At 41.3% G+C, this 72,089-nt stretch overlaps 1 protein-coding gene across 11 annotated transcripts; it reads left to right on the top strand.

Annotated features, from left to right (window-relative positions):
• Positions 1 to 49,479: 49,479 nt before the first annotated feature.
• On the top strand, positions 49,480 to 71,661 carry LOC143871132 (uncharacterized). Of its 11 annotated transcripts, XR_013245922.1 has the most exons (8): positions 49,480 to 49,629; positions 50,492 to 50,532; positions 57,642 to 57,991; positions 58,081 to 58,297; positions 64,520 to 64,597; positions 68,443 to 68,530; positions 68,629 to 70,971; positions 71,060 to 71,375. XR_013245922.1 is itself a non-coding variant. In XM_077376655.1 (7 exons), the coding sequence occupies exons 3-7, from the start codon at positions 59,067 to 59,069 to the stop codon at positions 70,070 to 70,072; spliced, it is 1,956 nt and encodes a 651-aa protein (XP_077232770.1). In that variant the 5' UTR covers positions 49,480 to 49,629; positions 50,492 to 50,532; positions 59,064 to 59,066; the 3' UTR covers positions 70,073 to 71,375. The 11 variants fall into 11 exon arrangements, 8 of the variants coding, with proteins under 8 accessions (XP_077232770.1, XP_077232765.1, XP_077232766.1 ...); XM_077376655.1 differs by lacking the exons at positions 57,642 to 57,991; positions 58,081 to 58,297 and adding exons at positions 59,064 to 59,308; positions 59,393 to 59,496 and having other exon boundaries at positions 68,629 to 71,375; XM_077376650.1 differs by having other exon boundaries at positions 68,629 to 71,375.
• Positions 71,662 to 72,089: the final 428 nt, after the last annotated feature.

The following is a 72,089-nucleotide window of genomic DNA, read 5'->3' as shown; positions in this document are numbered from 1 at the left end:
TTTTACGTCTAAAAGAATTTAGAAAATTTATGATGGACAGTTAACTATAGTTGCAACCGTAACCTTGGAGGCGACATCCAAACCTCAAGACACTAACAAGTTGGTACTTGAGATAGGAGCTTGGGATTCTGCGTAATAGGTAGGTGATCCTACCCTATGTCAGTGTATTACAATTTTTCTGCCATATATCCATATTATATACGAATGCCATCCATGTTTCCCACTTTACAACTGAGATATAAAGATTAGTATTCTCTTTAAAATATTGGAAGTTACTTTGGATTTGAAGTATTAAACTTTGTTTATGCTTTGGATACTTGATGTTGGCAGGATTTCGGAACACAGTATATTCGCTTTAATTTGGTACCTTATTGCAAACTTGATTTTATAAAATATATTTCAATGAGATTGTACATTTAAATGGATTTAGAACTGGGGTGTTCCAAATGGTTTGAAACATGGTGATATATCATTTGCATGATATTAGAAAAAGAATTGAAATAGTTTTACCTACAGTCTTGGTATGGAATGGGTTCCACTAGTAAGGTTGCGGGTTGTCGTTACGTGTAATATTTTACAGAAAACAACAGAGACGACCTTGAAGTCATATACGACACATACGGGAAGGTTGCAATAAACAAACAGATGGATAAGGTCAATGAAGAAAACCGTCATCATTTTTTTGGTTCATTAGTGAAGGAAGGCAGAGCACGTAATAATGATCCAGTTTTGGGGATTTCCGGGTGCGTCTCTTACCTAGAACAGAAAGTTGCTTCCTTGCAACAACAATTCAATGGTGTCGGACCAGAATTATATGCTAATAAAAATTCTATATCACCAAGCAGGAATTCCACAAGGTGCAGCTCCACAAGGTCCACAAGGAGGAGGTCCACAAGGCCCACAAGGTGCAGCTCCACAAGGTCCACAAGGAGGAGGTCCACAAGGCCCACAAGGTGCGGCTCCTATAAATTCTCAAGTGCCTAATCTTGTACCCTTCCGTCCGGCACAAGTGGCTGATCCCTTCCCGTACTTGCAACAACGTGCACCTTTCTACGACCCTCAACAATCGCATGTTCTCCCTTACGTGCAACGGGCTGTGCCCTTCCACCCTCCACTAGTGCAGCAACATGCCGCTTTTCCCGTTCATCCACAAGTGCATGATCCTTTCATGCATGCTCTCTACCGCCCACCACAAGGGCAACAATATGGTGCTCCTCCACAGTTTGAACAACAAGGTGGTGGATTGCAAGGTGATATTCCGATGGATGGACCATTGATTGATAATTTCTGGAGTGGGTTAAATGATGATTTTTTTGATGGGGATGAAGGTATTTTTTGGACTCAGTTGGCTGCCAATCCAGTAAGTTCTCAGTTGTTTTCTTCTTCAAACAGTACAGTAAGTTTTTTTAGTATTTAAACTGCATAGTAGTTGGGAAAGTTGACAGTTTTTTAGTCTCTGTTAAGTAGTTGGGATCATAGTTATAAATTTCGTTTCGTTTCGTCCGAAATGGACGAAACATTTCGTTTTCGGAATGAAAACGAAACGAAATCTTCAAATTTTCGTTTCATCCGAAATTTCGGTCATTTCGTTCGAAATTGACCAAAATTCCGGATTTCGGACGAAATTTTGAATTTCGTCCGAAATTGGCTATAACGGCTAGTTTGACTGGATTTTGCAGAATTTACAACAATACCCCTGGAACGGCTCTTTTTGGTTTTTGACCATTTTAACCTCAAAATGTGACCGTTTATTTCAAGTGAGTGAAGGCTAATTTTTTCTTCTTCTCTTCAACTCAAGTTCAACCTGAAGGTTTTCTTTATTTTTTTCCATTTTCTTTCTTTTATTTCTTACTTCATTTGTCCCCTTCTACTTCATTTTTTGGTAATTTGTTTCAATTTTCTTTCTTCTAATTCATTTTTCCCCTTCTTCTACTTCATTTCAGAATGAGTGGGTCGGGCTCGGGACCTTCTGCAGGAGCATCCTCTATTGGTTCGGCACCCGCTAGATCGGATGACCCAGCATGGGCTTACGGTACATTGGTTCCTGGTCAAAAAAATAAAGTAACTTGCATATTCTGTGGCAAAGTCATATCGGGTGGAGGTATAACCCGCTTGAAAGAACATTTAGCGGCTGTTCCTGGTGAAGTAGCATCATGCAAAAAAGTGACTGAAGATGTAATATATCGAATGAAGCAACTTTTAGATCCAAAGAGAAAAGAAAGGGCTAGGATGAGCCTATCCAGAGCAGAGGTTAGAGGTTTTTATGGCACACCAGACGAAGAAGAAGAGCAGGATGAAGAAGACATTGGCACACAATTGCCTCAACGAAGAGTTAAGGAAGTTCTTATAGAACCGAGTGGTACAAAAAGGAAGAAGAAGGGAATCACAGGAGGGATCAGGAATTTCTTTGCACCACGAACAACCCCTGGAGCCCAGCCAAGCATTAAAAGTGCTTTGGCTACTAAAGAAACAATGGATAGAGCAGACATGGCGGTTGGCATGCTTTGCTACGATGCCAATCTCCCTTTCAACGTTGCCAATTAACCTTTTCTGGCAACTTATGTTTGATGCTGTGAATGCGGTGGGTTCGGGTTATAAGGCACCTACTTATCATGCTTTAAGGGGTCCCATTTTGAAGAATACAGTAGATGAGGTAAACAACTACTTAGAGGAGATTAAGATGTCATGGAGATACACTAGTTGTAGCATTATGGCAGATGGATGGATAGACACCAAACAACGTTCCCTAATCAACTTTTTGGTGTACTGCCCTACAGGAGTCATATTCCTCAAATCCGTTGATGCATCTGGCATATTGAAGAATGCCGATGAATTATACAATATCTTTGCAAAAATTGTCGGAGAGGTGAATCCGGAATATGTGGTGCAATTTGTAACTGACAGTGAGCCAAGTTACAAAGCTGCTGGAAAAAGACTAGAAGCCGCGTTTAGTACATTCTTTTGGACTCCGTGCGCAGCTCATTGCTTAGATCTCATCTTGGAGCATCTGTGCAAATTGACTGTATTTCCTCACATAGCAACCACAATTGAGAGGGCTCGGACAATTACAAAGTTCATCTAGAACCATGGAAGCTTCTTGAATTTGATGAGGAAGAAGTTCACAGGTGGGAAGGAGTTGTGCCGCCCTGCTGCAACCAGATTTGCTACAAATTTCATTAGCATACAAAGTCTGGTGTTGAATCGGAAAGCACTTCAGCAGATGTTTGTGTCTAATGAGTATAGTACTAGTAGGTTTGTCCAACACCCACTGAGTGAAGGGGTAGTTAGTACTGTGTTGGATAAATCTTTTTGGGACCAATGCAAGTACATTCTAAACATCAGCAAACCTTTAGTGAGAGTGTTGCGTTTGGTAGATCGGCAGGACAAACCGGCGATGGGTTACCTATATGAGGCCATGGATAAGGCCAAAGAGAACATCAAGGAGAGGTTGAAGAGAAAATCATATTACAATCCCATCTGGAGGATCATCGACCAAAGATGGAATAGGCAACTCCACAGTCCCCTCCATGCAGCAGGATATTTTCTTAACCCTGCTCTCTTTTTCACTCATACCTTCTCTAGGCACAGTGAAGTAACCAGAGGCTTGTTGGCATGCATCACTCGACTGGTACCTGATGAAGGTACACAAGACCTCATCACCAATTAGATTGAGGATTATCAAGAGGCTAAGGGTATGTTTGGAATGAAGCCTGCAATCTGCAACCGAATGAAGTTGAGACAAGGTATATTTGAGTTGTTTGTTTAATTAAGTATAATTCATTTTAACTTTCAATTTCTCAACAAATAATGCTTTACTATTTGTTACTTTACAGTTGCATGGTGGAATCAATTTGGAGGTGACGTGGAAGAATTACAGACCATTGCGATCAGAATCCTCAGTCAGACCTGTAGTGCGACTGGGTGTGAAAGGAATTGGAGCACCTTCGAACACATTCACTCTGCAAAGAGAAATAGGTTGGAGCACCAGAGATTAGATGACTTGGTGTTTGTCCATTACAATCTTAAGTTTCGAGAAAGGTATACAACATAATATAATGTTTTCAACTCTCACCTCATCACTTTAAGGTTTTAAGTTTAACCTTTGACATTAAACTTAATGTTTTCCTTTTCAGGGACTTGTTGAGGAAATCATCTACCACTAGTGATCCTTTGAGCATAGACCATCTGGATGTCATGATGGATTGGGTTGCAGAAGAAGAAGATGTCATATTCACGCCGGAAGACATTGAGTGGGAAAATCTTGAAGCACCTACTGCTGTGGTTGGGGCCGGGGACGACGACGACGACTTTCTCATGCCTCTTGAAGAAGATGTCCCTACTGGTGGTCCAGGTGGTGATGACGGCGGCGACGACGACGAAGAAGACATTGAGTATGATCATCCGGGTTATGATGACTGAGAGTTGTTGCTACTAGCTATTGTCTATGTTTCACTTTCATGTATCTCGTTTTTTTTTATGTTTTTCTATGTATCAGACTATCAGTTGGACTTGTGCAAGACTTTATGTGTTTAAGTAATGAATATACCTTTTGGGACACATATTTTGGACTATTTATTAGTTTTTCATCCTTTTCTATTGATTTTTTATTTTTTTGGATTTTTCTCATATTTTTTAATATATTTTTTGTGTGAACGAAAAGTTTCGACCGAAATGACTGAAATCCCACCGAAATTTCGTTTCGGTGACCAAAATGAAATGGCGACCAAAACGGAATTTACAACTATGGTTGGGATAGTTACATGACCATTTGCATAAGATGCGTGGATGCAGATTTTTCGTGCTTCAACAAATGGCTAATTATTAGGTTTGAAATAAAAACAGCGAAACAAAATGGTTTTCATTTGAACTGAAACAGTTTTCTTATTATCGGGATAACCATAAAGAAAGGCCTGGTTTGCATAATCAGTTACGGATAGCTATAATTTTCCCGATTATGACGATGCAATAGAACATGAATGAAAGATTGACATGAATCAGACCTTCATTCTTTGGAATGGGGAAATGCATCCCCTCTTCAATGCCAATTGGAGACTCCCTCCCTTTGGAAACTTTCCACTAACAATTGTGTTATGGAGAAACATCAGTAATGATCTTCTGCACATGGGTATCCAAAGAAAAAATAATAATTCTGAGATTTGAATAAAGGCTACATAATCAACTTGTTTATTAAGGTTTATTGGACTGGACAATGGTTTGTTTGTTTAGGTTACAGACATTTAGGTAATATTATATGCAATTTCTTTTACTAATCATATACTATGTTCAATTTATAAGATACTTAACATTATAAACGAAGGACGACACAATGAGAAAACAAAAATACAAATAAAATGCGTACCTCTTTCTCAAATTGCAACCAGCAAAATTTGACTTATTGATTGTGTCTCATCGAATTGAATCTCTTAGCCAATTTGATGTGGTTAGTTGCCTCCTTGATTAAGGGTGATGATTGCCGCTTTTCACAATCATACCCAACATATGGAGAAGAATAGAGTCTATAAATTGTTGGGAAAATTGTAATGGTGGATGAACTATTTAAGCGATTCTTTAGAATAAAGAAAGATAAAGAGAAGTAGGCAAGGCAAGCCAAAGCTTTCTCTTATAGACTCTATTTCCCTACTTATGGAAGTGGCTTCACGGAAATGAGTCCCGTGGATACAGTGCCTGCATCAAGAACAAGGGATGCACCCCAAGTTCAAGATGAGTTTGCTCACACCTGTAGAAAAAAGAAGAGAATAAAACAGGAGAGAAACTTATAGAAAATGAATCATGTTTAATTCCGTCTATTTAATATTTAGGAATTATGTTTAATTCTTTATGGTTAAGCCCTTGAAAAGAAGTTATATCCACCGTTATGGAAAGACTATATAAATAGTCAATTTCTAAGGAGGTTTAATTCTCTTGAAAAACTGATTCAAAGTCAATATTTAAAGAAAAGTAGAGTATGACACTCTTACCTCCTCAATGGTTATATCTCTTGAAAAATTGACTCAAATGTCTATACTTAGAGAAAGGAGAGCATATCACTCTTCCCTCCTAAGCCATGTGGCGGAATAAGACAAAAGGGTATAAATAATTCTATCTTCTCTACACGAGGTCATGTGTTAAAAGGAAAATGTACAGAATTATGAAGGTAGTGAATCCATCACGTCTTTTCCTCTTGGTTATGGTTGTGGGTGTGTAAAGCCCTTAGGTGTTTAAGAAAAGACACATGCATTCATTAAAATATAATTAATGTTTTAATTGACCACAAAAACATGCTACTCCATTCATTAAAATATAGATTACGGCACCCATCCTAACACATTCTACATAGCTTGCTTCTATTTGTCCTGATTTTTTTTCATTTGTGTCTCAACTTTTTTGTTATCAAAGAAAACATCCATTTGCCTTCCGCAGCCACTAACTATACACATCATTGAATTCTCTAGGTTTTGACTGAGCTCAGTCAGCCACTAAATACACACATCACTGAATCATCCAGGTTTTGAGTGAGTCAACCTCAGCTGATCAACGTGGCCAATGTATACACATAGTTGTAGTGAGTCAAGTGGCCTTATTAACTGTAGTGAGAGAGCTCAATTCATTCTGGCAACACATGAACACACCTCTTATCATCATTTGTACCTTAGAAACCTATCATAACATTTATTTTTTCCAACAAGAAAAGAAGCCTCATGCAAGGCCTTACCACTCTATGCATTTTGTTTCCAATCACACGTCAGTGTCATAGGAATACTTTTTGCCACTATGACAGTATAATCTAACACATCTCATATATTCATCAGAACTATACAGTCGCACACAATTTTCATCAACCCACTTCACCAAATAAGCTCTACTTTATTTCTATTCACTCATGTTTTCCTTTGAAAAATATGTTCATGCAACCATATAACAACTCTTTTTTATTTGGAAATTATTGCGCAGTTTATACAGTGAAACACTTAGAACCACGACCAAGACTCTGTCGTCTTGACCAGGGCTGTGCATACATGACAGCATATTGACAGTTGATCTGATGGACCATCATGACTTACCGTAAATATCCCTATGATAATTTTGTAGAGAAGGGGAGGGGGGTATTTGTGTCAAAAGTTAAATTAGGTTAGGGCTTCCTAATCCAGAATATAATTTCTAAGGTTAGCCAAAAATTCTCAAGAAAGAAACCCAAGCATGGAATGAGTAGAGGCCGCGGAGGATTCTTAGGGTGGAGAAAACGACGTAGGGTGTGGGATTTAAATCTTGGTCTCGATTCTTGATTTTGGGTATTGATTTTCTTCATAGATCTCTATTAATAAGGGTGTTAAGAATTCAAACTAGGGTTGTCGGCTGTTCTCTTCGTCGATCTCCATCCAACAAGTTTCTGTCGTCTTCGGGGTGCTATTAGGGATATATTCACGGTGAAGATTTTGACGAGAACCACTCAGATTGATTTTTCGTTTATGTGGATGGGAGTTTTAGGGCGGAGAATCACAACCCTAGATCGAATCATGAGAATCTTGTGCAAAATAACTATTTTGGGATACCATCAAGAAAAAAAACTAATTGTTTTGGGATTCGATTGTCGTGGTGCTATTTGGGATGTATATTCACGGTGAAGATTTTGACGAGAACCACTTAGATTGATTTTTTGTTTATGTGGATGGGAGTTTTAGGGTGGAGAATCACAAACCTAGATCGAATCATGAGAATCTTGTGCAAAATAACTGTTTTGGCATACCATCCAGGAAAAAAACTAATTGTTTTGGGATTCGATTGGGGTATTTCGAATTTGTGAGAATTGGTTCTTCCGAAGATTCCAACTATGCGCGTCGTGAAAACCAATTGAAGCAAGGATCCGAAGAGGATTAAAAGTAAGAGTTTAAGGTGACTTTCATTGAAAAGAAAAGGGAGATTTTCGGATGAAATAACATAAAAAGGAAGGAGATCGCGCATTTTGGGAAAACCAGAAATCGCCATTCGGTCGATTGAGCCAGTTAATCTGGTTGGCTCTCGGGTTTGTCTTCCGGCGGCGTTTTGAGGACGTGGTTTCACCCCAAATGACTTGGTTTTGTACAAAAATATTAACCCAGAGCTTTTGTAGGGTGATATTCTTCGGTAAATTAGAGATCTTGTCCTCGACGGGAACCTTAGGCAATTTCTAGGAAAGTATGCCTGTCCCCTATATCGGTTATTTTCACCTAGTCGATGATTTTATGCAAGGGTGTGCATGAGTTTACAATTTGATCGAACAGTAGTGTGTTGGATTACCGCTTTCAAAAAAAATAAAAAAAGTAGTGTGTTGGATTACACATGGGCTTGTTACATATATTCAGACGGTTATTCCTGACACGTAGTTTCACTCTGAATTACTTCTTAGCATGTTCTAAATTGTGAAACCACAAGATAAGCATAATTATGCTAGTGTTGACTTGGGGTAGTCAGCATTATGCAAAAGGACATGGAGTATGTGCATGTTTCTCATATGACAGTTAAGATTCCTTCTGGATATACTTTGGATCCGGATGGATCGCTACAGTGGGCATGTGATACACCCTAGTCTACATAGTGTCATGGCACGAGCCACAGTTGTGGTCTCTCGCGGGTTTAGCGAGAGCGAGATTTCTCGCGGGTTTAGCGAGGATGTGATCTTCCACGGGTTTAGCGGGGATAAGATCTCTCATGAGTTAGTGAGGATATGGTCACTCACAAGTTTAGTGAGGACACAATCTCCTACAGGTTAGTGGGGATGTGGTATCCTACAGGTTTAGTGGGGACGTGGCTATCCACAGGTTTAGCGGGGATGTGACCTTTGACTATGTAGACTAGTGGGCCAATTTTATTGTGCTATTTATGCAGTAAATCCATCGAATAGTAGTGAGATTAATTTGCTTTGATAATTCTCAAATGTTTATATAGTTGGTTATACATGTTGCATTACCTGTTATAGTACTTGTCTATTTACGGAGCGTTAATACACTTTATTATAACTCTTGTTTACAGATGCCACCAAGCAGCAGCTGATCCTTGTCTGGCGGGAATTAGGAGGGACAAGATCGGACACTAGGCTTCTAATTTGGCCGTTTATCTAGTTTTGACTATAGGATTTGATCATTTAATATTGCTCTATATTTATGTAGTCCAGGTTGGACGACTGATTTTAGTATTCACAGGAGGCTTCTAATTTGACAGTATATCTAGTTTTGACTTTCAACTATAAGATTTGATCATTTAATATTGCTCTACATATTTTATGAATTGGCTTGCATGTCTGTGGATCTTGGTTAGTAGATGTGCAGACGTGTAGCAGGGCCAGGGTTCTTGGTTCGGGGCAACCCGATGGATGTTTATCTGCCGAACAGAAATCTTGTTGGCAAGATTGTAGCCTGCAAAAATTAACAGCTTAATATCATATCTAGGGCGGCAAGGGCAATGGGTCAGCCATGTGTTGACCAATGATATTTTTTTAATGAAAACGAAAAGGCTACTGATTTCCGCATTACCATATTTTAATAATTGCATTAACTCACCTAGCGCCTGAATTTGGCAATCTAAATGCACCCTAAATGCGGTTTAATGGATCATCTTTTCACAGGCATTTAGCAGGACTCATTATCGTCATTTTAGTTAACGGATCCAGCCACTTGCTTGCAAGCAGGCCCAATGGTGCCTGCACCTGTACCAAAAGAGCCTAGCTGCCCCCCATCTGTTTTAGCAATTTTAAATGACCACTTAATAGCAATGCGGGGTTTGCTTATCCTTGGATTGACTTGTTTTAATGGGTACCACCAGGCTGAGACAACAAGGAAGATGCAATGCTTTAATTTTAAAATTCTGGAAATCCAAACATAGCATAAAGGCTACTTGTGATACCTCTATCTAGTTACGAATTTAAATTATTATGATTGGATTCTTCTTCCAATTCATCCTCTTCGCTGAAAGAGACACAAATTTTTGATGAAATAGTAAGTGTGGTGAGAAGTATGGAGATGGTGAATTTCCAAAACGCCATGTTGTTTTTTCTTGTGGGTTTTGAAGAGATAAGCTTATTTTTGTCATCTTATGAAAAACCTAAGGGCACTTTTTCTCATTGGTTTAATGTAAGTCACGTCATGAAATGGAAGTGTCTGCCTCGCACCTTGACACAAGAGTTACAGTACGGAAGTGTCATTTGGAAATTTTTCCTTTATAAAATGACAAATATAAACTTATTTAGGCACAAATGTGAAATGTGGGTGTGGCTCTTTGGCGTAAAGTCATGGGTTTGCTCTCCGGTGACGAGCGTTCGAATCCCCCTTGCTTACCCGATGGGGTGGGGACACCCTTCGTTACCAAAAAAAAAAAGTGAAATGTGGACCCGGGCTCAAAATAATAGAACGATAAAGATCCTCTTTTGGTATAGATCCTATGGTGGAGATGATATGGTCAGAAAGTCAGATTATTCCAGCTGTCCGATCAATGCCGTGAACAGATCGTATTGAATTCAAGATCTATGATTGAATGGTTACGAATTTTACATTCCTTCCTAAAAAGACACTAAATGGGCCCTACATCTATGATCAGAGCGGTTGATTGGAAGAGCAACCATAAGTACAACCAAATGCCATCGAGAACACTTTTATCACGATGATCATATCATTGATTCATCAAGAATCACCTAGGATTTTGCCATTTATTTTTTTAGTCTTTTATTTTTAGACATAAGATGTATATTTGGGATGGGACCAAGACAATGTGGGTCTCTTCGTACAAGATCAACTGTCTCAATTTCACGTACATGCCCATCAATTTCACCCAATTTTGTCGCAGTGGTACTAATGATAGGTTGTCGTGAGAATGAGTCCCATGACGAGCCCAAGGCCTCTCTCTCTCTCTCTCTCTCTCTCTCTCTCTCTCTCTCTCTCTCTCTCTCTCTCTCTCTCTCTCTCTCTCTCTCGTTCTCGAAATAGGAAATACTCCATAAATGAATTTGTCCCAAAGTTAAGGTCCAAAAGCTCGTTTTCACACCGCACCCGCCTTTCACGGCTCCACCAAAGAACCGTGTTTTCACACGGCATTCACCCAAACTTTGAGTAAAAAACATTCAAAATTTGCGTACACCATTTTAAATCATGTGGTTAGGTTTATTGTATATACACGATTCGGAGTTCGAACGAAGAGTTACGCCCCCCGCGCCCCCCCCTTGAAACTCTCGAAAATACCCAAAACACCCCCAACCTACTGGTGGCCCCTAAATCGGGGGATGTGACCACCAAATTGTAGCTTTCAATTTCAAAATCGCAAGTTGCGACTTGGCACCCACACTATTGTGGGACCCAATCCTGCAAGAGGAGCGCAACCCGCCTCTCTTAATCTCTCGTACCCGCGCGAATGGCTTGTGCTTTTTATTATTGATATAAATCATCTTTTTCGTGAACTTGGGATCACAATCCGAATTCCACGCAAAAGAGAATGATCAGAGTCGCCACCTAGGTAAGGGACCTAGGACCCATAAGTGACACTGCAATGATCTGCGATCCCAGAAGTCTAGATTCGTTACCTGATTACGAAAATAGAAGGTATGACGGATTACCACTATATGCATCATTCTTGTCCGATAATTCGGTCTTCAATTCTAATGAATAACTCATTTAAATTTCTTTTAAAATGCTCATTTAAACTCTTTTAATGTGCAAGCTACGGGACATGTATCCTATATGATCTAATTTCAATGTGATTTCTAGGTTTGTTCCTTGATTCTCTTGATTTGCTTGAATTCAATCTATGTGAAAGTTCTCATAAAATCTAATTTCAGGAAATCCTAAGTGATTTAATTGATTTACATTAGGGTTTGAAAATGAGAACTACATATCTATTATAATATAGCAGGATGGGGGTCACAGTTCACACCCACGTGGACAGCTCCCCCCATCCAGCCTTCAATCCAAAGTGGCATCCTCCTAAAAAACCAAAGTGTATAACAAAAACGTATCTCTCAGAATCTCTACACATGACATTTTCTCCCTATTAAGACGCATAAACCGTCCTAAAATCTGTCTCTCTCGCTTTACAAAACGTTTAATTTTTGCAACTCTCTCTATCCTCACTCCACACGAATTCCATCATTACTATTCTTAACGTCATTACTATTCTTAATGTTTTCCTCTTCTACCCAATAGATTTCGGCACATTTCTCTCTCTCTCTCTCTCTCTCTCTCTCTCTCTGGTGTAGGGTTTTCCTTCCCTTTCGTACTTCTTTTTTCCAAGGGAACACAAGCTTGCAGATTTGGCTACTAAGAGCAAAGAGGTCGATCTTTCTAAGGTTAGTAATTTTTTTTATCTTTTCTTCTTTATCTCTGCAGCTACAATTTTGACAGCACTATCTCCATCCCTTTTATTCAGTCATTATCTCTCATCTCTCTCCTTTTCCTTTCTTGTGCATGGCACAGGTTCCTTCGCTAACCCCCAAATATGTGATGCAATTGCACCATGTATAGATAAAATGAAGAGATTGTTTTTCTCTTTTGTTTTTTATTATGCTGATAGATATGGTTTTTGAGGATTGAATGAACACATGTTATAAGAACACCAGTTTGTGATTTGTACAGTTAATTATTATTTTTGTCACTGCTATAATTTTCCATCTAATAACATTAACCCCACCTAGAGATCAATCAGACATGACAGCATAAATAAAACGTAAATATCTTTTGAACTCCAAAAAGGAAATTCCCTCAAAATCTGCTTAAAATGGTATATTCCATAATTTCCCTAAAAATCTGCTTAAAATCGTGTATTCCATATTTACTCCCTGTGAAGATAAGGTTTTTTGTTTTTTGCAGGAGAAGGAAATCTCCTTCTCCTTTCTTCCTCGCCATTAGATGTGATGTTCTTTGACTCATCACCTTAGTTTCTTTTATTGATGTTTATATGGTGCCATCTCTAAATTAATAAACCCTGTGGCGGTGTCTGAATTGTCTCATCCAGTTAACACCTTCCTTAGTTTCTTGCAATAATACAATATAGATAGTGTATACAAAATTTTGGGAAGAAGATGACTTGGAATCTTATCTCATTTGAAAATTTGGGTATTATGTCTTGCATTTCTTCTTCACTTTACAATGATATTCCTCTGAGGATACGACTGTTTTTCCCCCTAATTGAAGATTTTAAGAATCAGTTTCCTGCATTTTTATCTCAGTAAGCGTACCAAAAAAGAAAAAGAAAAGAGGGCTATAATTGACAATGAAATTGTGCTCAAAATTCAGCATTTCAATTTCATCTTTTCACATAGAATTCATGCCTTAATTGGTCATACATTTCGGGGTTACATTTTCATGTTAAGCATCACATGTTGTCTATTTTTTAATGCACTTTCACTTTGGAATCATTGATGTTAACCTTGATTTCTAACCTTCCAATTCAGTTGATGTAATTATTTCTCTATGTCCTGTTTGGATTTCAGGAAATTGGATTGAAAGGAATCCACATTCCCGTTTCCATAGAATGCCCAAACATCAAACAGTGAATGGAGGAGAAAGTTTTATTTCCAGTTTCTCACCATATAAGAAACAGCCCAAATAACATAGCTTACTACTTTAAGCAATTAGTCACCATCGATTTATGGCATTCCTGCAATCAGTGTCTAATTCCATGCACAGAGCATCTTTTAATCTCAGCATTGATTCATTATCAATGTGGTTAGGATTTTGGCTATCACTATTACCATGTTGTTCATGTATTTTTTTGCCTATTCCATATTATGCCATCCATTGTAATGAATTACTGTTTACAATATAGAATTAGTTCAAGTTTTTTTTTCACCTATATTTCCTCGGTTTTCTTTTCGCCTTAAATCATGACTTTTACAATCAATTTCTCATTTTTTTCCTGTCGTCTTGTGCATTACGTGGTTGAGCTACATGTCACCCATTCTATTCCCCATTTCCTTTTCTCTTAATAGAAATCTAATCTAATCTAATAATCTAACTTTATAAAATAGTAATAAGACAGTTTGATGACGTGGACAAGATGTGGACGGCCATTGGCTTCCTAAAAGTTCAACTTTGCTTCCTAAAAATTCCTTCTAATCCTACCCGGCAAATTCCCCGAGCAAGCTACTTAAATTTAGTTGTTTCCATTTTCATTATTGCTTTAATTTTGCAATTAATCTTAAATAGGAAACTTAAATTATTTCTGTTTTGGTTCCTAAAATCTCTCCCTATAATCTCTCCTTAAATTATCTCCCCGTATTTCCATAATACCACAGTTTTCCATAATACCACAGTAAATACCTAAACATTAAGACACCATTCCCTACTAAGATTTAGATTTAATAGCAACTAGAAGTTCCGGAAAACAATTTGAAAACGAGATTGCGTTTTCAAAGTATCTCCTCCTTTTTAAATAAACAAAATCAAAAACATAACTTTTATGTCGCCCCGTGCATCGCACGGGTCTCCCAGTAGTATGCACATATATTGAGAACAGCTACCTCTCTCACCTTGATGAAGTAAGACTCTTTATTGTTCCCTTTTGACCAAACACCGTCATATCATTATGAAAATACCCTTGTTAATTCCCACCACAACTTATTAATTGTATTATGTCCCTTAACCAAACATGAGTATAAACATATATATATATATATATATATATATATATATATATAGAGAGAGAGAGAGAGAGAGAGAGAGAGAGAACATTTCCTACACACTTGTGTAGGTAAGTTACCTACACACTACCTTAAAATACAGTGGGGGCCCTCATTGTTTGGGTGATCCAAACCATTCATTTGAATGATCCTCACATAGATAGGGTGTCCACAAAAAATCAGATCCATAGGATCATCTTAACCATTCAAACTATGGAGGCAAAAAATGGACTAATTTGTGAAGCATACACGTCCATTTTACCTCCACAAATCGTAGGGTTGGGATGATCCTATGGATCTGATTTTTTGTGGACACCCTATCTATGTGAGGACCATTCAAATGAATTGTTTGGATCACCCAAACAATGTGGGCCCCCACTGTATTTTAAGGTAGTGTGTAGGTAACTTACCTACACAAGTGTGTAGGAAATGTTCTCTCATATATATATATATATATATATATATATATATATATCATGTATATGTGTGTTTTTGAAAAAAGAAAAAAAGACAACTTTACGCAATTGATGCAACAATTGATTAAATTCCCATAAAACAAAACATAGATAATTGTTCATTACAAACCTGTGAAAAAACAGATATCAAGTTGACTGCTTTCGCTAAATGGAATTGTTGGTCCAACTACAACATCATCAATTTAAGCAGGACATCAACGTAAAGTAAAAAATGAACAAGAACATAAAAATATAATTATCAGAATATAGGTCAAGCGTCAAATTATTAAATATCCATATACTGGAGAAGCAGCATGGTGGTCACGGGTTCGAGTCACGGAAACAGCCTCTCTGCAAAGCAGGGGTAAGGCTGTGTACATCTAGCCCTCCCCAGACCTCGCAATGGCAGAAGCCTCGTGCACTGGGACGCCCTTATACTGGAAAAGCAGCATATATTTCTATTTCTGTGACTAGAATCTTAGAGACGGCATGAGGTCAAACTACACACAATTGAGTCAAAATGAAAACAAATGAACAAGAAAATATATTCATACAATGGAAGGACACTTAAGTACAGCATGAAAGTAGCAAATATGTGCACCCTACAGAAAATCATGAGGCATCACTCAAGGCTGTCAAAATCGAGAACTTTTTGTTATCTAAAAAGCAACATTTCATCTGGAGACTTCTCAATTAAGTCCTTCTACTTCAACCTAGTGGTTTGCCCAGCACCATCCAACGTTGCTAGAGTGTGGTCAATCCAAGCTCCCCCTCGAGTATGCAGTTTTGGGTGGGCGGCTCTAAGGGAAAGGATCCAACGGTTGATTTTCTCCGGAAAAGGAAGATGATCATTGGTGATCACTGTGCCCTGTGTATTGAGGCAGATGAAACTGCGGATCACCTCCTTATTCATTACAGAGTGGCTAGAGAAGTGTGGAGTAAATTGCTCCTCAGATTTGGTATTTCTTGGGTATTCCCTGAAAAGATTGTTGATCTTCTTCAAAGTTGGTCATTTGTACCCTAGAAAAAAAAGGGCAAAACCCTCTGGAAAGTGTCATTCTTTCGAAAATTCATGAAATCAAAAATCATCAAGTTCAACAAATTGAACTAGCTCACTTCATGTTTTTGGAACCGTTGGATTACGGCTTCCCATCGTAGGAACCTTTAGGGCCCCCTTAGGAACACTTACGTCATGTCGTATCCTAGGTTTTAGGGAGTCCTAGAGTTAGGAGTCCAGCCTCATCACAGCCGTTTGCTAGGGATAGCAATCGTGCCATAGATCTAGTTACACTCGTTACCCCACGTTTTCATAGGACGGGCCTACTTACCTAGGATGTAGGTTAACCTGGATTAGTCTAAGGAACGTCTTGCACTTAGCTAGGACCATATAGCATCTTAGATGAAGTCATAGGATAATAAAATCTTCAACTTGAACTAAATAACTTTTCTTAAAACTGTTGAAATAGTCAATCCAGTCTAGATCGGTATCCTAGATGAGTTAGGCATAAGTAGCTTAGTTTAGGTGCACCGAACTACGATCGACTCTGATTCCAGTAAGGCTGTGATACGTAGGCAACTTGGATACTTGAGTGGCATACCAAGCCCGAGTCGGCTCCACACATAAGTGGTGGGGTTTTGTATATTAATCCTTAAATTAAAAGTAATTAAATCACTTAAGACTTTCCATAAAATTAGAATTTTAGGAGAACTTTCACTTAGATTGAATTCAAACAAATTAAGAAAATCAAGATACACATTTAAGAATTACACTGAAATTAGATCTTAGGATGCATGTCATGTAGTTCGCACATTAATATAGAGTTAAATGAGCCATTTAAACGAAATTCAAAAGAGTTAACTTTTGGAATTGAAGACCGATTATCTGGCAAGAATGGTGCATGTGGTGGTAACTCCTCATACCTTCCATTCTCGTAACCAAGTAACGAGTCTAGATTTCTGATCAATTATGGGTCCTAGATCCCTCATCTAGGTGGCGACTTTGTCACTCTCTTTTGCGTGGAATTCAGATTGCCTTAGTGATCCCAAGTTCACGGTAAAGATGAATTAAATCACACCTTGCTAGGCTCGGCGGCTTACCCCTGCCCTTATGGGTATTGGGTTGCACGTTTGTTTGCACCCTATGGCTTGGTTGCTGCCTGCTTGGTTGGGTAATTAAAATCAATAATAAAAAGCGCACGCCATTCGCGTGGGTACGAGAGACCAAGAGAGAGCGTGGCGGCTCACGCCCCACCCCTCTCGCGGGATCGGGTCCCACAGTTTCTTGCCCAAAGACATTTATGTGCATTAAAACTAGAACTTTAATGATCAAATCTTCACTTTGAACTTAAAACTTTCATATTTTCACTTGTTTTTAAAATCCTCCAAGAACTTTGAACTTGCACACCACTTTAAGGAACATCTCCTTAGGCTTTTATGGTTTTTATTCTTTGGGGAGATTGTGAGCATTTATTGTTGTAATAAAGCCTTCAAGAGGCTAAAGAGAGTTATTCTTATTTCTTTAAGATTGTAAAGAAGCTCTTTGATTCGGTCCATTAAGAAAGGTGAATCAAGCTTGTAAAGAGGGTTTTACGCTTTAGCTCTTGGAAGAGAGAAGCTTGCTTGTAAGAGGATCTTACTCTTCGGCCCAAAAAAGGAGAAGATTGTTGATTGTAATTGGCTCATTGATCCGGCCATTTGAAGGAGGATCAAGATAGTGGAACCCACGCGCAGACTTGGAATGTAGACGAAGGACTTTCTCCAAACCACGTAAATCCTTGTGTTCATTGTCTCCTTCCCTCTTCTATCCTTTGTGCAATATTGTTGGTAATATCTTTTACTTATTCTTTTACAAATCAACAAGGGCTAGTTGCATGTTCAATTTCTAGGGTTTAAACACATTGCAAATTCAAAATTTTGAATTAGACCCAAAAAAAAAAAATGGAGAGAAAGGAAAACCCAAAAAAACATACAACCAAGCCCCAAAAATACATAGATCTAAGCACCAAGCCAAACAAAAACAAAGATCCATGCCAAACTAGGCATCTCCTACAATAGAAAACCGAAAAAAAAAATACAAAAAATAGGGGAAAGGAAGAAAGGGAGGAGGCATACCTGTTGGGGAAGGAGGACGAGTGGAGGCCTCGAGATTGTACAGCGAGAGGAGATGAGATGAGAGAGCGAGAGGAGTCGAAAAGGGTTCTATTGTCACTCACAAGACGCGACTCGTTTTTTTCCTATAGACGTGAATCGAGGAAAATAACTCGAATCTGAGTCTATGGGTCGGATTTTGAGTTGGGGAAAGTGGGTTGACATGCAGGATAAGTCAGATTCCACGTCAGACTCGTGCCTTCCGCTCGCGTTCCGTTCCCAACCAACAAAACATACGTTTTTGTGCTTTTCTTGGGAAAATAAGCCTCCTTTCCCTTCCGTTTCCATTTATAAGGCGCAACTGAACAAACCCTTAGGAAAGGAGACTGATTTTGGGGCGACCATATTTTGAATCTTTTGATAATGTGATGAAATCACCTTGGTTGAGTAGAGTTTTTCTTTTCCCTATTTTTCAGCCACTTCTCACCCTTTCCTCACTAATGCCCGCCCAACTCTTACCCTCTCCCACCCTTTTCCCCCTCTCCCACTCTTAATAAACCAATATTCCATGGAAAAAACTTTCATGGTTGCCAAACATATCCTCTTTGGATGCTACCAAAATTGATCCTTATTAACATATTAAATAAGATGAGAAATGATGAATTTATATTAACCTTGGATAATTACAATCAACCATAATTTGTCTTTAAATATTGTCGTTAAAAGATAAGCATAGAGAGTACGATAAGGTTAAGATAGATAATCCTAATCTAATACCTAACTGTTTATTTGCTTAATCTACCACATCTAACACCCTAAATCCAATGGTCAGATTTTACTAGCTTATTTTAGTTTAATCTAAGGAAGATGATATTTTCACCCCATCTGCAATACACATTCGCCCCCCTTGTAACTTAAACAGTGAGCAACTTTAACGCTTTTTGACATCAAATCAAGTTAAAAGGGGGCGAATGCGTTTAGTGGTGGAGCCAGGAATTTACACTTGGGGGGCTGGACTAATTTACACTTTGCCTGCATTGGTCTTGGGGGGCTGGCTACGATTAGCGGCGTTCCTGAACGCTGGTAAATGTATTTTTCCTTTTAATGGCGTTTCTGAACACCGGTAGAAACCTTTTTTCGTTTTAGTGTATAAAAGTCATTTGGGGGGGTCCCTCTAGGCTATATGTGGCTCCGCCCCTACAATGGGGGTGAAAATATCATCGCCCTAGTCTAATTTGCAAATAGGACATTACAACTTCTTTGGAAGCCATTAAATATGGCATTGCTAAAAGCCTGCAAATAATGAAACGATCATTTTATGAAAATATCCTTCATATTATTTGTTAAATGATGTCTATTTATGATTGGCATTTTTGTAATATTTAAAAATCCTACCCAAAGCGAAAAACATCATTTTAATCTTAGTGCTACCACGAAGACCTGGAGTAGAACCGAGAGAGTGGAATAGAACAAATCCCCACATGGCACATGGCATGGGAGGGTCAGTTTTGCCTTCTTAAAGAAAAAACCCAAAAAAGGAAGAAGATTTCTAATGTGTGATGAGTCTAATCTATTAGGTTCCACTCTAGGTCCCCCACCCGCAACTCGGTTACCATATCGTTATTCTTTCAATTTTTCTATTTTTGTTTGGAGAGCTCTCTTTTCCTCTCTCTGTCTTCCATTCCTAACACTAAGCCCTGATTTTGTACAATGTACCCCGTCCACATCCCTTTTAACTTCCAAATGTGGGATTCTTGCTTTTGTGTGTAACCCCAACAATCTAACCTCACGCGAAACCAACGTGAACAATTTTGCCCCTCCATGTGGCGGCAACATGGGAATCACGAGATAACTGATGGGGCACAAATACGGCTACGCTCCCAGATATCGCCACGTGTCATCCATGCACGAGCAGAGCCCAACCATCATGAAGAAGGGTGTTGGAAAACGGTAAAGACCACACATTCATGACACATGTCACCCTCTCACCACCCAGGCTTCATCATCACAAATTAGGGAAGGAAATGGCCGCCAAAGCCACGCGCGCCGGCGAGGCAGAGGGACGGCCCAATCCTGCAAAGGAAGTTTTTCTCACCACCCAGGCCTCATCATCACAAATTAGGGAAGGAAATGGCCGCCAAAGCCACGCGCGCCGGCGAGGCAGAGGGACGGCCCAATCCTGCAAAGGAAGTTTTTCCCTCCATAATGATGAAAAGGGCCGCACACCTCCCTTTAAAAGGGGAGGGAAAGGAAGAAGAAGGGGACCTTTTTTCTTTTGCCCCCTGAAAGCAGGGAATTCACCCATCCTCCACCCCGCAATACCGGAAAAAGAGGCGAGGCAACAACAGAGGAGGCCAGGAATCCCATCCTGCCTCCCTGCTAGTCCCCTCCGACTCACTCATTTATGCACCCAGAAATGTCCCCGCGCACCGGCCCTGGTAACCCTGGTCAAAACCCCCTCCCTTTCTAGCTGTTCGTTATATTGACTGGTCGAAGGATCTGACTTGGGTGTCGAAGTGGTCGTCCGGGACCCACCCGGACCCCCTGACCTCCTTTTGTTTGTGATTGCAGACCCCGCGGAGGCCCTCTACCGACCGCGCGATCGCAGACCCGGATCCAGACGCCATCATATTGGCGCCATCCGTGGGACTCGTCGAGTAACTGAACGCCTTATGGCGATGAGAAACCACACCCAACAGCCAGAAACAGGGGTAATAACCAGGAGTCAGGCCCAGCGCGCACAAGCCAGCTCCTCAAGCTCCCAAGAGCGAAACTCACCCCCTTCGGACCGACCCCGACCCTCCTCTAGCACGCCGCAGATGGTCCCCACCATGGAGATGTTCAACGAACTTCGCAACGAACTACTCCAGCGTTTGCCTCTTCCGGCTTCGGAAAAGCCCCGGACGACACAGGACCGGACAGAAGCCTACGACGAAGGCAACGAGGAACAGTCAGGGGAACGACATCCCCGGCGAAAGCGAGCGCCGACTCGCAGAACGCCGTCCCCATCAACAAATAGCCCCTTGCCCCACGCAGCCGGGGGACACCAGCGAGGCAGCGGGAGACAGGTTACTAACAGCCGCGCCCCCCCTGTTCAAGATACCCATCTCCGGGAACCGCCCTTGGCTCGGGCAGAAGAAGTTACAACCTCGGCACAACCGCCCAGCTTGGATCCAATAGCGGACCTGCAAAGGCAAATCCGAGATTTAAAACTAGAAATGAAAAAACCCTACGCCCACGGCATCCTCGATGAGTGGGAAAGGGAAACGGCATCCCCGTTCACCTCAGAGGTCTTAAAGACCCCCGCAGAAGCAGGCATAGACCTCTCCCGCTTCGGTCTATACGACGGGAGCACGGACCCCCTCGAGTTCCTCCAGACTTTCAAGAGAGTAATGACGCTTCGAGGCGCGTCGGATGGATTCATGTGCAGAGCCTTTGCATCCCTACTAAGAAAAACCGCCAACGACTGGTACATGAGATTGGAGCCCGACTCCATCGCATCCTTCCACGAATTCGGGCGAAAGTTCAGCACAAGGTTCGCCAACAACCGCCTCCGCCATGATCCTGCGGACGCCCTCCTAGCCCTCCGCCAAGGCAGAAACGAGACCCTGAGAGACTTCATGTTGAAGTTCAACGCCGAATTGGCCCAACTCTCCAACATGGACGTCCAGATAGCGGTCGCCACACTAAAGCATGCCACCACCGATCCGAATCTTAAGCTGCTGTAGACACCCCATTTTGACCGGACCCAAGTTCGCTATGCTTGGGAGAAACCCCATCCGATCATTTCCGCCATGTTTCGCATTTTTCCGTGAGAGGTTGAGAGAGATTATTCATAAGAATCCAAGCGAGGGAGAATTTGGACCCGTTTGGTGGGCCCGCATTGAACATTTGTTTAAAATTCGAATCAACCGAGGGCCCACATTGTGGGGCCCACGTTGTGGGGCCCGCGTTGTGGGGCCCACATTGTGGGGCCTCAGTAGGGCCTCTTGTGAGGCCTCTTATGAAGAACAATAATGATGGATTCTCCACTAAAGAAACATGATGGGCCCTCCACTAAGAACAATAATGATGGATTCTCCACTAAGAAACATGATGGGCCCTCCACTAAGAAGAATGATGATGGATTCTCCACTAAGAAACATGATGGGCCCTCCACTAAGAAGAATGATGATGGATTCTCCACTAAGAAACATGATGGGCCCTCCACTAAGAAGAATGATGATGGATTCTCCACTAAGAAACATGATGGGCCCTCCACTAAGAAGAATGATGATGGATTCTCCACTAAGAGGGACAACATGATGAGCTCTCCACCAACACATCTCTCTCTCTCTCTTTCTCTCCCTATATATATCTTCCTTCCCATCCATAAAAAAGAGGAGAAAAGGAGAGATTTATCTTCCATTATTTTTTTCTCTTCCATTATCTCTTCCAATCACTCCCTCCAATCCCTTTCCCTATATTCTTCTTCCATTATCTCTCCCAATCACCTCCCAATCCTTCCCTCTAAGAGAAAGTGAAGACGGCGGAACGGATCGGCGGCAACATTTTTTTTTGGGGTTTTCTTTGCTAATTGAAAGGGTAAGACAAAGCGTATATCCGAGGATTACTTACCCTAGAGACAAGGAGAGCTAGCAAGGTTGGTATTCCAAAACCCTCTTTCATATATCTTAAACTAGAAGCATGCTAGGATTGAATTTGTGATTTATTTTTATTTTTTCTTATTATTATTCAAAATATGTTTTTTTCAATCTCTGAGTGTTTTGAACATTAAGAAGTGTAGAAATCTGGAATTTCGAAGAATTTTGACTTCATTTTGACCGTAATTTGACCTTTTGAACTTTACCCTCAAAGGGGTAAAATTCTAAAGATTGAATTTAAGAAGATGTCAACATAGATCCAAAATCAATGAAAATTTAAACATAACATAATTGTAAGATTTTGAATTAGTACGAATTTCTTTATGAATTCTTGATTTGATTTAAAGGGTTTAAAAATTCATTTAACTCTAGGGGTATTTTTGGAAAAAACCAATTTTCAAAAACTCTATAATGTTTTCAAAAGTGAAATTTGGATGAGATGCAAATTAAATCTAATCTAATCTCCCGTGAAGTTTTCAAGATTTTTGGTTGCTGTTGGATATTTGTTTATGATTTTTTACGTAAAATCATGCATGCTGTATTAAATCTGATAAAAATAGTAAATTGCAATGAAAACTTCTGAAAATATTTTTTTGATAATTACTACTGGAATTACATGTTTTCATAAAGTTTAAACTGATTTGGATTTGATTTACTATGTGTTTCTTTGTTAATTCATAATCTGGATGGATATTTGTAAAATCGTAAATTAATAGTAAATCATTTTTAAAATTTATGAAACTTTTACAGTAATCCTTTCTTATTGTAATACACATACTATAGAAATTTCATATTGTTTTGAATTGATTTGCTATACGTTACTGTGTTAATTCACAATCTGGACAGAAACTTTCAACATTGAAAAACTAATAGCAAACCACATTTAAAATCTATGAAATTTTTATTATAATCTTATATAATTAAGGAGAAGTTACTGTAAAAATTTCATCTTGTTCTGAAAAGATTTGTTATATGTTGATGTGTAAATCTACAATCTGAATTGAAACCTTTTAAAATCCTTGAGTAAATTGAATTAAAATCAAATTGTTTTAAAAATTTCCAGATCATAATATTCCATCGCATATTCAATCATTAAATTATCAAAATAGAAACCTTAGGAATCACTGATTTCCTTTGTAAAATCTTGATGCTGTGATTAGTTTGTATGTTTTATTTTCTCATCACATTTACTCAAACTTAATCTAACAAAACCTGAAGGCATCATAGATTGCGCGAACTTATCGCACACACTTACATCACTTGCATCTAAACCCCTGCATCTCACATGCACACACGTCCTATTTTAGGAACCCGGAGTGTTATCTAGCATGGTTGACTGGGATTTCATCACCTGGTGCCTCTGTGCTAGAGAAGCATTCCACCCTTAGCCTAGTACCTTTATGGTACGTAAACGGATCTCTTGTTCACGTACTGATACGCCGGACACTGGTACAGTATATCGAACATGGATTCGCGCTAAGGGAACTCTTGGCCTTACCCCTAGATTAACCCACACATGCATGTAGTATACGAACACATGTGCATCACGTGTGTGAGCCTAGTTTAGGATATCCTACCCATTTGTGTCTAGATTAGGCCGTAGTCCATCTTCCAATGGCTACGATCGGTCCTAGGTACACAAACAAAGTCATGAGTCGAGATCCTTTCTCCACTCCGCTAGATTAGGGTTAGGGTTGATGCCTTCAGGTAACACTGATAAAATGTGTGAAGATTAAAAAACTTTTCCTTTGGGGTTAGGATGTAAATCCCATTCATTTCCAAAGATCTCATAGGATTAGTCATTCATGATCCATCCGTTGAAAGCAATCTTATGCTATCTCATCTCATCTTGATCACAGATTTTCAATCTTCTATTATATGATTCGATCGCGTTTCCATATCTTTTAGAGAGTCTTTTGACTCATCTGTCTTTAGCTGTTGTCAGTGGAGTCTTTGACTCGTGTTTTCTTTTCCTTTAGAGAGTCTTTGACTCATATATCCTTTAGTTGGTGTTAGTGGAGTCTTTGACTCGTGTTTTCATCTCTTTTAGAGAGTCTTTGACTCATTTATCCTTTAGTTGGTGTTAGTGGAGTCTTTGACTCGTGTTTCTTTTCTTTTAGAGAGTCTTTGACTCATTTATCTTTTAGTTGGTATTGTTGGAGTCTTTGACTCGTGTTTCCATTTCTTTTCGAGAGTCTTTGACTCACTTCGTTTTCTTAGTTGGTATCATTAGAGAGTCTTTGACTCATTTGTTCTTTTGTGATATTACCAGGGAGTCTTTGACTCGTTGGTTCTTCCGTTGGTGTTATTTGGGAGTCTTTGACTCATTCCTCCTTTAAGTTGTAGTATTAGAGAGCCTGTGGCTCATTTGTCTTCTTGAGTGCTGTTAGTAAGGAGTTTCTCCATAGTCTTGTTGTCATTTCTTCTTCTTTGGAGACTAGCCCAGTCTCATTATAGCTTTGCTTTTTGAGATCATAGATCATTTTTGTTGTCATCGATAGTCTAGTTTGCCTTGTTTAGGGGTTTCCCCTATTTGCCCTAAGGTTTGGTCCTAGGGTTTTGCTTTGTGTTTTCCCTTAGGTCTTTGACCAAAAGGGTGAAAACTCTTTACTTTAAAAACTTTTGAAAAACTTTAAAAATATGAAAAACAACTGAAAAACCTTAAAAAGCCTAAAGTGTTGAGTGTTTTAGAATCAGTAATTAGGAGAGTTTGTTTCGAACTACGTTGGCTTGATCCTCTTCCACGAGGTACGTAGTGCAACTTGGGATCCACATCCCAAGTCCAGCCAAACTTTTAAAAATAAACATTTTAAACCTTTGAAAATTACAAAAATATTCAAACCATTTTCGAAAAGATCTTCCTTTAGAGTTAGGAGTGTGTCCTAGCTGTTTAGGTTGTGTTCTAGAGTTAGGAGTTTGTCTTGATTCGTATTGATATGGTATGTCCTGTCGTGTGAGTGTCCCTAGAGTTAGGAGGCCTCGAGTCGATCGGTTAGACATTTAGTCGAACCGATGGCTAGACTAGGCATATAGTCATCCCGTGGTTTTCATTAGGTTGCACGGCCTAGTTACACATAGGATTGTAGGAACCACCTGCATTAGCCTAAGGCTAATCAACTTGCATTAGTTAGGGCATATAGGGTGTCCTAAAATCCACAATTCACTGGAATTTTAATAATCATACAAGAAGCTTTAATAACTGGTTCGGTCTTTTAGATCGAGTCTAGGATAGAGGGCTAGATGTCTTAGGCATCATAATTTAGAATAGGGCATCGAACTACGTGGGCTCCGATTCTTCCCGAGGCCGGGATACGTAGCGCAGCTAGGATGGATGGCCATTCTGGTCCGAGTCCAGTCCTGCATTAGAGTTAGGACTTGTCTTGTCCTGTCATACATAGCATAGATTTGTGTCTCATGTTTTGATATGTTTTCTTACTTTCTTGTACTGATACTATACCTTTGGTTGTAGCTTGCATGTGCGTGTCCACCAGAAACTTAGACACCCATTAGGCATGTCACTCATAACCTAGCTTTGCTTAGGTGACACATTTTTCATTTCATTTTACGTGTTTATTTCTCCATTCTCAGGAAATGCATGCTTAGGTAGACGATTCCTGAGGATTGTTCCCATTTCACATGATTTTTACTCAAACTTCTTTGGAATTAATGAAAATGGCATAAGAGACCAAGTGCTTGCACTCGGGCGAATTGGGGGTGCTCTCAGACCTTCCCCATTCGTAACCAGGCACGAACCCATATATATTTCTGGTTATCCATTGCACAGAGGATTTGATTTTAGGGTTCCATGGCCTATCCATGGATGGCGACTCTGAGTTATTATAGGTATGTCTCGGTTTCGAACCCCGGTTCCGGATCAAGACATATCCCTTTTTTTTATATCGCCACTCGTGCTATGCTATGAGGGTGGCATCCGTTTTGAGAGTTCCTTGGCAGAGCTCTCCTTCACACGTGGATGATCCAGAGGACGGTGCAGGGGCCTGTCTCCTCACCTCATCGTTCTCAGGATCGGGGTCCACAGATTGGCGACTCTGCTGGGGAGTTCTTGAAACATTGCCTAACTCTTTAAAAATGCCATTTTTATTAACTTTGGAGAAATTTGAGCTAAAATCATTTTAAATGGGAACTCTATCGTTAGAATCCAGGGGCACCAGGTAGGTGCGTAATTAAAACAAAGGATTCACACACTGCACATCATGCATTGTCATATTTTTTATTTTTTATTTTTTTTCATTGTTTTTCATTATTGGCTCCATGGGATAGATTCAATGCGTGCCTGACTAGGGATGTTATTACATCCTGATGGTACTGTTGAATCTATTTCCAAGCTATGCGCCAGCGCTGCAGCATATTAAGTATGTTTCATACGCATAGTACCCATTAGATTGAGTCCGGAGCCCTACTTTGTTTTATATATATTATATATATACTTACTGACCTAGTGAAGCCCAACTAGGGAGTACCCGTGTGTATATTGCATTCATATAGGGTCGAACATCTGTTGCTTACACATGTGGAGCCTAGAGGAGCTTTGCCCCATTTGTAGACTAGGGTAGTTCATTTTACATGACTACAGTACGGTCCTAGTACACTCATTAGTCTGTCTTGAGTCGAGATTTTCTCGACTCCGCTAGATTAGAATTAGGGCTGGTGCCCCTGGTTAGGATTTGTGTGTATGTGTATTTACTTATATATACTGATTATGTATATTATGGTTCTCCTCTTAGTCAGAGATTCCTTATTCCTTTCAGTCGGTTATATCCATTCCGAATTTAGATCTAGATCTAGTCAGTGGATTTTGACCGTCATTACCTTGGCCGGGTTTAGCCCTTGATCTGTTGATTATAGGGTTTGACCCATTGTTGTATATTCTCACCTTTGGTTAGTCCATCTGTTGATCACCCTTCTCTAGTAACCGTTATTCATACCTTTCGATTGAGCTAGGGTGATCCCTTGTATAGTCGTTATGCTGCCGGATTTTATCCAGAACATTTTGAGCATGACGGCTACTCTTTAGAGTCAGTTTACTTAGTCTGGACCTTGACCTCCTCGTATAGCCGTTATGCTGCTGGATTTTATCCAAAAGCATGTTAAGCATGATTGCTATCCTTTGGAGTCAATCTGCCTTATCTTGATTCTCATATATACATCACTCAGTGGGATTAGATCCTTGTCTTTGTCTACCTGTTTTATCTTGAGACCTGGCCGATGGCTCTTTTGCTGTCCTTATGACCATGGTCTATCATTTCTGATCATATTGATCGTACAGTTGTTGATATCCATCATTCAGATTTTAGATCTGGTCTTTGACCCTACTTTTGTCATTCTTATGGCCATGGTCTATTATCTGAACCATTGATTTTCCATTTGATCCATGTTCAGCTATCATGTATCCTTTTACCCTTGGATCATATCGAAAGCATTAATGGGAAAGTTTGATCTTACCTGTATTCTTTGAGTGCATGATCATTGCTGAGATCGAAATTTATTTTGATTATGGATGTTTATCGTTCCTGACTCTTTCATTCCCAAAAAGAAGAGCAGTTATACTCAAATGAGACTTCAAGGTGTGGATTGAGAATTCATTGAAACCCTGTTGATGTATGTCATATTATCACTGTCTATTTTTCCTTGACCTTTATAGACAGTATTTCTTTGATTTTCAGAATAAAATACCCTTTGGTGTATTTCAAGATTACTCTTTTCTCTATTTGTTCAGAATCTTTATCCCATGACTATTGATCTAGTGTGTGTGCTTCCAAGTCAAGAGTCTGTGTTTAGCGAAAGACCATTCTTTCTAAAGACTGACCATTTCCAATCATACTTGATCCAGGCAGTCTATTGTTTTACCCACATTGTCAACATAAGCCTTTTGTTGCTCCATTTAACCTAGACCTTGTGGAGTTGCTTTTTCTGGGATTTCTACTCCGGGATTGAACTTTATAGTTATCATTATCATGAGGAAAGGTGTATCACCTATAAGCTTTCAGTGTCAGTTCACTACCTTTGAAGAAGTGTCATGTATCTTTAGATTTGTCTTTTATTGAGCGTACATCAACTTTCTTCTCTCTAAGTTGAAAAAGTTCAGTTACGTAGATGTTAAAAGAAAAAAAAAATGAAGTCATGTCTGTCAGTCTTTCTTATACTGAGTCAGTATTCTGTTTTCTATCAGAACTGTTGAAGAGCCCATTGAGGTGTGTCAAAAATCATCAATGTACTTACAGTCTTCAATTCAATAAAATTGTTGATTTCGTATCTTTGATACTCTATGATTCACTCTTAGATCTAATGTTTAAACAACTAAAGACCCCCTTCTCGGATGAGAATGCAGACGAAATTCACCTCGAGATCTGAAAGATGGTCGAACGAGAGGAAGAGCGTCGAGCATAGCCACTTAAAGAAGAAATCAAAGCCATTGATAGTGGTATCGAAATCCGAAACTCGGGATGGATGGATTGTAAAAACTTTATCTCCTAAGGAGCGCAAAGAATTGATAAACCTGTTTAGAGGGGTTTGAGGTAGTTTTGCTTGATCATATAAGGATAAACCAGGGGAATGCCCTGTCGTTGATCAAAGCAAGACTTCATCTGCTTTAGACATCCAGTTGAGGAATAAAATTTTAAAGAGATAAGCGTCAGGCATCCTGTGGAGCTGATGAGATATTGAGAGAAGATTTTCAGACAGAGTTGTGGAATCTTGAGCATAAATTCAAGATCTTTGAGACGGGAGTGGAGCACAGTGGTTGAAGTTTTGCCAGAAAACCACCAGACTCCTCAAAAAAAAAAAATAATAAATTTCAAAGGCTTTGAACCTTAAACAAAAGGGCTTGTACATCAAATACATCAGGAGGCCATCCTTGATCGTTTGAGCTTTTATAACCAAAATCCTAATGTTTTAAAATCCATTTGTAAACCCTTTGGGCCAAAAGCAAAATTAAAACAACTTCTTTTCAAACACATTATAAACCCGGGGCATTTATGCACCCGAACTACGTCGGACCTGATCCCCACCTCTTCAGGGGTACGTAGGCAACTTGATTAATTCAAGTTCGGTCAAACCTTGGGATAAAATCCCCTTTGAAAATTTTGAAGCTAAATGCTAAACCATTCTTTGAAAAATCCCAAAGCGAACTACGCGGATCTGATCCTCCATCTTTGGGGTACGTAGGTAGTCTGGCTAGACCAGATTCGGTTCAAATCTTTAGAACCTTAGGTATTCAACCCTTTCGAACCCAAGCCCACCTAGAAAGTCCTTCTGGTGAAACAAGCAAAGGTTCGAGGCGAATGAAAAGAAAAACAGAAAGAAAAGAATGAGAGTCTGAAGACCCACTAGGTTGAAAACCCGAAAGGGCGGCCTAGAGATATACATTTGCTAAGTTAACAGCCAAAAGAGTTAGCTTATGCAAAAAGTCAGGGTAGTGGTCTGCTGGATTGAAAACTTGAAGAGGTAATCCAGTCAAGGGCAAAGACTTCCCATGAACAGTTGAGTTGAATAGAAGCAGAAGGAGTTCCTCAGTTACGTAGAATTCCCAAGTTTGAGTACAAGCAAAAGTTGAGATAAGTGGTCTTTCAGACTGAAAGCTTGGAAAGCAAAAGTTATGACTTCTTTTGAAGAGAGAAAATCAGGGAGACGGAGAAGCCACCTCTGCACAGGGCAGAATCCTGGAATCCGAGTAGTGTCAGCGAGACTTATTTTGACACCTTTTTAAACTAGGGGCATTAAGACCGAGCAATCCGAAAGGGGTAATAACCATGACGGAGATCCCGATGGAGGAAATTAGGCCATCTTGACATAGTTTTTTAGACTACTCTGAGAGTGGCTGACCTTACCATTAAAAAATGATACATTTGATTTAAGAGTGAATCAAAATTTAGTCAAATCATTTGAATATTGTAAGTCTTCTTTGAAAGAGTCTTCAGGAGTCTGTTCCTTGTTTATCATTGTTTTCTTTTAGAATCAAAAGTGTTTGGCACTGGAGAGAATGGGTGTATACCTTCCAAAGTGAAAAGAAAATTCAAAGTAGATCCTGGTTTAAGAATCAAAGAAGGGCAAGAGATTTGTTATTCAGACCTGCCTGAAACATCAAAGCCTCAAGCACTGAGCAAAATGAAGAATTCTTACATTCAGCCTTTGTGGAGATGGTTTTACCACTATACCAAAGAAATAACCCATGCAAACTCAAATTTTTTCTACTTACCTTGCTTTTGCCTTCTTAAGACTTTGTCATGGAAGCACATCATACTAGGGGCATCTTTTATGACTTACGTCATAAAAGATATTACACAATGATAACTGGGATATCTATTCTTAGCAAATAGAAAGCAGAGAAGCTTGAACATGCTCTTTGAGTTGAATTCCTTGATCCAATTGTTTCTTTTGGGAGTCAGTTTCAGAAACTTTAATTCCCAGCGGAGTATAAAATCTACTCCTGCATCCTTCAAACCTCATCAAAATGCTTCTCACCTGTTAAAGAGAGTCAGCACCTGAAAATCTCATCAATCTATTTGAGTTTTGCTTTCAGCAAAGATCATGCGCTCCTAGTTATTCTTGGTAAGAGATGACTGGCCCATTAGTGAAATCGATCAAAGATGGTAAATTCTTCATTCCTTTTGAAAGATTTTAACAGAGTTTGAAATTACCGAACTTGCGTTACGCGGTTTGGTCTTTTTGAAAGATTTTAACAGAGTTTGAAATTACCGAACCTGTGTTACACAGTTTGGTCGTTTTGAAAGTTTTTAACAGAGATAGAAATTACCGAACCTGTGTTACACGGTTTGGTCCTTTTGAAAGATTTTAATAGAGATGGAAATTATCGAACCTGTGTTACACGGTTTGGTCTTTTTGAAATGTTTTAATAAGGAAAATATTTCCGATCCTGTGTTACACGGATTGGTCTTTTCTTCCTTCTCCCGGGTATTTAGTACCCCGATGATTAGTAGTGTAATGTCAAGTAGTGACTTACCTAATCATCGTTCCGCAATGTGCAGCTTCTTAACGAGTTAGGAGTCATGTGTATCTGCGAAGAGGTTTGTAGGGGACTGTTTAGCAGGACCTACGAATTTGGGTTTATGTGGAACTGTTTAGCAGAACCGCGTGATCCAGAGTGATTCGCTACCTTGAAAGAGAGGAGTCAGAGTTACTCGGATAGTTAAACAGATTTATTTTCAGTAATGATCTGTATAACTATCGCTAGGCTTGAGACTTAGTCTCGCCTCTGGTACTTAGTACCCAGATGATTAGTAGTGTAATGTCAAGTGGTGACTTACCTAATCATCGTCCCGCAATGTGCAGCTTCCTAACGTGTTAGGAGTCATGTGTATCTGCGAAGAGGTTTGTAGGTGACTGTTTAGCAGGACCTACGAATTTGGATTTACGTGGAACTGTTTAGCAGAACCGCATGATCCGGAGTGATTCGCTACCTTGAAAGAGAGGAGTCAGAGTTACTCGGATAGTTACACAGATTTATTTTCAGCAATGATCTGTATAACTATCGCTGGGCTTGAGACTTAGTCTCGCCTCGGGTATTAGAAGTTTGAGTTTAGCTTGAATATTCGATTACCCTAATAATTGGTCGAGTCTTTGACTGATCGGCATGATTTAAAAAAAAAAAAAAAAAAAAACTCTTTGAGTGTTTGGTTTTGAACTTGTTTTGGACGAGTTTCAATATATTGGTCTTTGGCCTATTTTTGCAGGTTTCTAAAAAGAAAAAAACTCTTTGAGTGTTTGGTTTTGAACTTGTTTTGGACGAGTTTCAATACATTGGTCTTTGGCCTATTTTTGCAGGTTTCTAAAAAGGAAAAACTCTTTGAGTGTTTGGTTTTGAACTTGTTTTGGACGAGTTTCAATACATTGGTCTTTGGCCTATTTTTGCAGATTTCTAAAAAGGAAAAACTCTTTGAGTGTTTGGTTTTGAACTTGTTTTGGACGAGTTTCAATACATTGGTCTTTGGCCTATTTTTGCAGGTTTCTAAAAAGAAAAAACTCTTTAAGTGTTTGAGTTTGTGCTTGTCTTAGACAAATTGCAACGTGGTTTCTAAGAAAAAAAAATGAAAGCTCTTTGAGTAATTGAAGTGATTGGTTTGTTTGTTTGGTTTGTGCTCTTTGAGCAATTGTTATGTGTACTTTGGCTTAGCCTGATATATAAAAAAAAAGAAAAAGAAAAAATGTTTGTGTTTTTGTAATCGTTCGTTCGTTTTTTATTAATTAGTCGAGTCATGAGTATTAGGGAGAGACTATCTCTTTGAGATGTCTTAGTTGCCGAGTTAAGAGTCGGTGAGAGACTATCTCCCTATTGTTAGTAGAGTTTTATCTTTGTGAATATCGTTTTAAAACTGAAAACCCAAAAATTTGCTTTGTTTTGGTTTCGGGTCAGTCAAAATGTGTCGTCTGTTCAGCTTTGCCATTCGCGTGTTACACACGCTCTGCCAAAGAGGGGCATCTGTAGACACCCCATTTTGACCGGACCCAAGTTCGCTATGCTTGGGAGAAACCCCATCCGATCATTTCCGCCATGTTTCGCATTTTTCCGTGAGAGGTTGAGAGAGATTATTCATAAGAATCCAAGCGAGGGAGAATTTGGACCCGTTTGGTGGGCCCGCATTGAACATTTGTTTAAAATTCGAATCAACCGAGGGCCCACATTGTGGGGCCCACGTTGTGGGGCCCGCGTTGTGGGGCCCACATTGTGGGGCCTCAGTAGGGCCTCTTGTGAGGCCTCTTATGAAGAACAATAATGATGGATTCTCCACTAAAGAAACATGATGGGCCCTCCACTAAGAACAATAATGATGGATTCTCCACTAAGAAACATGATGGGCCCTCCACTAAGAAGAATGATGATGGATTCTCCACTAAGAAACATGATGGGCCCTCCACTAAGAAGAATGATGATGGATTCTCCACTAAGAAACATGATGGGCCCTCCACTAAGAAGAATGATGATGGATTCTCCACTAAGAAACATGATGGGCCCTCCACTAAGAAGAATGATGATGGATTCTCCACTAAGAGGGACAACATGATGAGCTCTCCACCAACACATCTCTCTCTCTCTCTTTCTCTCCCTATATATATCTTCCTTCCCATCCATAAAAAAGAGGAGAAAAGGAGAGATTTATCTTCCATTATTTTTTTCTCTTCCATTATCTCTTCCAATCACTCCCTCCAATCCCTTTCCCTATATTCTTCTTCCATTATCTCTCCCAATCACCTCCCAATCCTTCCCTCTAAGAGAAAGTGAAGACGGCGGAACGGATCGGCGGCAACATTTTTTTTTGGGGTTTTCTTTGCTAATTGAAAGGGTAAGACAAAGCGTATATCCGAGGATTACTTACCCTAGAGACAAGGAGAGCTAGCAAGGTTGGTATTCCAAAACCCTCTTTCATATATCTTAAACTAGAAGCATGCTAGGATTGAATTTGTGATTTATTTTTATTTTTTCTTATTATTATTCAAAATATGTTTTTTTCAATCTCTGAGTGTTTTGAACATTAAGAAGTGTAGAAATCTGGAATTTCGAAGAATTTTGACTTCATTTTGACCGTAATTTGACCTTTTGAACTTTACCCTCAAAGGGGTAAAATTCTAAAGATTGAATTTAAGAAGATGTCAACATAGATCCAAAATCAATGAAAATTTAAACATAACATAATTGTAAGATTTTGAATTAGTACGAATTTCTTTATGAATTCTTGATTTGATTTAAAGGGTTTAAAAATTCATTTAACTCTAGGGGTATTTTTGGAAAAAACCAATTTTCAAAAACTCTATAATGTTTTCAAAAGTGAAATTTGGATGAGATGCAAATTAAATCTAATCTAATCTCCCGTGAAGTTTTCAAGATTTTTGGTTGCTGTTGGATATTTGTTTATGATTTTTTACGTAAAATCATGCATGCTGTATTAAATCTGATAAAAATAGTAAATTGCAATGAAAACTTCTGAAAATATTTTTTTGATAATTACTACTGGAATTACATGTTTTCATAAAGTTTAAACTGATTTGGATTTGATTTACTATGTGTTTCTTTGTTAATTCATAATCTGGATGGATATTTGTAAAATCGTAAATTAATAGTAAATCATTTTTAAAATTTATGAAACTTTTACAGTAATCCTTTCTTATTGTAATACACATACTATAGAAATTTCATATTGTTTTGAATTAATTTGCTATACGTTACTGTGTTAATTCACAATCTGGACAGAAACTTTCAACATTGAAAAACTAATAGCAAACCACATTTAAAATCTATGAAATTTTTATTATAATCTTATATAATTAAGGAGAAGTTACTGTAAAAATTTCATCTTGTTCTGAAAAGATTTGTTATATGTTGATGTGTAAATCTACAATCTGAATTGAAACCTTTTAAAATCCTTGAGTAAATTGAATTAAAATCAAATTGTTTTAAAAATTTCCAGATCATAATATTCCATCACATATTCAATCATTAAATTATCAAAATAGAAACCTTAGGAATCACTGATTTCCTTTGTAAAATCTTGATGCTGTGATTAGTTTGTATGTTTTATTTTCTCATCACATTTACTCAAACTTAATCTAACAAAACCTGAAGGCATCATAGATTGCGCGAACTTATCGCACACACTTACATCACTTGCATCTAAACCCCTGCATCTCACATGCACACACGTCCTATTTTAGGAACCCGGAGTGTTATCTAGCATGGTTGACTGGGATTTCATCACCTGGTGCCTCTGTGCTAGAGAAGCATTCCACCCTTAGCCTAGTACCTTTATGGTACGTAAACGGATCTCTTGTTCACGTACTGATACGCCGGACACTGGTACAGTATATCGAACATGGATTCGCGCTAAGGGAACTCTTGGCCTTACCCCTAGATTAACCCACACATGCATGTAGTATACGAACACATGTGCATCACGTGTGTGAGCCTAGTTTAGGATATCCTACCCATTTGTGTCTAGATTAGGCCGTAGTCCATCTTCCAATGGCTACGATCGGTCCTAGGTACACAAACAAAGTCATGAGTCGAGATCCTTTCTCCACTCCGCTAGATTAGGGTTAGGGTTGATGCCTTCAGGTAACACTGATAAAATGTGTGAAGATTAAAAAACTTTTCCTTTGGGGTTAGGATGTAAATCCCATTCATTTCCAAAGATCTCATAGGATTAGTCATTCATGATCCATCCGTTGAAAGCAATCTTATGCTATCTCATCTCATCTTGATCACAGATTTTCAATCTTCTATTATATGATTCGATCGCGTTTCCATATCTTTTAGAGAGTCTTTTGACTCATCTGTCTTTAGCTGTTGTCAGTGGAGTCTTTGACTCGTGTTTTCTTTTCCTTTAGAGAGTCTTTGACTCATATATCCTTTAGTTGGTGTTAGTGGAGTCTTTGACTCGTGTTTTCATCTCTTTTAGAGAGTCTTTGACTCATTTATCCTTTAGTTGGTGTTAGTGGAGTCTTTGACTCGTGTTTCTTTTCTTTTAGAGAGTCTTTGACTCATTTATCTTTTAGTTGGTATTGTTGGAGTCTTTGACTCGTGTTTCCATTTCTTTTCGAGAGTCTTTGACTCACTTCGTTTTCTTAGTTGGTATCATTAGAGAGTCTTTGACTCATTTGTTCTTTTGTGATATTACCAGGGAGTCTTTGACTCGTTGGTTCTTCCGTTGGTGTTATTTGGGAGTCTTTGACTCATTCCTCCTTTAAGTTGTAGTATTAGAGAGCCTGTGGCTCATTTGTCTTCTTGAGTGCTGTTAGTAAGGAGTTTCTCCATAGTCTTGTTGTCATTTCTTCTTCTTTGGAGACTAGCCCAGTCTCATTATAGCTTTGCTTTTTGAGATCATAGATCATTTTTGTTGTCATCGATAGTCTAGTTTGCCTTGTTTAGGGGTTTCCCCTATTTGCCCTAAGGTTTGGTCCTAGGGTTTTGCTTTGTGTTTTCCCTTAGGTCTTTGACCAAAAGGGTGAAAACTCTTTACTTTAAAAACTTTTGAAAAACTTTAAAAATATGAAAAACAACTGAAAAACCTTAAAAAGCCTAAAGTGTTGAGTGTTTTAGAATCAGTAATTAGGAGAGTTTGTTTCGAACTACGTTGGCTTGATCCTCTTCCACGAGGTACGTAGTGCAACTTGGGATCCACATCCCAAGTCCAGCCAAACTTTTAAAAATAAACATTTTAAACCTTTGAAAATTACAAAAATATTCAAACCATTTTCGAAAAGATCTTCCTTTAGAGTTAGGAGTGTGTCCTAGCTGTTTAGGTTGTGTTCTAGAGTTAGGAGTTTGTCTTGATTCGTATTGATATGGTATGTCCTGTCGTGTGAGTGTCCCTAGAGTTAGGAGGCCTCGAGTCGATCGGTTAGACATTTAGTCGAACCGATGGCTAGACTAGGCATATAGTCATCCCGTGGTTTTCATTAGGTTGCACGGCCTAGTTACACATAGGATTGTAGGAACCACCTGCATTAGCCTAAGGCTAATCAACTTGCATTAGTTAGGGCATATAGGGTGTCCTAAAATCCACAATTCACTGGAATTTTAATAATCATACAAGAAGCTTTAATAACTGGTTCGGTCTTTTAGATCGAGTCTAGGATAGAGGGCTAGATGTCTTAGGCATCATAATTTAGAATAGGGCATCGAACTACGTGGGCTCCGATTCTTCCCGAGGCCGGGATACGTAGCGCAGCTAGGATGGATGGCCATTCTGGTCCGAGTCCAGTCCTGCATTAGAGTTAGGACTTGTCTTGTCCCGTCATACATAGCATAGATTTGTGTCTCATGTTTTGATATGTTTTCTTACTTTCTTGTACTGATACTATACCTTTGGTTGTAGCTTGCATGTGCGTGTCCACCAGAAACTTAGACACCCATTAGGCATGTCACTCATAACCTAGCTTTGCTTAGGTGACACATTTTTCATTTCATTTTACGTGTTTATTTCTCCATTCTCAGGAAATGCATGCTTAGGTAGACGATTCCTGAGGATTGTTCCCATTTCACATGATTTTTACTCAAACTTCTTTGGAATTAATGAAAATGGCATAAGAGACCAAGTGCTTGCACTCGGGCGAATTGGGGGTGCTCTCAGACCTTCCCCATTCGTAACCAGGCACGAACCCATATATATTTCTGGTTATCCATTGCACAGAGGATTTGATTTTAGGGTTCCATGGCCTATCCATGGATGGCGACTCTGAGTTATTATAGGTATGTCTCGGTTTCGAACCCCGGTTCCGGATCAAGACATATCCCTTTTTTTTATATCGCCACTCGTGCTATGCTATGAGGGTGGCATCCGTTTTGAGAGTTCCTTGGCAGAGCTCTCCTTCACACGTGGATGATCCAGAGGACGGTGCAGGGGCCTGTCTCCTCACCTCATCGTTCTCCGGATCGGGGTCCACAGCTGCACCTCACCCTCAAGCCCCCACGGGACCTACAGGAGCTTGAATAAAAGGCTGATAAGTTCGTCCGAGCAGAAGAAGCCTGCGCTCGAGAACAGAATCGGCCCGGCCCCGACGAGAGAAAAAGCGACGGCCGAAGGGCCATAAGGCCACGAACCGATGAAAGACAGACAGGCCGTAACCCTATCCCCGTCTTCGAAAGGCTGGGAACCGCCCCGTTAAAGTTCCCCCTCTCCCACGTTCTATCAGCTATTAGGGATCAGGGTCTCCTGACCCCCCCCCCCAAGAAAATGGCCACAGATCCAAAGAAGAGGTCCGCCAGGAAATTCTGCGAATTCCACGGGGACCACGGCCACGAAACTGACCACTGCTTCCACCTCCGCCTCCAGCTGGAAAGGCTGGCCGAAGAAGGACACCTAAACCAATACCTCAGGAGTCCTGACAAAAGCCCATGCGAGGCCCAGCGCCCGCTCGACGAACCCAGAGGTAGGCATCGGTCACCAAACCGCCGCCGGTCCACAAGCCGACACCGATCCCCCGATAGGCATCACTCACAAAGCCGACGCCGATCCCGCAGCAGACACGACACGAGCCGCCACCAGCGCCCCCGAAAAAGCGAGCCCCCCGAACAGCCACAGGCTCGCGAGCAACCGCCTACCATCATAGGAAAAATCAATATCATCGCAGGCGGGCCCGCGGCGGGAGGGCCGACAACAGCCGGTCGGCGGGCATACGCGGAGCGGGTATTCTCCATGGATATACCTTCCAAGAAGGCCCGAACAAATCCACCCCATGAAAACCAGATCATCACTTTTTCCAACAAAGACCTCGACGGGCTGCAAGTCCCGCATGACGATGCACTGGTCATCAGGCTAGTCGTCGCCAACTTCGATATAGGAAAAATCTTGGTGGACACAGGAAGCTCCATCAATGTGCTGCACCTCGAAACTTTCAAAGAAATGAAGCTGGGCAGGGAAAGGCTGGGACCCGCGGAATACTCCATCTACGGTTTCTCCGGGGCATCCGTACAGGTAGACGGCAAGATCGACTTGCCCGTGACTTTCGGAGCGTACCCCTTACAGAAAACCATCCTGACCACCTTCCTGGTCGTAGACATACCGTTCACCTACAGCGCCATCATTGGGCGCCCTGCTCTCAGAGACTTGGGAGCCGTAGTCTCCACCCCCCATCTCAAGATGAAATTCCCCACTCCGGACGGAGTAGGAGAGGTCAGGGGACAGCAAATGATAGCACGCCAGTGCTACGCGGCAAGCCTGAGAGGAACCAACGCCCCAGCCGAAAACTTCACAATCGGCAGTGAAGACCCTCGGCAGCGGGCTCGCGCAATCAGAGGAGAGCCCGCCGAGGAGCTAGACTCCATCCCCCTGACCCAAGATCAGCCAGAGAGACAAGTCCGGATAAGTTCCATGTTAACAGGCCCTCTGCGAGACCAGATGATCAACTTCCTCAGAATAAACAAAGACATGTTCGCATGGTCCGCCAAGGACATGCCCGGGATACCCAAGGAAATGGCCGTCCACAAGTTGAATGTGAACCCCGCCCTTAAACCCGTCCGGCAGAAAAAAAGGAACTTCGCAGTAGAGCGCCAAACTCACATAAAGGCCGAAGTGGAAAAACTGCTACAAGCCGGATTCGTCAGGGAAATCCGGTATCCCGAGTGGCTGTCAAACGTCGTGATGGTCAAGAAAGCTAGCGGAGGATGGTGGGCCTATATAGACTTCACCGACCTCAACCGGGCCTGCCCAAAAGACCCCTATCCCCTCCCGCGCATTGACCAACTCATCGACGCCACCTCCGGACACGAACTTCTCACCTTCTTAGACGCGTTCTCAGGCTACAATCAGATCAAAATGCACGAGCCAGACATCCCGAAAACAGCGTTTATCACCGATCAGAGCGTCTACTGCTACACTGTCATGCCCTTCGGGTTAAAAAAACGCAGGCGCCACCTACCAGCGGCTCGTGAATAAGCTATTCCAAACGCAAATTGGAAGGAACGTAGAGGTGTATGTCAACGATATGCTGGTAAAAAGCCTGGAAGCCGCCAGACACATCTCCGACCTTCAGGAAACTTTCGACAGCTTACGACGAGCCCGAATGAAGCTGAACCCCGTGAAATGCGCCTTTGGGGTAGCTTCCGGAAAGTTCTTGGGGTTCATGGTCAGCCAAAGAGGGATCGACGCCAACCCAGAAAAAATCCAGGCCATCCTAGACATGGAACCCCTGACGACAGCAGTAGAAGTACAGAGGCTCGCAGGACGGATCACGGCCCTCGGCCGATTCATGCCCAAATCAGCAGAGAAGTGCCAACCCTTCTTCAAACAATTAAAAAACATACGGGAATTCGAATGGACCCAGGCCTGCCAAGAGGCCTTCGACTCTCTGAAGCAATACCTCCTGACACCGGCCGTACTCGCCAAACCCGAGCCGGGGGAAGAGCTATTTTTATATCTGGCCGTCAGCCCCACGGCAGTAAGCGCGGTGTTGGCCAAACAAAGCGACAAAAAGGAACACCCTGTGTACTACGTGAGGAAGACTCTCCACGGTGCAGAAATCCGATACTCGAACATAGAGAAATTCGCCCTCGCAGTCGTCAGTGCCGCTCGAAAGCTCCGCCCCTACTTCCAGGCCCACCCCATAGTCCTGCTAACCGACTAGCCCCTCAGGAAGATTCTCCAAAACCCAGAGACCTCGGGTAGGATGGTAAGTTGGGCCGTCAAGCTGGGCGAGTTCGACATACAAGTCCGCCCAAGGCCGGCTATCAAATCTCAAGCCCTCGCTGACTTTATAGTGGAATTCACGGCCCCGGACGAAGAACCAGCAACAATGGGGAGCGGCGGGGGCCCCACTGCGCACACGGTTTGCGACGACGGGATGCAGGACTCCTCGGAACAGCACAACGAGACCCCTTGGATCCTGCACGTTGACGGCTCCGCCAGCAATAAAGGACACGGAGCGGGAGTGGTCCTCCACGGCCCAGAAGAGTTCACACTGGAATATGCCCTCAGGTTGGATTTCAAAGCCTCCAATAACGAGGCCGAATACGAAGCCTTACTAGCAGGACTAAGTCTAGCCGCGGAGCTCGGCGCGGGCAAGTTGAAAGTCTATAGCGACTCACAGCTTGTCGTTAACCAAGTAAACGGAATATACGAAGCCAAGGGCTTCAGAATGAAAAAATACCTCCACAAGGTAAAAGAGAAACTGCAGGGGATGGGAGAGGTAGAGATCCTCCAGGTGCCGCGAGACATGAACAACCGAGCGGATGCATTATCAAGAATGGCCGCCGAAGAGACCCATGACTTCGGCACCGTGCTCACAGAAATCCTGCCCCACCCCAGCATCGACGAGATACAAGTTCTGGAGATTCCACCAGGGCCAAACTGGATGGACCCCATCATACGATACCTGAAAGACGGTATACTACCCGCAGATAAGCTGGAAGCCCGGCGCCTAACCGCAAGGCTCTACAAACAGTCATACACATGGCCGTACCTCCGATGCCTGGTACGCTCCGAATCAGACTACGCGCTACGAGAAGTACATGAAGGGATCTGCGGAGACCATGGAGGCGGCAGGACCCTAGCCCAGAAAATCGTAAGGCACGGCTACTTCTGGCCCACGGTCCTTAGGGACGCAAAGGAATTCGTCAAAAAATGCAGCCCATGCCAAAGGTACGCAACCACCCCCCACCAACCGGCTACACCGTACACCGCGATAGCAGGACCCCTGCCTTTCGCCATGTGGGGCATGGATCTACTCGGACCATTCCCCAAGGCCCCCGGGGGGCATACAATGTTATACGTCGCCATCGACTACTTCACCAAGTGGGTTGAGGTCAAAGCCGTGGTGAAACCCAATTCCAAAGCGACGGAGAAGTTCTTCTATCACGACGTCGTTTGCCGTTTCGGCATTCCAAAGACCCTTGTAACAGACAACGGTCCCCAGTTCGCAAGCGCCGAATTTGGCAGATTCTGTGATAGCCTAAGCATCGAACACCGTTTCGCCTCCGTAGCACACCCGCAGGCCAACGGGCAGGTCGAGGTAACCAACAGGATTTTGCTACAAAGTCTTAAGAAGAGATTGGGAGAAGCCGGAAAAAACTGGCTGGACGCACTCCCTAGCGTCCTCTGGGCCTATCGAACAACACCACGGACCGCAACTGGAGAATCCCCTTTTAGCTTAACCTTTGGGACCGAAGCGGTCATTCCGCTAGAAATTGGCCTCCCCAGCTTCCGCACCGCGAATTACGACGAGCAGGGAAATTCCGAACTCCTCCGGAACAACCTCGATCTCGTGCTCGAGAAAAGAGAGCAAGCCCTCTTCCGAACCGCCTCCTACCAGCAAAAGGTGGCACAATACTACAACGCCCGGGTAAAAAAGCGTTCGGTAAAACCTGGAGATCTGGTGCTGCGGCGTGCGGAGGTATCAGACCCCCGCAACACGGGTAAGCTCGCACCCAAATGGGAAGGACCGTACAAAGTCGTTCGAGCACTTCGACCCGGGGCCTACCAACTAGAACGCCTCGATGGGACCCCGGTCCCTCGCAGTTGGAGCATGGACAACCTCCGAAAGTTCTATCAGTAAAACGACAGGGTAAGTTCCGTGCCTTTCTTTTAAAAATATGACAAGTGTTTTGGTTTCCTTTTTTTTGTTCTAGAAGCAAAGATGTATTGTCGTCAACAAATTAATGGAAAAGCACTTCTACAAAAGCAGCGTACATCTCCACTTTCCGGCCCACGATAAATGAGGGACCCGAAAGAAAACAGGGAGTGAGACAGAGGTAACATCGGGGCCGATCCCCCCGAGAATACCCTAAAACGCTCCCCATGAAAAAAAAAAGACCTCCCCCTTTAAGGGCAGGCGGGACCCATTAACCCCGAACTGATCATTCGAGGGGAAGATAGTCCTCCCATAAACAGACGCCCTACGGGGTGCACTAAGAATACCCTCACCAACAAAATTCGCAAAAGCCTGAGGAATATTCGAAAACCTCGCGGCGCATCGTATATATGCAAAGATGTCAATACGGTTACATACCAAACAAAAAATAGGTAGTTCAAAAGTTATTACAGACCAAATAACCAGGAACATTAAAAGAAAAGAGCAAGCCCCCCGAGGCATTCACAACATCACTGGGCCCCCTCGAAAGTCTCGGGAACTACGCGATCCACCGGGGCGGCCACCTCCTCTCCTACCGGCTCCACCACTTCCGCCGGTACCGGCAAAGGATCAACCTCAGACTCATGCATCAGTTTATCGAGAGGGAAGGAAGGATCGACCTCTTGAACACGCCGCCGGCATTCAGCAAACGCATCAATTTCAATATCCACGCTGAACACAGCCGCAGCCTTAAAAAATCCGCAGAGTCGCGCCATTCCTCCCGTGCCTTCGCCAATTCCCGGGCATGAGTTCGCCGAGCCAGCGCCAACTTGTCCGACGCACGGCTCCGCCCCTCCACAGTTACCCGGAGATCTTTCCGGAGTTGAGCAACGGTGTCATCAAAGGTCGCTCTCTCCGCCCGGGCTCTGTCCAATTCCTCGTGTAACTGCCGGTTTAGCTCCCCCGCAGCACTTATCTCAGCCTCATCCTCAAGAAGGCACTGCACCATCCTCCTGGCATAACTTTGGGACTGCAAAAGGCAAGTTATCAGAAAAATTCCAACATACAATCTCGAAAACAGCGAGGAGAGAAAAATACCATCAGAAAACTGGCCACCCGTTACTTACGCAGGAAGTTGATTGAAAATACTGAGCCCCCAGGGCCCTACGATCGTAGCCTTTCAGCTCAGCCTCGCCACAAGGAAGGGCAGTTGTCACCCCTAGCTCCACCCCAACCCGGGGATTCGCAAGAATGCTGTCCTCAACACCAATCCTCCAGCCAGGCTTAAACAGTTCCCCTCGCACCTGGAAACTCTGCGGGGGAAGCTCCGCCCGCTCCAGAAGAAGCTTGGTCATTACCGCCCCCTCCATCCGACTTGGCACGTCCTCCGCAAAGATTGAAGGACACGCCACGCGGCCGGCGACCCTCTTGGCAGGATGCTCAGACCCCGGGGGTGAGGAACTAACCGGCCCCTTCTCTCCAACCGCTCGACCAGAGGGGCTGGAAGGCATAGTTGTTGCGAGCCTCGCTTGCGACCGACCTAGCCTGGCCGCGGCCATAAAGTCAGATGGAATTTTCTTACGGCTCGACAAGCCCGTTGTCACCGCCGCAACCTCCTTCCCCTTACCAACGTCACCAGAAGAAGACATCTCTCCTGCCAAAAACAAGAAAATAACAATCGCTCAAAGCAAAGAAAAAAAAAAGAGAGAGGAAGAGGGGAGGGGCTCACCACGATAGCTGGCTGAACTCTCCCCCGTTCCCTCGCCCGTGCAACGGACCCTCCTCTCCACAGCTCCCACCAAGCCAAACCTCTTCAGGCTCCTCTCCCACCTAAACTCGGAGACGTCAATAGCCTCCCCAGAGGCGAGCTTCCCCAAGTCAAACTTGCTGTAGTCAGACTCGTCGGGAAGGGACTTCCTCCGCCACTCAACGGAGCGCCTCCAAGAACGAGGAAAATCCCAGCCAGCGCCCGATGGAGGGGTAACAAACACATACTCCTCCTTCCACTTCTTGATGGACGAAGGCAAGTTCGCTGCAATCTTCACCTGAGGACGCTGGGTCAGATAAAGCCAGCTGTCCTCCCCCTTCACCAACGGACTGAGGGCAACGCAGGCCCGGAGCAGCGGAAGGGTGGGCTGAACCTTATGAAGACCCGCCTTGGCCACAAAGGCCAGGAGTGTGCGCCAACTATTAGGCGCCAGTTGGGAAGGAGCCACTTGGTAAAACTCGAGGGCCTCTATTATAATGTCCAAGAGCGGAAACCTAACCCCCGCCCGGAAAGCTTCCACGTAGAAAGCTACCTCTTCCTCCGTGGTACCCCCACACACCCCTTCTACAAAGGAGGGGACTCTAATCCCATAATCGTCGGGGATATGGAACTCCCTCCTAATGTTCTCCGCCGCCCCTTTTTCCAAAGTATTCCTGAAACACGCCACCCGGCCGGGACGAATAACGGCGCCAGGTCGAATGTCCCCAATCTCCGCCCCACGAGCATAAGAAAATCGAGCCGGAGATTCCGAAGCAGCGGCCCCCACCGACGACCCGGAGGCCCCGGAACTATCCCTCAACTCCGTGGGCTGCCGCACATCTTCAGCGACGCCGCCCCCACACCCTGCAGACAACCGCCTCCTCTTTCCCACCAGAGCCCTCTCCACCACCTCTACCGACGCGGAAGAGGGGCTCTGAGGCACAGTCGCAACAGACATCGTAAGCTATGAAACAAAGACACAGAACTCACCGAACGAAGCGTGGACGACAAGCAACACGTAGAAGAATCGCCGCGGAGAAAAACCCGTTCTAATCGAGGAAGACGAAGGAATAAAGTAAAAAATGACATCCCCAAAAAGGCTTTAAAAAGGGCTAGGGTTTGGACACCTGTCGTTCGATCTCCCGCCCTTTCTAAGTCGATGGGACGCGCACACGTGGCGCCGATTGAGAAACCCAAGGGAACCGCCATAAGTCGAAGCGCCATACGGAAAGGACGTCTCTACCCCTACCCACGACATAACTTCCCCAGCAAGCCATCCATACACCTCCACCAGATGAAAAAAAAAACTGCGTTCATAAAGAAAGGGCTCGGACCCCGTCACAAGGGCCCGGCATACACCTCCATAAGATGGAAAAAAACCACGTTCGATGGCAAAGAGCTCGGAACCCATCATAAAGGTACGACTAGATACCCCGTACAAAATACCATCGGGCCGAAAATATCGAACGCAGCGACAAGGGCTCAGAAACGCCCGAGAAAGCAAGCATGCAAAAGAAAAGCAAACACGTAAGGAGAAAACACACATCAGAAACAGGAAAAAGAAAGGCGCCATTCATAAACCACTTCCTCCTGGCCCAAAGGCCTACAAAAAGGGGGGAATAAGGACAATAGGCACGCAGGCCCGAAGCCCCCAAGACCCCTAAGACAAAAAAAGAAAGCGCAAAGACAAGAGGCTTCCTCCAAAAATTTTGAAATCCCACCGCAATCAGCTCAGAGGGACTAGCCCCTGAAAGAGTTTTCCGCATCAGAAAGCTCCCTATCACTCTGTTCCCCGTCCGAAGAACTTCCCCAACGCCGATTCCCAGCAAAACGGGCCTGGTCATTCAACCAACGCACCCGGTTCCTCAACAGATCGTTCTCCGCGCGCAAAGCAGCAATCTCCCGACCCATGTCCCTCATCCGGCTAAAAACCTCCATTCCCCTACGATGGACGCAGGAAAAGAAGGAACGGTTGCGGTGAATAAACGCTTCATGAGACTCCCTCTCGTGCGGGGGAGGTGGATGATCCATGTCCCCCTCCGGAACCCCTCGCTGAGGCCCCAGCCCGCCAGAGTTTGCCTCCTGGTTATTCGGACGACTCTCGTCACGATCAGACCTACGATCGCCGCTCACAAAGAGACCCTGGAAAGGCGACGACATCTCGGACAAGCCTGAAGAAAGGCCGGAAGAAATCAAAAAGGCAAAGAAGAAACAAAGGGCGATCTTCCTGACTTCAGGAAAGCTCACCCCTTATAGAACCCTTATAGGAAACCCCGGTGTGGAAAAATGAAGCACTCACTACCCGCGTGTTCGTTTCCTACTGAATAACCAAGCGGCGCCTCGGGCCCGCTCCCCGAGGCCAATCAATGGACTAAAAGTCATATCACGATAGCATACAAAGACGGCGCTATCACCGAAGCACGCCACGCGTCGCCCCCAGATCTACATAAAGCCTAACCTTCATAAAGGAAGTAGAGGGTAAAGGGTAAGATCATACGAATTCGACACGCTTCGCTATCACCGAAGCACGCCACGCGTCGCCCCCAGATCTACATAAAGCCTAACTTTCATAAAGGAAGTAGAGGGTAAAGGGCAAGATCATACGAATTCGACACGCTTCGCTATCACCGAAGCACGCCACGCGTCGCCCCCAGATCTACATAAAGCCTAACCTTTATAAAGGAAGTAGAGGGTAAAGGGCAAGATCATACGAATTCGACACGCTTCGCTATCCCGACCCCACGCAGGTTCGGGCCCAAAAAAAAAAAAAAAAAATCCTTGCAAACACAGAGATTCTCCATCACAAGCCAAGAACAACATTAAGAGATACGGCCCAAATACACATAAACTACCCATTGACATCCTCCTAGCCCATAGGCCTACAAAAATAAAGGGAAACCAAAAAAACAGCACAGGGCACGCAGGCCTCAGAAATCCCCGCCAGAGAAGGGGATAGACACGCAGGAAAACATAGAAAGCCAAAGCTTAATCGGAGAACGACTCCTCTCCAGAGGAGTTCCCCTCCTCCTCCCAAGAGGTCTCCAGCAGGGGGTCCACCTCATATTCCAACAGCTGCTCGTTGAGAAGATGAACTTTCTTCTGTAGAACCTCGTTCTCCCACTTCAAGTCCTCGATCTCCTGACCCATCTTCGAAACACGTCCACACAGTTCCATTCCCTGACGATAGGCTCGAGAGAAAAACGACCACTCCCGGGCAACGCGGGACCTGGACAATCTGTCCTTCCTAGGCAGGGAAGAAAGGCGAAGGGGGGGGAAGCCCGACGAAGCGCCCGGGCCCCTCTTAGCCTTCTTCCGACGAGCCACGAGATCCTCCCCCGGATCGGAAGACAAGTCAGGGTCGCTCGACGACTCCTGGAAGAAACAGGCCTTGCCCCTAACTCGTGAAGAAGAGCCAGACATGTTGCTGAAGAACATACGAAAAGAACCCCTACCGCAAAGGAAAGAAGAAGAGCGACGAAGAGCCACAAAAAGGCACCAGGGTAATTCCCCTCTTTTAAACTCGGGAAAGAAATCCTGGTGCCTCGAGACAACGCAGCCTTCCTAACGACGCTGCCGCTTCCCAAGGACAGCCGCCGGATAAAACGACACGTCTCCTCGCACCCTGGAGCCCTCGTAAATATCCTCATCATGACTTAGCTCGAACAAAACGTTACTCCCTTGGCCCATTCAATGGACCAAAGGAGTAAGGGGGAGTTATGATGGGGCACAAATACGGCTACACTCCCAGATATCGCCATGTGTCATCCATGTACGAGCAGAGCCCAACCATCATGAAGAAGGGTGTTGGAAAACGGTAAAGACCACACATTCATGACACATGTCGTCCTCTCACCACCCAGGCCTCATCATCACAAATTAGGGAAGGAAATGGCCGCCAAAGCCACGCGCGCCGGCGAGGCAGAGGGACGGCCCAATCCTGCAAAGGAAGTTTTTCCCTCCATAATGATGAAAAGGGCCGCACACCTCCCTTTAAAAGGGGAGGGAAAGGAAGAAGAAGGGGACCTTTTTTCTTTTGGCCCCTGAAAGCAGGGAATTCACCCATCCTCCACCCCGCAATACCGGAAATAGAGGCGAGGCAACAACAGAGGAGGCCAGGAATCCCATCCTGCCCTCCCTGCTAGTCCCCTCCGACTCACTCATTTATGCACCCAGAAATGTCCCCGCGCACCGGCCCTGGTAACCCTGGTCAAAACCCCCTCCATTTCTAGCTGTTCTTTATATTGACTGGTCGAAGGATCTGACTTGGGTGTCGAAGTGGTCGTCCGGGACCCACCCCGGACCCAATGACCCCCTTTTGTTTGTGATTGCAGACCCCGCGGAGGCCCTCTACCGACCGCGCGATCGCAGACCCGGATCCAGACGCCATCAATAACCACACCGGGGTGCCTCTTCACATTGGAGCCAAACATATGAATGGTTTGGATCTTTGAACAAACTGGCCTAGGTGTTTTGTTTAAATATACTTTCTACGGGGTCCACCTTCTCCAATGATCTAAACCATTTATTGTTGGGCCCACTGAGGGTTTGCCCAGGAGTTAAGAGAGAGTAGGGATAGGCCCCATCAAAAGTTCACGTTAAAAGAGAAAGAGAGAGGGTGTCTAATGGTTGTACCGTGTGTGGTAGTGAGAGAGTAACGTGGTAAAGAGGGGGTGAATTCATCCTTTTAGAAGGTGAATTTACCGACACTCGTCAGCAGAAGTCCCCATTTCGTGAAAAACAACGCGAAATGGTAAGCAGATTCACAGCCTATCAAAAAAGGAAAGGTGAGTTACTCTCCTATTAAGTAATCGTCCAACTTTTGATTCCGGGGAAAAATTATATTTCCACCCCTTTTCCTTGTCGGTAGAAAATGTTGAAAGGGGTGGAAATATCATTTCCCTTTTTAATAATATAAAAACGTCATCTCCTCCTCTTTCTTTATTCAAGATTAGGGATTAGGGTTGATACAGAGAAGAGGGAAAAGAGGAAATGAGGAAGAGAAAACGACGGTGGAGATCTCTTGAGATGGTAAGAGTTTAATCGATTCTTGTATTTACTTTGATTTTTTCCCATCTTGTAATTTATTTGTTTTTACCCTTTTTTGTCCAAAAACAATTATGTGTAGGTATGTAGATTTGTTTTAGCCCACCAAATGACATGAGGCAGACCTAGTTTAGGGAAATCGTGAAAAAAGTAATTTTTTTTTAACACATGGCATATTCTCATTGCAAGTCACCTGCTGGGTCGTACTCTCGGTCTTCATATTTTTTCCTAAAATTTAACATTTTTGTTTGTTTGCAAATGATTTCTTTTATGTAAAAGGACCTTCAATTCAATTTATAATTACCATTAAAAAAGGGACCTTCAATTTATGATGATATCCTACTAAATTGATCATAATCATATTATTTCCCTCTAAATTTTGAAAAGTAAACCCATCACATATAGTTTCATATCACATCTCTCTACCTTTGGACTTTAGCTTAGATGGTTTCCACATCACACATCGCACTGTTACGTTACGTGAGGATTAATTACATGCAGATATGCTTCAATGACCGTCCAATACTTTTCATTCTAAGCAAGCTTACATTAGAGTAAATCCTATCTTCACCCCTTTTGTTTCTCCCTAACAGAAGCATGAAAATGAAAAGATGGTGGAAATATCACTTGCCTTTAATAATATAATATAAAGACGATTGGCCTTGCCAGCCATTTTTTATCCAATCGCAGCTCTCTTAAAACTCTTTCATTCATTCTAACTAGTTAATTGAAGCTCTAAAAAATGAGCTTGAGTAAAAGAGAGATGACTAAAACAAGAGATGGAAATATCATTGTTTTTTTTTTTTTTTTGGTTTCCTGGTGCTTATATGCAATTTCCAATTGACAGGATTAACATTTTGAATGGATCAGGTGATATAGGAAATAGAGGTACGAGTCTAAACTTCTTTGCTCTTTTATATCTGGATTGAGTAGATAGATTTCTTTGTTTCTTTAATAAAACCTTTAAACAAATGTTCCTCAATACTAATGCTAAAAATATGAGAGCTTCTTTGGATACACTGTGCGTTAGTCTCGATAAGATTATTTTAATTTAATCTTATTTGTAAATAATGACATGAATTAGGAGTTCATTATTAACTAGATATCATGCATACCTTCTAAAAATATTCGATTTCAATTTTCTAATTTTGAGTGCAGTTGGAGCTGTAATATTTAATGCTCTATAAACAATAAAAGGCAACTCATCTGCCCGATTTTTGAAAGAGGGCTTGCCATCAAAATCCACTTCTACTATCAGCAATAAAAGGCAATTACCTCAACCCTAGCCTAGCCAACGTAGCATTATCTGAATCCTAATCAAACCCATTCTGAACCTCGGGTTGCGAAGGGTCAAGCCTAACCCAACCTGCCTCTAAATCTCTCCACACTAATCCAACCCACCTAACCCGATTTGAGTATGGTTGGTTTTGGATTGGCCTATGATGGAGGCTGAAAAAATACAGACAAATATGATTTTAAAAATCGCAGTAAAATAAATTAGGTGAACATAGTTAGATTGGGTTTCCCAAAAACCTTAGTCATAACGCAATCGGGTTGTCTTTTCCTGACACAACCCAAGCCAAAATTGGGTTGAACCTGTCGGATTCGGGTTGAGCCCGACCCAACTTGCACTCCTACTTACGCTTGAGCCACATCTAATTCAAGACGGGAAATTCGAAACTCGACCAAACCACAATAAGCTTCCATCTACCCTAAAGTTGTTTTCTAAGCTACTCGTTGAGGCTATAGTTGTCAATAATGTCATCAACAAGTCGTAAGCATTTGAAAATATTCAGTAGGTCTTACATAAGCATCTTTGGAATCCAGTTTCCTATTTGCAAATAACCTTATTTTAATCTAATCTCATCTGCAAATGGGATAATGGGGCCTCTTAGGAAGCCATTAACTACATCTTATTTGCAAATAATCATATTTAACTTCATGACAAACTTTGATGGAGATCCAAGAGAGACTCTTAGGCCATGTTTGGCAACCATGATTTTTTTTTCATGGAATGTTAGCTTACCAAGTGTTGAAAAGGGGGCAAGGAGAGGAGGAGAAAGAGAGAATTGAGAGGGTATGAGTGAGGAGATGATACAAAGTAGCTGAAAAATAAGAAAAACAAAAACTCGCTTTCGACTTGAATTTCTTCTTTTCCCTATTTTCAGCCACTTTTCACCCTCTCCTCATTAATGCATGCCCGCCCAAGTCTCCTTGCCCCTCTCCTACCCTCCTTGTCCCTCTCCCACCACTTGATAAACCAATATTCCATGGAAAAAACTGTCATTACTGCCAAACATGGCCTTAGGGCCTCTATAGATGCTACCAAAATTTATTCTTAATAACAACTAAGATGAAAAATGATGAATTTCTATTAATCTGGGACCATTACAATTAACTATAATCTGTCCTTAAGTAATGTCCTTAAAAGATAAGCATAGATGAAAACCTTATGAAAGATTATCCTATTCTAATACCTAATTGCTTAATTGCCTAATCTACAACATCTAACACCCTAGATCCAGTGGTCAGATTTTACTAGATTTAACATAAGTTTCTTTTAGTTTAATCTTATTTCTAAATAGGACATTACAGCTTCTTTGGACCATTAAATATGGCATTGCTAAAAGCCTAAAACTATTATAACCATTTTTTGCGTGTAAGACCATACGCAAATAATTATTAACGGCATCTTCAGAGGTCCTTAATCATCATAATTGTGGGAATTACACACTAATCAGACACTTTTGGTTAGTCCATCACAGTTTTTCAACATGATCTGGATAGTTTATCTATTTGAGTTTACCACGGATGACAGTTGCCTAAAAGTCACATGCATGTGATGGTCCTACCCATCCTAGCAACCGCCTAGAAAACGGCAACTAACCAACATTCTAATTTCAAGTTAATCCATATGGACACTTGCGTTGCAGAGGGTGGATTCAAATAATGATTCAAACCATCTCTCTTTATGTATATATACTAAATAATTCAAGATGGACCCACATTAATTACAAGAAAAAAAAAAGGTCAAATATGTACTCGGCCAAATCAAGTGCAGCCCACCATTTACACCTCGAGGGTTGGTCACGCACCCAGTTTCTACCCAAATCTATAGATATGAAGGGGGTCCACTAATGCGTTGAGGTTTGTTCAACAACTAAAAGAGATTATGTTTTAATCTGAAGCTCGGTCAACATGGGTTAGATGTCATCCAATTGGAATTTGTCCATTCTAGTGAAGCTCGGTCAACATGGGTTAGATGTCATCCAAGTGGAATTTGTCGATTCTAGTGGGGTCCACTTTATGTAATTCATGTTTATCTCTTTCTAAAAATTAGGATTTAAGATCAATGGACATCCTTTTTTATCCTAACTCTATGTTTGACAAGAGTTTTGTTAGAGGAATTAGGTCAAGCAAGAGGTTGCTTGAAGCATTACACCCAAGGTATCTAGTTTGGAATACCAAGTTTGTTGCCTCCAGCCCCTATATATATATATACACACACACACACACACACACTAGGATTTTAATAGGTTAATGGGCTCTAGCCCAAGTAGGCCCACTACACTGGTCCATTATCTTATTGGGCTTATATTAGAACATAATAGGGTTATATTATTTACCCAACAATCTCCTCCTATGTTTTACATATAGCACAATCCAATAGATAGTTAATGTGATGTCCAAACAAAATTATTGAATCATCCATATCACCATATCAATAAAGATCTGTAATCCAACTGAAAACAAGAATACTTTATGATTAACCAAGAGTTTGAGATACAATCTAAACTCAACCAAAGGTAGTTTCACATATAAGAAAACCCCACTGATCTTAGAGGAATTCATTCATGAGGTATGATTCTCATCGAGATCCAAAATAAAGTTCCACAAAAAAGTGAACTCGATACATACTGAAATGAAAGCATAGTCTTTATGACTTTAGAAGATTTACTCAAGTAAGTCATCCTCATCAAAGTCCAAATCAAGATAAGCTCCACCGTTTTCGCCAATCCCTATGAATTATCAAATATGGATTTCATAAAAATGAATCCAACCAATATTATAAACATGAAAGTATCTAGTTCTACCTAAAGAAGAACTTAGTACAATTCCATAATTCACGAAAGTATCTAGTTCTACCTGAAGAAGAACTTAGTACAATTCTAAAATGACTGAAAAAGTATCAGTATCACTCTCACCATAAGCATAATTGTCAAGTTTCAATAAAGAACAAGACCTAAATAGCTTCTTTTGCAAAGAACCATTACTAATTGTCAAGTTTCAATAAAGAACAAGACCAAATAGTGTCTTTTGCAAAGAACCATTTCATGTTTCTTTTTGGAATGTTACAGTCATCTTATCCATATTTGAGTTAAGATGTATCATCAAGTTTGGAATGTACAACCTTTTCCAAAAAGGACATGTCATCAAATGTGGAATGACATACAACAACTGTAAACACTACAACAAAGTTTAGTTTTAGAGGCAGACATATAGAGGCAGACGCAAAAAAGCGCCCCTGCTAATGCGTACGCGCGCTGACCTTATTACGTAAGAAATAAACGTAGTCTTGACTGCCTCTATATCTCCCACTTATTTAGGCGACCCCAACCACTTTTTTTTTTATCTCCCGTGCCAAGCACGAAATTTTTTTGTTTTCCCTCTTGTTTCTTCCTCCACTTCCATCGACACCTAGCCAAACCCTCTCCATTTTCCCCCTTTCCTCCAACCTTCTCTTCCAGCCCTAATTTTTCGTTTTCCCTCTTTTTTCTCCCTCCACTTCCATCGAGACCTAGCCAAACCCTCTCCATTTTCCCTCTTTCCTCCAACCTTCTCTTCCAGCCCTAGCTTGTTTTGGGGTTGCTTCCATGTGGAACGCCACCACCGGTTTCTAAGGAAAATAGACCATCGTTTTCCCTCTTCTAGGCTCTGTTCACTTGCCTTCTCAAGAAATCTCAGGAAAGGAAAATACCCCTTTTTTCTCGGGAAAGATAAATTCCCGCTGTTCGCTTCCCTTCTTGGGAAAGTATACTTATTGACATGGAAAATAAAAAGTATTACGTGGAAATAATGGTTTCTCGCGAAAGTACCCATTTATTTTTCCGTCGAAAAGGGTAGGAAAGTGCTTTTCCATCACGCGCTAGAAAATCTATCGGGGTTATTTTTTTCAAGTCACGCGTCTGAAACGAAACCCTACCTCTGAAAGGAAACCCTAGCCGCTCCTCTTCTTTGTCTTCCTCGAGCACTCTGGCGGCGGTAATCACTCCGGCGAGCACCCAAAGACCGGCGAAGCACATTCTTCTCCTCTGTTTATCAAGGTACTGTTTCATTTCTTCTTCCCAAGGGCAGATTTGCATCTTTTTCTGTTTTTTTTCCGTGAGATTCTGATTTATACAAGATCTGTTCTGTTGGGGGTTTGATTTTTCCCTTTGTATGCTGTGATTTCTTATTATTGCCTATGTTTCTTCTCATTTTCCTCTTTGTTGGTTGTTTTTTCTTAGTTTTTTTTAAAGATCCGTTTGATTTTTAAAGATCTGTTGATCTGTTTCATACAAGATCTGTTATTGTTGGTTGTCCAGATCTATATTATGAAAGGTTTTCTTCTCCTATTTTGATATTGATGTGTATACGGTTGATTTTTTAGGGTTCTGTGGTTTATTTTCTATAACAAAGTTCTGGTTGTAACAATAAAAAACGTGGCCTTAGGGTTTGGATTTTTAGAGTTCTGATATGTGTTATTTTTAATTAGTGTTCATTTTTTTAACTTTTTCTTTTCAAGGATAGTGTTCTTTTCAAGGTCTGTTTTTGTTTTTTTTTATTCACACATTTTTTATTGGGCCACAAAATATCTGATTTCTATGTGACTATTGTTGATGTAATTCAGTTTATGTATTTCTGTTTATTTCTATGGTTGTTTCCCACACAAGATCAACTAATCTCTACTGTTTCTTTATTCTTTGCCACACAAGATCATATCTGATTTTGTTCATATGTTAATATTTGTTTTTTGGAGATTGTGGGTGGTTGTTGGTGCTTTGGGGGTTGATGGATGTTTGGAGGTTGTGGGTGGTTGTTGGTGCATTGGTGGTTGATGGTTGTTTAGAGGTTGTGGGGGTCTGTGGGTGCTTTGGGGGTACATGGTTGTTTGGAGGTTGTTGATGGTTGTTGGTGCATTGGTGGTTGATGGTTGTTTGGAGGTTGTGGGGGTTTATGGTTGTTTGGAGTTTGTGGGTGGTTGTTGGTTTGGTGCTTTCTGATTGTGGTTATTTTGTTTCAATTGTTGCGACTATAGTTATGGTGTTTTTGGTAGTTGGGTTCTCATCTTCAGTTATGTTTTTTTTAGTATTTGGTAGGCTACCATCATGCCTCGACAACCAGCAAATAGGCGCATGTTGATCCTTCGAGCTGCAGCTATAGTAATCTCTGCGGCAGCTGCAGTTACTCTTAGGGTTCGCCTATACCTAGAGCAGAATATTACAAGAGCACCTTACGAAAGCGGGTACCTAACCCGTAGGACATTTGTTAGACGTATCACGAACGCAGAGGACCATTGTATTGCTCTTCTTCGTATGGATGTTCGGTGCTTCCGCACTTTCGTGGCCCTTTTCAGAAACACTACCTTGTTGGAAGACACAATTCATTGCACTGTTGAGGAACAAGTTATGATTTTCTTAAGTGTGATTTCACACAACGAAAGGAATCTTATTGTTAGGGCAACCACAAGAAGGTCTGGGGCAACTGTTTCAAAGTATTTTAATAAGGTTCTCGATGCTGTTCTCATTCTGCAATACATGTTCATAGTACGTCCATCAAGGGAGACACCACGTGCAATCCTTGATAATCCTAATTTCATGCCTTATTTTAAGGTACATTTACGATAGGTACGTATTTCGACTGTAGTTTGTTAGTAATTGAGGCATGTTCATGGTGATGGTTGACATCTGAATGTCCATATTATAGGATTGTCTCGGTGCAATTGACGGGACGCACATTCCTGCAAAAGTATCTCAGGATATTCAGAAAAGATATATTTGTCGTAAGCACTTCCCATCCCAAAATGTGTTAGCCTGTTGCGACTTTGACCTAAAGTTTACGTACGTCCTTTGTGGGTGGGAGGGGTCGGCATCGGACTCACGGGTGTTAGCATCTGCCATATCAAAGCAGAACAGGATTCCTATTTTGCCAGGTAATAGTTACCTTATTATTATGTTTGTACCGATGCAGTTCCCGTAGTACATAGCTAATTTGAGTATAATCCTTTCTTTGATTGTAGGAAAGTTTTACCTTGGTGATGCCGGGTATCCGTGCCTGTCCCATTTTATAACTCCAATCCGATGTATTGGTTACCATCTCAATCAGATTAGAAGGCGCAGACCAAGAAAACCCGAGGAGTTGTATAACCAAAGGCATTCTTCGGCAAGGAATGTAATCGAGCGAACTTTTGGTGTCCTGAAGAAGCGATTCGGCATATTAAATTTAGCACCCATGTACTCATATGACAAGCAGATCGACATAGTGTTGGCCTGTTGCTGCGTCCACAACCACATTAGGAGGGAGATGCCCGACGGTGCCTACATTCAGGATGTTGACGATGAGCTGGCATTGCTTCCACCTGAAGAGGAAGAGGAGGAAGGACCTGTTCCTCCTCCTCCTATGACCAGGGCCGAGGATTTAAGGGAAGGTCGTAACATTCGAACCACAATCATGAATCAGATGTGGAATGATTTCCAAGCACGTCATCGTTGTTAGGAAACGCACCTGTGTTTACATTTTCGATGTGTACTTTGTTGGAACTGTAGCTTATATTCCTTTCTTTGTGGTGTACTATTTTTATAGATATTCATTTAGTGTGCTGGGTTGAGATCTGTTTATGTAATTTCTATGTTTGTTACAGTATTGGTTAATGTAACTTCTAAGATTGCTTATGTCTATTGGTTATCTATAATTCTATGATTGAAGTTTTTTATATGAAGTGTTTCGAAAAGTTGCAGGCGAGATGGCAGGAACTGCAGGTACAGCTGATAAGAAGGTGAATGTCTCATGGAATGTGACTATGGATGGGACTATGGATGGGGCTCTCTTGGCAGCCCTTAAGAATCAGATAGCCGAGGGGCAGAAAACTGGTGCTGGGTTCAAAGAGTGTGCTTATGTTGCTATTGCGCAGGAACTAGTTACTGTCCTGAACATGACCCTAACGAAACAGCATGTGAAAAATCGGTTGAAGACACTGAAGACAACTTATAGGACTCTGAACTCCATCATAAATCTCAGTGGCTTTGGCTGGGATGAAACCATATGCAAGTTATCGGTTGACGAAGAAGTGAAGAATGAATACTTGAGGGTAATATTTATTTTTCGTATATCGCTTCCTCTATTTATAAGTTACATGTTTAAATAATATTCCGTGACAATTCCTTTCCTTTTTTACAGTTGCATCCAGAACACCAACGCTTCTTTAGCAAACGGTATCCTCTCTACGAAGATATGAAAGCTGTCTGCGATGATGATTACACACGTGGGGAGGATGTTAGGGATACAAGAAGGGATCCCACTCAGCCGACGCAGGACACACACGGTGCTTCTTCATCGACCCTTACGGTTGGGCTAGATGATATGGACGAAAGTTACCTCCGTACTCCGCCTCATGGTAGAGCGTCTTCATCTACACCTGTCTTAGATGCTAGCATGGGCTATAGTGACTCTTCTCCTATCAGGGGCCCATCTGCTAGTGGTGGGAAGAAGTCAAAGAAGCGTCCTAATGCTGCACTTCTATCGGAGTTGCAGGTTGTGTCTTCCAGCATTAATAGGGTTGCTGATGCCATAATTACTACTGGTGAGGTGCACAGCCTCCCTCACCTGAAAGATGCCGTGCTTGAAATTGGGGGTTTCCCCAGAGGTGACCTCGTTGATGCTTATGTGTACCTGCACGGGCATCACAAGGAAGCTGAGGCATTCCTTTCTCTGGAGAAGATGGACCGAGAGGAGATGGTGGGGCGCATTCTGCGCCGTTTGGCTGGGTTTGTGTCTTGAACCGTTTCGGTTGGAGGTTTTTTTGGTTCTTGGGTCTTTTAATGGATGGAACTATGTGTTACTTATGAACCTTTTACTTATGAACTATCTATGTGTTATGTTTAGATATATTTTGGGTGTATTTGTTTGATGGAACTATGTGTTGTTGGTTTTATGGATGGAACTAGGTTTTATGGATGGAACTATGGGTGTAATAGTTTGATGAAACTATTGGTTTTATGGATGGGTGTAATGTTTAGATATATTAGATTTATGTGAAGATTGAGATCTTTGGCTAAACGTTGTTTATCCATGGATGATATTTGCCTCTCATCTAAGTAAACGTTGTTTATCTATCATTTGTTGTTGGAAAAATTGCTTATGTGTTGTTTATGTGGTACCAGGTAATGGCGAAGGATAAGTTTTATGTGGTTTTCAAGGGACGACAGGTGGGCATATTCGAGAGTTGGGCAGACTGTCACCTTCAAGTGAACAGGTATAGTGGAGCATCTTATCGCTCCTATGCCACAAGGAATGAGGCAGAAGCATCCTTAAATGCATATATTGAGAGCCATGAGGATTTGAAAGACAAGCGTGAAGAGGACATCCACAATGTTCCTTGGTTTTTGGGGTTAGCCATTGGTGTGGGGTTAGTACCTATGACAGTAGCATTTTAGACTTTTTTCCACTTGTTTATGAGGTATGTTGACTCACATTATGGTTTTATATGCAGACTGGGCATTAAAATGGTTGCTGATGCCAAAATTACTACTAGTGAGGTACACAGCCTCCCTGACCTCAAAGATGCCGTGTTGAACATTGATGGTTTCGCTAGAGGTGAGCTCATTGATGCTTATGTTCACCTGCATGGGCATCAGAAGGAAGCTGAGGCCTTCCTTTCTCTGGACGAGATGGATCGAGTGGAGATGTTGGGGCGCATTCTGCGCCGTTTGGCTTTGTGATGTTTATGTATTTTTAGGACTGTTACTCAGATCTCTGTTTTTTTCCTGCTTATTCATGTTCTTGTAGGTTTTAGGAAGCCCTACCATTCGTTTTTATGTCTCTTTAAACTGTTAGTATTTAAAATGTTGACATTTACACTGGTTTTCTACTTTGAGCAATTTCTTTTCCCCTCTCATGGTAATTTATTACAAAAAGCACTGTTCCAATTCCACTTTCTACATTGAAATTGGATTTTATGATTATGATGTAAACGCGTTTAGTATGCTTTCTTGTTGTTCTGCTTGGGAGTGCACACAATTGGATGGATGCTTGTAGTTCTTTAATTGGCTTTGGATCTGATTGTGCCATGGTTACTTGCTTCATGGTTGTCCTAGCTTTCATTGTCCATATCAGATTCTGATAAAAGCATTAAACTTGTGTGTTCTTAGGATGATCAATGCCATGTAACGCAGAGTGTATCTTTAAGATTTGTATTTTATGTTTGTATAATAAGATCCCTATATAAATATTACAGGTTGTGTCCCCATATGCTGGACTAATTCAGACCGTCGGTGAATGTCACTTTTCTTGTAGTGATACTATGTACGTGTTGTTTATGCGGTAGCATTTAATGCAAAAAAAAAAATCTCTTTTGCAAAATATGTTTAATATGGGTTTCTGCATATTTTCCCTTGCTTTCTTGGCAAGTGAACAGCGAGAAAATAACTTTCCTGCATATTTTCCCTCCCTTTCTGGGCAAGTGAACAGCGAGAAAGCAAGGGAAAATCACAGTTTCTTTTCCTTTCCTTTCCATTTTGCCACGTCAGATTCCTTTCCTTTCCTTTCCCGGGAAAACAAGTGAACAGAGCCCTAGGGTTTGCTCCAATCTCTCTCTTCTCTCTTTTAGTCTGGGTTTGCTATTTTTGATCTGGAGTTAGGGAAAAACTGATGAGAGGGTTTTGATTATTTGATGTGTATTATAGAAATTGAATCAATTTCGGTGGAGAGTTTAGGGTTTGGGGCCTATCTCTATTGCTCGTCAAGTCATCTAAAGGTAGATCTCTTTCTTGCCCTTTTTCTAAATCGAAGCTATTTTGTTAGGAATGGTGGATCTCTGTCAAATCTCACCGGGGATTTCGTGTCCATTTTGTGTTAGGGTTCTAACGTATGTGACACTTTTCTTAAAGATTTATGTTCTGTTTTTTTTTTTTGGATGGTGAAAAAGATTTCTGTTTTATGCTTTGATTCTTCTATGTTTATGATCCATTGCTATCCCATCAGGGATGAGCTATCCCATCAGGGATGAGATCAATCTCTCCCACACTTTAGAGGGAAATGACAAATTTTAGGGATTTAATTATTATTAGAAGTCCCTCTATAAAAGTTCTGTTGTTGTGGTTGAAGTCAATTTTTTATATGTAATCAAACAAAGGAAAGCATGAAATTTTGGAGAAGTTTTTCTTTTCCAAACTTTCCAGATCATCCCAAGTGGAGAGAGAGAGGGAGAGAGTAGCTAAATAGTCAAGGGTTTGTTCTTCAACCTACAGAGTCGGATGTTCAATCCCAACTTAGGGGTTTAAAAACAATAGGCCCAAATTACTGTCCTAAAACAAAGGGGTCTTAGGATTTGAGAGAAACCAATATTTCTTGTCCTTTTTGTGTTAGGGTCTCCTTTCTTATGTATTAAAGAGAAATGAAAGCTTTTAAGTGTTGCATATATAGGATGATTCAACAGTACATGGAAGAGAAAGAGGTTAAATAATAACAAGCATACTACACCGCTTAAAAGTAATTTGTCTTTGAATTTATGTATTGCTAAATAGCATAACCAAAATGTAAAGGTACTTCATCTTTCTCTTCTGGTTTCAGATTAGAGGCCACTACTCATTTACACAGCGCGCTCTAGATTTTAAGATGAACTGTTGGATTTTCCCTCTTTTACGGCTTGTTCCAATCTCTATCTCTCTTCTATTTTAATATGTTATTCCCTCTGTAGCTGTTTTAGGGCTTGCGACGAGAGGGTTTTGATTCTTTGATGTGTATTGCAGAAATTGAAACAATTTAGATGTTCAGTTTAGGGCTTGCGATGAGAGGGTTTTGATTCTTTGATGTGATGGCTTGATTGTTGAGTTGTTGAGTTGTTGATCTTGTTCTGACTAATGCTCTCGTTTCAGTCGACGATTTGATACCCTGCAATAATGGTGTTTCTTCTGTCTGCTTATTCGAGTCTCTCCAATTTTGAGAATGGGGAGATGGGCTTCAGTTTTCATAGATATTAATGCAATGTCATTGGATGTAATTTTGACTACTGCTCTTGTAGACATGCTTTTGAAGACACTTCTGATAAGAATTTAGTGTCATTGGATGCCATGATTACAGGGTAAGCGCAGTGCGGATTTCTAAAAGAAGCGATCCAGTTATTCTATCTTATGTGAATGAATTTAGTGAGATCAAATGGGATTAAAATGGTGAAATTGTGGTCTGATTGTGCTACTTTGGGGACATTAGATCTTGGATGAGAAACTCATCTCTACTTGGGGAGGAACTGAATGTGATTCTTTCCACTGCCCTTGTTGATATGTACTCAAAATGTGGTTATATCGATAATGCTTGCATACTTTTGGTCATGATCATCAAGAAAGATGTAGTGTCATAGAATGCCGTGATCTTGGGGTTGGTGACCATGGCAACGGAAGGAATCCTCCAGCCATTTTTTTCTGTTGATAAAGAGCGATATTATATTCATTGGAGTCCTCGCATCATTTAGGTAATTAAGGACTAGTTAAAGAGGACCGCGTTAATTTTGAACATATGTTTAAGAAGCATGATCGGAGTCCCAAGCTCGAGCATATGCTTGTATGGTGGATCATCCCGGCCCTGAACTGTGTGTCTGTGTGCGTCAGTGCGCATGTGCGTGTGTGTGTGAGAGAGAGAGAGAGAGGGATTTGCTAGCATCCATCGTAGAAGGTGTGTGAGTGTTAAGAGGACGGGGGGGGGGGGGGGGGGGGAGGGAGGGATTTGCTAGCGTCCCTTGCAGAAGGCCTTTTGCGGATGGTTTGTTTCATGTCATAGCAGCCACCAAGGCTGATTTTCCTGCATATTTTGTCTTCATTCATGAGGTGGCTGCTCTAACATGCAACAGACCATCCTGTTTGTCTAGGGCATTGTTTTTCTCAAAATTGCATTTCCTGTTTGGTTGCCTAGGGTTTAGAGACCAGTAACGTGTTGTGTTTGATGTTTTCTATGGTTTCTGGAGTTGGTAGGTAATGAATTTCTGGCTCGATAGTTTTATTATATTTTTTCATTTCGATTTATTTTTATGATGTGTACACACTGAAGTCGAAAGATCAGGAGCTGGATTAGGGCTTTGATGCCCAGTTTCGAAATATACATGGGTTTTAAGCTTCGAAACCTGATTGGTTTCGATGCTTTTAGTTTTCTTTTGATTATAGATGTCTTTACATCTGGAATTTCTGCATTTCTGATCTCCATTATGATAATGATCTGAATTCATGTTTTTTATGGTTTTCAGTGGGAGAAATAAGATGGAGACTCTTAGCTAAATATTTTTTTTACTACCCATTTATAGGTTCTTAATCAGAGGGATACAATTATTATCTGATTATAAATTGTAGTTCCCCAAATCCATACTCTGCCTGCACATCAAAATATAATTCTTACCCTTATTTTATCAAAAGAATGGTAAACAGAAAGGCATGCGTGTGAGCAAGGTTTTAAATCTCGGTTTCGGTTTTGGTCATCACCGAAACCGAAACGTTTTGGTTTCGGTACGAAATTTCGGACGAAATCTTGTAAAAATTTCACCGAAATTTCGGTGATTTTGGAAATTTCTGAAACGTTTCACCGAAATTTCCAAAATCCGAAACATTTCACCGAAATTTCCGAAATTTCGGGTGAAATTTTGTACTTCACCGAAACGTTTCACCGAAATTTCCGAAACATTTCACTTAAATTTCCAAAATTTCACCGAGATTTCCGAAATTTCACCGAAACGTTTCGTTTCGGCGAAATTTGGTACTTTTCCGACTCATTGTGAATTTCGTTTCGTTTTCCACCGAAACCGAAATATTTCGGCCGAAACGAAACATTTCGGCCGAAATTTAAAACCATGCGTGTGAGTAATAGACGAGTGCATCTCTTCCTTAGAGCTTATAACACTACAAAGAAGAGGTTAATCACTTCCATTTAGCTGAGCATTTAAACAGCTTTAAAAGGGATGAAAATTACATCTGGCTGGAGGAGTCCACAGCTGAATGCGTAGTCTGAGTTGTTAACCAAAAGGTGGAGGACAACCCTAGTCTTATGAGGGTCTTATTCCCATGATAACATTTTTTTAATTGCTAAACCCAAAGACCAACCTGGTCTGTAGGCACAGACATAGAACAAAGAAATGGCGTACATGAGAATAACAAGAAAAAAGAATGAAAACAAATCATGAAACAAAAGAAAACCACAAATAAGTAGCTGCCACCAAACTATGCATTTTCTTGGAGGTAAATAACTTCATTCAGTGATCTCATCCTGGATAACATACCAAATATTTTAGGACCAAGTCCAAATATGTCATACAAAATCGCAAAAATTACCCTGCATGCATGAGTTTGTGATTGAACTTATTTGCATAATAGCATCTTTTGGATTTTCTTCATTCATACTATTAGAGAGTTGATAACCATAGAAAACACTGCTTCCATTATTAACGATGTAGAGAAAATAAAATGTCCGGTCTATGTCATTTTTCTTTTTAATTATTGCCCATATTTTACGGATCTTGATTTCTGTCATGTCTTGTATAGCAAGTCATTTCTTTTGTTATTATGGTTAATTTTTCTAAATGAGATGTGAAATTTGCAGTGTTTTCTGTTTATATTTTTTAACTCTGTTTTTCTTTTTGCAGATCGAGGGGGAAGAAAACCATTTCGTCTCTTCCATTCCTCCTTTCTTCACCTTCAGAGTGTAACAAAAATCAAGCTAGGTCAGTCATTACTGTTTCTTATTTTCATTTCTTTCTCTTTTGTATTTTCCACTTGTATTTCCTGCAATTTATTTTCATGTTTTATATTTTTCCTGCAGTTTCCTTTATCTACTCCTTTCTTTACCTTGTGCTGTTGTTCTTACTTTTTTTTGTTGATTTCTGTTTGCTTCTGGGCTACTTAAGTTCTCTTTTCTCATTTGGGCTTGCTGTATTTTGTTTGATTAATCTGAACTATAATTGAACATGTTACTTCGATTTCTCCATCTCTTTTTGGGATGGATGGTGTTAAATTGGTTGACCAATGTCTTCGATTTCTCCATGTCTTCGATTAATCTGAATATGTTACTTCGATTTCTCCATTTCTTCGATTTCTCATAGTTTTGGGTAATAGGAAAACTGTTCTATCTTCTAAGAAGTGACCCTTGATTATTCCACTGGCAATGGATTTCTTCTAGTTTAGGTACCTATTTCTTTGACTTTCTATTAGTTCTAAAGAGGAAGTCTTGCCATTTAATTCCATAGTGAGAAGCATATGTCCCTTCCACTGATTGTATTGTGTTAATTAACTCCTTGAATTGCATCATGGATCATGTCTACATTTCTTTACATTTCTTTTTTTTATCAATGTATCGGTCCTTGAGTCATTCCATAGAATAATTGAGGTACCATTGCCTATTAAACAGAACATCCCCTCTTCAAATCTTTTTTTTTTTGGGTAGGTACCATTGTAAAGATCTGGAAGTGGGTGGCTTGTTTTCTTTCACTTTCATGACCCTTATTCAATTGTAGTCTGTTGAGGATGAAACTAACATGTCCCTCTTTCAATTTCATGTCCAAGTGAACTATTGTAATAGATCTGCTTTCTCTACAGTTTCTGTATCCAGTTCATGTTTTTTTTTAATGATCTCGCCGAATTTCACTTTTGTTTGTCATACGTTTGTCATACTAGTGTAATAAGGAGGGTGTCCCTATGTCTTAAATGGTGTCTCTTCGTAGTAGTTTCTGTTGAGAAGCTTTGCTTGTTTTAACATCTTATTTTCTGCTTGCTAATTTTATAGAACCACTATGTTTCTCTTAGTTACTTGAGGTAAATGGGTTTCAGGTCACAATAGGTATTCTTGCTTGTTTGTCTTTATTTTTTGATAATGTGAAAAAGATGCTTACCAGAGGTGATTTTATTGAAGGCTTTCTTTGTGTCGGGTTAATTATCGTAATGAAAAAAGAATAAAAAATCATAGCTTGATGGATGTACCAACAGGTGGTGTCAAAGAATTTCTTTGGAATCCTAGAAGATCATTTCTTTTTTATTCTCCGATAGATGATCAGAACTAGTGAAATCTGTGGGTTTTTTTTATTTCGGGGGAAAATGCTAGGGTTTGATTTTTTAAGAAACAAAAAATCTGTGGGCCAAACTACAAATTCTCCCAGTACAAGTGAAGCAGTGGAGGTAACAACTTTTTCATGGATTTAGTTTAAAACCCTCTCGGCTTCCATTCCCCTAGGGTCTGTTCTGTTGCTTTCCTTGTCCGGGAAAGGAAAAGGAAATGATGTGGCAAATGGAAAGGAATTGGAAAAGAAAAGCAGTGGTATGAGTGTTCTGTTGTAGGAAAACTGTAAGGAAAACATACAGAAAATATAAAATGACACATTCTGTTGGATAGAAAGCGTACGTAAAGTTTACTAAATTCAACATGGTTATTAACTAAAACCAATTCAATAAGAATTTGCAAAGGATTAGACTAATGACCAAACTACAGTGAGATAAAAAGAAGGGTGATATGAGAACCAAACAATAAGATTAAAGAATCAATGAACAAACTGCAGATGCACAAAAAATGTTGGATGTACAGAAATAATGAATAGACTCAGTCCATTGTGTTATACTATTTAATAAATAGTAACTGCTGTTGCTTTCCACATGGTCAAATGTGCTTGTTTTTTTTACTATGGACATAATTCTCTATAAGCCAAATTGAAGTCATAGATGCAAAATTTATTAAGGCAGAGTGGCACCTGAGGACACGATGCCCAAGATTTGTTAGATTGTTGTTAAAATTGTTACTGTTTCACTTCCAGTGGTGGAATAGGATCGCTTTGTATTTTTCCCAATGGATACAGTTCATTATGTTATAAGTAGCAAACAGTCCATTGGGTTATAACTGGTAGTATCCCATTTGCTTAAATTAGATGAAGACTACTGAAAGCCAAGGAAAGCCAAAAACGAGACAACTAGTTGAAGTACCCCTGGAGTGAGGATTTTACATTTTGAATATGAGGTATGAGATAAAGGGATATAAAGAGAGGAACAATGCTGGCTTGTGGCAAATCAAGGTTTGAGATCTGATGATTCAGTTGGGTTTTCACAAGACACTTCAACGAGAGTTGAAGAAGCCATTGGACAACCGGAAAGATTTAAGATTTGGAGGGTTGCAAGTGTGATCTGCACATCTTACTGACGATGTGCCTTATAAGGTCAAAAATGAGGAGTCTGCAGAAAAGCTCTGGATGAGAAGATCCGCCACAAAACCCAGCCCTAGCCCTATCCCTTCTTCACGGAAAACCCAGTCACAACCCCTTCTTCACCGCAACACCAAGGCCTAGCCCCTTCTTCACTACAAAAACCAAGACTCACTCTGCAAAAGCAAGTGTTCAAGCCCCTCTCTACCAAACCCAGCCCCTTCTTCATCACCACAAAACCCAGGAGGTAAAGAAGGGGCTTGTTTTTGGAAGATCTCCAATGGAATTATGAGGGAGAGAGAGAGAGAGCTTTCCCAGGAGAACGGTTGAGAGTAGGGAGACGAAGCCGGAAGGAAGGTTCTAAACGATGAGTCATGGTTCTCAACGAGCTAGAATTATGAAAGAAGGATGAAGGAGATTTTATTGATTTGGAGTCCCGATAAAATGGAATCTTGGAAGATTTTACAACTTTCCGTTGTTGGGAGGCGGAAAGTTGGGTGGGGATTTTAAGCCGACACGTCACCTTTGGTGGATTCTACGCAGGATTGAAAATTACCCGGTTTAATGCAACAGAACGACCAGATATTGCTTTTTCCATGGAAAATGGGGTGTTTTCCATTTCCTTTCCCATAAAAGTGGCGCAACAGAACACACTCCTAGTGTCAATGGACAATGAAATTCCACTTTGGAGTTGGGTCTTGTACATGAGGTTCATTTGGTTCCAATGTTAATATTAGTATTTGCAGACTAGATTATTCAAGTTGGGTGTCTTGATATTGTGCCATGTTATTAATGTTGTTCTTTTGTTTGCTTTCAGAGGATATTTCAATTGTGCAAGTTAGTTTATGGGATGCATTGTCATTTTTTATGTTATGATATGTTATCTTATATAACAGATAGAATTGCAGACTTCTATGGCTTGTTTAACATGTTATCTAGATAGAAAACTATAACTTTAATAATATCCTTTGACTATTCTCTATAAGAGGCTATGTTGATATGCTGACATACAATTGTTCTTTTTATTTGTTTTTTTTTCCACACCGACAGATATATAACAGTGGTTTTTTATTTGTGTTTAGGTTTAGGTTTAGGTTGTTGGGTTTAGGGTTTGGGATTGAGTTTGAAATTTGTGTTTGGGTTTAGTTATATGTTTTTTACTATTAAAATGATCAGATTCCAAGGACTCCATGAATGGAGCCTAGATAGTTGGAATGAAACCCATGTTTTGTATGCAAACATGTTTGTTCAAGTTTGGATAATTGATACTCATACCTTTAGCGGTTCTTCTTCATATGGGAATTTTTCAGTTGTACATGTGTGTTCCATTCGATATCACATTGATACTCACACCTTTAACGGTTCTTCTTCATATGGGATTTTTTCAGTTGTACATGTGTGTTCCATTCGATATCACATTGATCTCAAGCAAATCAGGAATAGAGTAATGGATCGAAGTTGGATTCAACTGGACAGGTTCGAATCTCAATACATTTTTGTTTTCCAGATGTACCTGGATTCAATTGATGCATTATTAAGATGTGTCAATTGTGTTTCTCACTTGGATGAATTAGGGATGACGTAGCGTACGAGGAAGGGGTTAAAGAGTTTATAGAGTTCGCATTTGCCAATACACCTCGTGGGAACAAGATAATATGCCCATGCAATAGATGTGTCCTTGTTAGGGTGGTTGATCAGACACAGGCGGAGGAACATTTATTATGGAATGGGATGCTTAAAGGATACACTAGATGGTATTTCCATGGGGAAGGGTCTTCAAGTGCCGCTAGTGAGGGTGATCGCCCCCATCATGATGACTCGAGTAGACATGATGGTATGCATGACTTGTTGCATGACACATTTCGAGTGCCGAGACATGATGAAGAAGTTGAGCCAGCTGATGATGAGTTTGATCCAGGAGATGATGAGGTTGGTCCAGGAGTTGCAGCTGGAAAGGGTCCTGATGCAGATGCACAAAATTTTTTCAGGTTATTACAGGACGCCGAGCATGATTTGTATCCCGGCAGCAAGTTATCAAAATTGAACTTCGTTGTTCGGCTATTTCACATAAAGTGCCTCAATGGATGGAGGAACAAATCATTCACCATGTTGCTCGAGTTGCTGAAAGAGGCACTTCCTGAAGGGGAATCATTGCCAAATTCTTTTTATGAAACGAAGAAGATTATTAGGGATTTAGGCCTCCATTACAATAAAATAGATGCATGCCCCAACGATTGTATGTTGTACTGGAAGGAAGTGGCTAACGATTCGGCATGTCGCATATGTGGGGCTTCTAGGTGGAAATCAACTGCACAAAATTCAAACAACGATAGAAGTTCTTCATCTACCGGAGTACACAAAGTATCTGCCAAGATTCTGCGTCACTTCCCATTGAAACCAAGGCTGCAGAGGCTATACATGTCAAAGAAAACAGCCTCTTTCATGACTTGGCATGATGTAAGTCGTACCAAAGACGGGCTATTAAGGCATCCTGCAGACTCCACCGCATGGAAAATATTGGACTACAAATACCTGGTATTTTCTTCAGAGCCTCGCAATGTTAGACTTGGGTTAGCAAGTGACGGCTTCAATCCCTTTAGGACGATGAGTATTGCACATAGCACGTGGCCAGTTATTCTCATGCCTTATAACTTGCCTCCATGGATGTGCATGAAGCAACCATATATGATGCTCTCGTTGCTTAATCCTGGTCCATCTGCACCTGGAAATGATATAGACGTGTATCTGCAACCTTTGATAGAAGAGTTGAAGGAATTATGGGAGGATGGTTTACAAACTTACGATGCATCAAGGAATGAGACATTTCGAATGCATGCAGCAGTGTTGTGGACCATCAGTGACTTCCCTGCATATGCTAACTTGTCAGGATGGAGCACCAAAGGAAAATTGGCTTGTCCTTCTTGCAATAAGGACACATGTTCTTGTCGTTTGAAGCATGGAAAGAAAGAATGTTACATGGGCCACCGGCGATTCTTAACCACCAATCACAAATTTTGATTTGAAAAGTGGAGTTTTGATGGCACTGTGGAAGACAGGTTAGCTCCGATTCCATTGACAGGGCGTGAGGTACTAGACCAATTAAAAAACATTAATATCACATTTGGCAAGAAACAAGACAAGAGTGTGAAGATGCCAGATACCCGTCGCCAGAAGAGGCCACATGAGGAGAATCCCATGGGATGTGAGTAGAATCCTTTGAATAAGCCTACTAAGGTACACAATTGGAAGAAAAGAAGTATATTCTTTAGTCTATCGTACTGGGAGTCACTCCTATTGCGTCACAATTTAGATGTGATGCACATTGAGAAGAATGTATGTGATAATGTAATTGGGACGCTACTGAATATTGAGGGAAAAACAAAGGACAATTTAAAAGCACGGCGAGATCTACAACAGATGGGAATAAGGAGAGCACTTCACCCAATGACTAATGGAAAGAACAAAACATATTTGCCCCCAGCATGCTTCACAATGTCGACAAAGGAAAAAGAAGCCCTTTGCAACATCTTGAAGGACATCAAAGTTCCAGATGGCTTTTCCTCTAATATCTCGCGACGTGTAAATCTTCGGGAGCGAAAAATTTCAGGATTGAAGAGCCATGATTGTCATGTTCTAATGCAACAACTACTTCCCTTAGCTTTACGCTCATCATTACCTAAGAAGGTAAGCTCGGTATTGATTGAACTCTGTAACTTCTTTAGAGAGTTATGTTCTAAAGTCCTCAAAGGCAATGATCTCAAGAAACTGAAAGATAGGATGGCACTTACACTTTGCCATATGGAAAAGATATTCCCGCCGGCGTTTTTTTATATTATGGTGCATTAGCCTATTCATTTAGCCGACGAGGCAATGATAGCTGGACCAGTACAATACCGATGGATGTACCCTATCGAGCGGTATGCAAAATTGTTCAAAAGTTTTTACACCTATGAGGCTTTCTACAGATTCTTATTATTAACTGTAATATAAGTAATGTCTATGCAGATACCTTCTCACATTAAAGTCATATGTGCGCAATAGAAGTCGTGTCGAGGGATCTATTGCAGAGGGATACTTAGCAGAAGAATGTTTGACGTTTTGCTCGAGATATCTAGAAGGTGTCGAATCAAAGTTGAATCGACCACCAGGGAATGACGAAGATGTTCCATGTGAACAGGCACATCGACAGGACGCCATCTATGTTCTCATCAATAGGACGCCATCTAGGTAATGCTAAGACATGCACTCTAGATCGAACCACAATTGAACAGGCACATCGACATGTTCTCTTCAACTGTCACGTAGTCACCCCATTTCGTGAGTAAGTTAATTAAATTATTTTTTGATCTACTATATTAGTTAATAGCTTGACGTTTTGTCTCTTACATTATTTCATACGCAGAAAACACACTAGGGATATTAAGAATCTGCATCCTCGTGCTAGACCAATGGATATAGAACAAACTCACACTAAAGATTTTCCAAATTGGTTTATGACACATGTAAGTTTGATAGAACCTTAAGCCACTCTTCAAGTTTATATGGTAAACAAGTTGCTCTTTGCTAATCATTCTTATATTTTGAATAGATTCAAGAGTTGCATCATTCAAGAAGTGAGCACCTTTCTGAGAAACTTAGATGGCTAGCCGGCGGTCCATCGACCGTCGCTGCAAAATACAAAGGGTTCCTTGTTAAAGGTTTTCGCTTTCACACAAAGGAAAGTGAACAGAGAAGAAAACTCAAAACAGTGGAGTTGTTGTCACTGCAACTACAAGAAGTTTTTAAGTGCCAGGGATCAGAATCCAATAGCAGGAGAGGTTAATTACTACGGTGTTTTGACAGATATCATCGAACTTGACTATTACGGATACCTGAAGGCGTTATTGTTCAAATGTGATTGGTTTGATGTTCTAACGCCGGCCAGGGGAATAAAAATAGATGAGTTTGGTTATACGGTTGTAAATATGTCATACCATATTTATAAAGATGAGCCTTTCATCTTCGCATCTCAAGCCGAGCAGGTATTCTACGTGCA

Source organism: Tasmannia lanceolata, unplaced genomic scaffold (assembly GCF_043159265.1).
Source record: "Tasmannia lanceolata isolate RefF3 unplaced genomic scaffold, GAP_Taslan_0.1 ptg000002l, whole genome shotgun sequence".
Lineage (NCBI taxonomy): Eukaryota > Viridiplantae > Streptophyta > Magnoliopsida > Canellales > Winteraceae > Tasmannia > Tasmannia lanceolata.
Note: the sequence above shows the minus strand (reverse complement) of the source record. Positions and strands in the feature narration are given on the sequence as shown.

Coding starts and splice junctions, on each gene's coding strand:
- LOC143871132 (XM_077376650.1), top strand. CDS start 57,647: ATGGCAGGAACTGCAGGTACAGCTGATAAGAAGGTGAATGTCTCATGG. Junction 58,298..64,519: donor CCTCCGTACTCCGCCTCATG/GTAGAGCGTCTT, acceptor TTCTTTTTGCAG/ATCGAGGGGGAAGAAAACCA. Junction 64,598..68,442: donor TGTAACAAAAATCAAGCTAG/GTCAGTCATTAC, acceptor GGATTTTTTCAG/TTGTACATGTGTGTTCCATT.